The 72,089-nt window shown below is 37.2% G+C and overlaps 1 protein-coding gene across 1 annotated transcript; it reads left to right on the forward strand.

Moving 5' to 3' along the window:
• The first annotated feature begins 9,464 nt into the window (after positions 1 to 9,464).
• On the forward strand, positions 9,465 to 55,182 carry IL13RA2 (interleukin 13 receptor subunit alpha 2). Its single transcript, XM_060138496.1, has 10 exons — positions 9,465 to 9,510; positions 39,894 to 40,020; positions 41,798 to 41,949; positions 43,393 to 43,546; positions 44,073 to 44,193; positions 47,793 to 47,977; positions 49,154 to 49,299; positions 50,720 to 50,864; positions 54,228 to 54,343; positions 55,076 to 55,182. Exons 2-10 carry the CDS (start codon positions 39,927 to 39,929, stop codon positions 55,124 to 55,126), a joined length of 1,164 nt encoding a protein of 387 aa, XP_059994479.1. The 5' UTR covers positions 9,465 to 9,510; positions 39,894 to 39,926; the 3' UTR covers positions 55,127 to 55,182.
• Positions 55,183 to 72,089: the final 16,907 nt, after the last annotated feature.

The raw sequence follows: 72,089 nt of genomic DNA on the forward strand, positions 1-72,089 counted from the left end.
GAAGCTTAGTATCATGAAAAACTAAAAAAAGAAGATGACAGAGGAGAATAATATTAACTATGTGCTGAAAATTAAAATAAATGCCTTTTAATGTGTTTTGCCTTTGGAATGCTGACAGTTTCCTCCAGTTGTTCAAACAAATTATTTCAATGAACATACTATAAATGTTACAGGGTTTTTTGTTTTTTTTCTTACATCTTTATTGGAGTATAATTGCTTTACAATGGTGTGTTAGTTTCTGCTTTAATAACAAAGTGAATCAGTTATACATATACGTATGTTCCCATATCTCTTCCCTCTTGCACCTCCCTCCCTCCCACCCTCCCTATCCCACCCTCCAGGCGGTCACAAAGAATGTAGCTGATCTCCCTGTGCTATGCGACTGCTTCCCACTAGCTATCTACCTTACGTTTGGTAATGTATATATGTCCATGCCTCTCTTTCGCTTTGTCACACGTTACCCTTCCCCCTCCCCATATCCTCAAGTCCATTCTCTAGTAGGTCTGTGTCTTTATTCCCATCTTACCCCTTGGTTCTTCATGACATTTTTTTTTCTTAGATTCCATATATATGTGTTAGCATACGGTATTTGTCTTTCTCTTTCTGACTTACTTCACTCTGTATGACAGACTCTAGGTCTATCCACCTCATTACAAATAGCTCAATTTCATTTCTTTTTATGGCTGAGTAATATTCCATTGTATATATGTGCCACATCTTCTTTATCCATTCATCCTAAGATGGGCACTTAGGTTGTTTCCATCTCCTGGCTATTGTAAATAGAGCTGCAATGAACATTTTGGTACATAACTCTTTTTGAATTATGGTTTTCTCAAGGTATATGCCCAGTAGTGGGATTGCTGGGTCATATGGCAGTTCTATTTGGAGTTTTTTAAGGAACTTCCATACTGTTCTCCACAGTGGCTGTACCAATTCACATTCCCACCAGCAATGCAAGAGTGTTCCCTTTTCTCCACACCCTCTCCAGCATTTATTGTTTCTAGATGTTTTGATGATGGCCATTCTGACTGGTGTGAGATGATATCTCATTGTAGTTTTGATTTGCATTTCTCGAATGATTAATGATGTTGAGCATTCTTTCATGTGTTTGTTGGCAGTCTGTATATCTTCTTTGGAGAAATGTCTATTTAGGTCTTCTGCCCATTTTTGGATTGGGTTGTTTGTTTTTTTGTTATTCAGCTGCATGAGCTGCTTTTAAATTTTGGAGATTACTCCTTTGTCAGTTGCTTCATTTGCAAATATTTTCTCCCATTCTGAGGGTTGTCTTTTGGTTTTGTGTATGGTTTCCTTTGCTGTACAAAAGCTTTGAAGTTTCATTAGGTCCCATTTGTTTATTTTTGCTTTTATTTCCATTTCTTTAGGAGGTGGGTCAAATAGGATCTTGCTGTGATTTATGTCATAGAATGTTCTGCCTAGGTTTTCCTCTAAGAATTTGATAGTTTCTGGCCTTACATTTAGGTCTTTAATCCATTTTGAGCTTATTTTTGTGTATGGTGTTAGGGAGTGATCTAATCTCATACTTTTACATGTACCTGTCCAGTTTTCCCAGCACCACTTATTGAAGAGGCTGTCCTTTCTCCACTTTACATTCCTGCCTCGTTTATCAAAGATAAGGTGACCATACGTGCATGGGTTTATCTCTGGGCTTTCTATCCTGTTCCATTGATCTATATTTCTGTTTTTGTGCTAGTACCATACTGTCTTGATTACTGTAGCTTTGTAGTATAGTCTGAAGTCAGGGAGCCTGATTCCTCCAGCTCCGTTTTTCGTTCTCAAGATTGCTTTGGTTATTCGGGGTCTTTTGTGTTTCCATACAAATTGTGAAATTTTTTATTCTAGTTCTGTGAAAAATGCCAGTGGTAGTTTGATAGGGATTGCATTGAATCTGTAGATTGCTTTGGGTAGTAGAGTCATTTTCACAATGTTGATTCTTCCAATCCAAGAACATGGTATATCTCTCCATCTGTTTGTATCATCTTTAATTTCTTTCATCAGTGTCTTATAATTTTCTGCATACAGGTCTTTTGTCTCCTTAGGTAGGTTTATTCCTAGATATTTTATTCTTTTTGTTGCAATGGTAAATGGGAGTGTTTTCTTGATTTCACTTTTAGATTTTTCATCATTAGTGTATAGGAATACCAGAGATTTCTGTGCATTAATTTTGTGTCCTGCTACTTTACCAAATTCATTGATTAGCTCTAGGAGTTTTCTGGTAGCCTCTTTAGGATTCTCTATGTATAGTATCATGTCATCTGCAAACAGTGACAGCTTTACTTCTTCTTTTCCGATTTGGATTCCTTTTATTTCCTTTTCTTCTCTGATTGCTGTGGCTAAAACTTCCAAAACTATGTTGAATAAGAGTGGTGAGAGTGGGCAACCTTGTCTTGTTCCTGATCTTAGTGGAAATGCTTTCAGTTTTTCACCATTGAGGACGATGTTAGCTGTGGGTTTGTCATATATGGCCTTTATTATGTTGAGGAAAGTTACCTCTATGCCTACTTTCTGCAGGGTTTTTATCATAAATGGGTGTTGAATTTAGTCAAAAGCTTTCTCTGCATCTATTGAGATGCCCATATCTTTTTTCTTCTTCAGTTTGTTAATATGGTGTATCATGTTGACTGATTTGTGTATACTGAAGAATCCTTGCATTCCTGGAATAAACCCCACTTGATCATGGTGTATGATCTGTTTAATGTGCTGTTGGATTCTGTTTGCTAGTATTTTGTTGAGGATTTTTGCATCTATGTTCATCAGTGATATTGGCCTGTAGTTTTCTTTCTTTGTGACATCCTTGCCTGGTTTTGGTCTCAGGGTGATGGTGGCCTAGTAGAATGAGTTTGGGAGTGTTCCTCCCTCTGCTATATTTTGGAAGAGTTTGAGAAGGATAGGTGTTAGCTCTTCTCTAAATGTTTTTTTTTTTTTTTTTTTTGCGGTACGCGGGCCTCTCACTGTTGTGGCCTCTCCCGTTGCAGAGCACAGGCTCCGGACGCGCAGGCTCGGTGGCCATGGCTCACGGGCCCAGCCGCTCCATGGCATGTGGGATCTTCCCGGACCGGGGCACGAACCCGCGTCCCCTGCATCGGCAGGCGGACTTTCAACCACTGCGCCACCAGGGAAGCCCTAAATGTTTGATATAATTCGCCTGTGAAGCCATCTGGTCCTGGGCTTTTGTTTGTTGGAAGATTTTTAATCACAGTTTCAATTTCAGTGCTTGTGATTGGTCTGTTCATATTTTCTATTTCTTCCCTATTCAGTCTTGGCAGGTTGTGCATTGCTAAGAATTTGTCCATTTCTTCCAGGTTGTCCATTTTATTGGCATAGAGTTGCTTGTAGTAATCTCTCATGATGGTTTGTATTTCTGCAGTGTCAGTTGTTACTTCTCCTTTTTCATTTCTAATTCTATTGATTTGAGTCTTCTCCCTTGTTTTCTTGATGAGTCTGGCTAATGGTTTATCAATTTTGCTTATCTTCTCAAAGAACCAGCTTTTAGTTTTATTGATCTTTGCTATCGTTTCCTTCATTTCTTTTTCATTTATTTCTGATCTGATTTTTATGATTTCTTTCCTTCTGCTAACTTTGGGGTTTTTTTGTTCTTCTTTCTCTAATTGCTTTAGGTGCAAGTTTAGGTTGTTTATTCGAGATGTTTCCTGTTTCGTAAGGTAGGATTTTATTGCTATAAACTTCCCTCTTAGAACTGGTTTTGCTGCATCCCATAGGTTTTGGGTCGTCTGGTCTCCATTGTCATTTGTTTCTAGGTGTTTTTTAATTTCCTCTTTGATTTCTTCAGTGATCACTTCGTTATTAAGTAGTGTATTGCTTAGCCTCCATGTGTTTGTATTTTTTACAGATCTTTTCCTGTAATTGATATCTAGTCTCATAGCGTTGTTGTCGGAAAAGATACATGATAACAATTTCAATTTTCTTAAATTTACCAAGCTTGATTTGTGACACAAGATACGATCTGTCCTGGAGAATGTTCCATGAGCACTTGAGAAAAATGTGTATTCTGTTGTTTTTGGATGGAATGTCCTATAAATATCAATTAAGTCCATCTTGTTTAATGTATCATGTAAAGCTTTTATCTCCTTATTTATTTTCATTTTGGATGATCTGTCCATTGGTGAAAGTGGGGTGTTAAAGTCCCCTACTATGAATGTGTTACTGTTGACTTCCCCTTTTATGGATGTTAGTATTTGCCTTATGTGTTGAGGTGCTCCTATGTTGGGTGAATAAATATTTACAATTGTTATATCTTCTTCTTGGATCGGTCCCTTGATCATTATGTAGTGTCCTTCTTTGTCTCTTCTAATAGTCTTTATCTTAAAGTCTATTTTGTGTGATATGAGAATTGCTACTCCAGCTTTCTTTTGGTTTCCATTTGCATGATATATCTTTTTCCATCCCTTTTCTTTCAGTCTGTATGTGTCTCTAGGTCTGAAGTGGGTCTTTTTTAGAGAGCAAATATATGGGTCTTGTTTTTGTATCCATTCAGCCAATCTGTGTCTTTCGGTGGGAGCATTTAGTCCATTTACATTTAAGGTAATTATCGATATGTATGTTCCTATTCCCATTTTCTTAATTGTTTTGGGTTCGTTATTGTAGGTCTTTTCCTTCTCTTGTGTTTCTTGCCTAGAGAAGTTCCTTTAGCAGTTGTTGTAAAGCTGGTTTGGTCGTGCTGAACTCTCTCAGCTTTTGCTTGTTTGTAAAGGTTTTAATTTCTCAAACAAATCTGAATGAGATCCTTGCTGGGTAGAGTAATCTTGGTTGCAGGTTTTTCTCCTTCATCACTTTAAATATGTCCTGCCAGTCCCTTCTGGCTTGCAGAGTTTCTGCTGAAAGATCAGCTGTTAACCTTATGGGGATTCCCTTCTGTGTTATTTGTTGTTTTTCCCTTGCTGCTTTTAATATGCTTTCTCTGTATTTCATTTTTGACAGTTTGATTAATATGTGTCTTGGCATATTTCTCCTTGGATTTATCCTGTATGGGACTCTATGTGCTTCCTGGGCTTGATTAAGTATTTCCTTTCCCATATTAGGGAAGTTTTCAACTATAATCTCTTCAAATATTTTCTCAGTCCCTTTCTTTTTCTCTTCTTCTTCTGGAACCCCTATAATTCAAATGTTGGTGCATTTAATGTTGTCCCAGAGGTCTCTGAGACTGTCCTCAGTTCTTTTCATTCTTTTTTCTTTATTCTGCTCTTCAGTGGTTATTTCCACTATTTTATCTTGCAGGTCACTTATCCGTTCTTCTGCCTCACTTATTCTGCTATTGATCCCATCTAGAGGATTTTTAATTTCATTTATTGTGTTGTTCATCGTTGTTTGTTTCATCTTTAGTTCTTCTAGGTCCTTGTTAAATGTTTCTTGCATTTTCTCTATTCTATATCCAAGATTCTGGATCATCTTTACTATCATTATTCTGAATTCTTTTTCAGGTAGACTGCTTATTTCCTCTTCATTTGTTAGGTCTGGTGGGTTTTTATCTTGCTCCTTCATCTACTGTGTGTTTTTCTGTCTTCTCATTTTGCTTCACTTACTGTGTTTGGGGTCTCCTCTTTGCAGGCTGCAGGTTCATAGTTCCCTTTATTCTAGGTGTCTGTCCCCAGTGGCTAAGGTTGGTTCAGTGGGTTGTGTAGGCTTCCTGGTGGAGGGGACTAGTGCCTGTGTTCTGGTGGATGAGGCTGGATCTTGTCTTTCTGGTGGGCAGGTCCACGTCTGGTGGTGTGTTTTGGAGTGTCTGTGGACTTATTATGATTTTAGGCAGCCTCTCTGCTAATGGGTGGGGTTGTGTTCCTGTCTTGCTAGTTGTTTGGCATAGGGCATCCAGCACTGTAGCTTGCTGGTCATTGAGTGAACCTGGGTGCTGGTGTTGAGATGGAGATCTCTGGGAGATTTTCGCCGTTCGATATTATGTGGAGCTGGGAGGTCTCTTGTGGGCCAGTGTTCTGAAGTTGGCTCTCCCTCCTCAGAGGCACAGCACTGACTCCTGGCTGCTGCACCAAGAGCCTTTCATCCACACGGCTCAGAATAAAAGGGAGAAAAAGTAGAAAGAAAGAATTAGTAGAAGCAGAAAGAGAGAAAGAAAGAAAGGAGGGAGGGAGCGAGGGAGGAAGGAAGGAACGAAGGAGGGAAGGAAGGAAAAAAGAAAGGAAATAAAGTAAAATAAAATAAAGTAAGATAAAATATAATAAAGTTATTAAAATAAAAAAATTATTAAGAGGAAAAAAAAGAAAAAAAATTTAAAAAAACGGACAGATAGATCCCTAGTACAAATGGTGGAAGCCAAGCTATACAGACAAAATCTCACACAGAAGCATACACATACACACTCACAAAAAGAGGAAAAGGGAAAAATATCATAAATCTTGCTCTCAAAGTCCACCTCCTTAATTGGGGATGATTCGTTGTCTGTTCATGTATTCCACAGATGCAGGGTACATCACGTTGGTTGTGGAGGTTTAATCCGCTGCTTCTGAGGCTGCTGGGAGAGATTTCCCTTTCTCTTCTTTGTTCTCACAGCTCCCAGGGGCTCAGCTTTGGATTTGGCCCCGCCTCTGTGTGTAGGCCCCCAGAGGGCGTCTGTTCTTCGCTCGGACAGGACGGGGTTAAAGGAGCCACTGATTCGCGGGCTCTGGCTCACTCAGGCCGCCCATTGGGGCAGCTTCCCCATTTGGTTTCAGACTCATTTCCAGAGAATGTGCATGCTTATAGTCACATGAAAAGGCAAGTCTAATACATCATTCCTATTTTGTTAACTAAGGTAAACAAATAAGTTTGGGTTTTTTTTTCTTTTTTTTGAGTGTGAAGAAATGAACTACAGTAGTTTAATGAAACCAGGGATATGTAGCACCTTGGGAGAAGGGAAATTGATTTTTAATAGGTAGGGATCCCAAGAGCAGGAAAAAATGAATGAGGTTTATATGGAGTGAGGCTGACCTATCCTACCTGATCTAAGTTAAGTTTCATGAGAGATCCAGGTGAGATATTTCCTGATTATGTTCTAATATCACCTCTAGATTTTTCCCTGACCATTTTAATACTCTCTTCAACTACTCCAAAACCACTTACTATCCTCTCAGTTCTCAAATCAGCCCATGGTTGTCTCCATTTTATTTTCACTTTCTTTCTTCTATTCTCCTTTACTCCTTTTGCTTCTTCCATGTGTGGCCTTGTCTAAGTGTTTATAGAAAATACATATGTGGTTGTGTATATGAATATATATATCTATATAAATGATGAAATGCAACTTGTAAGCACTGAATAAATGTTTTGAAATAAATAAACGAAAGTAACATTCAATAATATTTTGCAATTGGTTGAATAATACTTGCTATTTCTGTTTTCAACTTAATGATTTAACTGATCATTGATGTGTTCAATAGTATATCAAAGTAGAGCATGTCATAATGCCAGTCTGTATACTAGCTATCCCTCAGGGATTAGTCAACTCCTTCATTCATTTAGAGCATATTTATTGAGCACTTAATGTGTGTCAGGTACTAGTTTTAGGTACTTGGGCATCATCAGTGAACAAAACAGACAAAAATACCTGCTGCATATAGCCTACAGTCTAGAGGAGAGAGACAGGCAATAAATGAGAAATTAATTAATTCACTAACTAGATGATATTGTATATTAGAAGGAAATGCATGCTTTGAAATATAGAAATAGTAGATGTTCTGTGCATGTGTGTGCATGTGCGTGTGTGTGATTGGAACAGGTTGCAGTTCTAAATAGAGTGGACCTAGTGTTGGTCTTATTGAGAAGGAGATGTTTGAGAACCAAAGAGAGCAAGTCAGGTACTGAACCAGACTGATCTTTTAGGGCCCCTCAAATCTCACTAGAAAGGTGATACTTATTCTGCCTATGTGTAGAGTTGGTCCGATTTGTATACCACGTCAGGGTTAAATCCAAAGGGCACCATTACTTTCTCTTGTTGAGAGTCTGATTCATCAATAGAAAACAGAAGCCTTAGAGAGGCATTAGTTCTTGTGCTATTGTGTAATATTCGGGAAGACAGCTTTTACATTGGCAATACCTTCATACATTCCAAAAGCTCAAATTTCAGATATATAGCATATGGCTATTAGAACATAAAAATGCACCTTGGCCTGCACTATGTAGTTCTCCAGAGAATCTAACTTCACAAAATGAAGTGGTCTGGAAATGAGGACAAGTATCGAGTGCTCAGCCAAAATATTTCTCTGGTGACATAAGAATTAGGGAGCCAAGAACTGCATCACCCACTCCAGATTTCTGGCTTTCTCCCAAGAGTTTAAACATTTGTTTCCTGAGAAATACCACAAATAATTTCTTGGCTTCTGGACAGGATACCACAAAGCTAAAACTGCACTGCTTTTATTTTGTGAGCTTGAATTAGGACTTTTACATTTTTTAAATTTATATTTTTTTGCACTGTGGTTATACAGCTATATTTTGGATAATCTGGGTGATTGCTTAATATTATTCTGGCAGATAAAATCTTAGGTAATGAGCAGATACTGTAGACCCCATGTAAATTCTAAATACATTCTAAAGGGTTTTAGAGTGTAAAACATAAAATGAGAAGCTCAAATCTAGGCAGGCCTTACCAGAATTCTGAAGCAAAGCATTTACCTAGAGAAACAGAAAATAGGTCACGGGACATAAGAGATGTGTGCTCTGAGGGGAATGTTGAAAGAACAGTATTCATCAACCCAAAGAAGAAAAACCTGAGGGATAATTTAATAATTTAATAATTGTCTTAAAATATCAATGACTCAGATGCAGAGGGTAGTCAATATTCTCTTTATTCTTAGATTTTTAAATAAACTTAAGAAAGGGCAAGGGAGATTTTTTTTAGACCCTTAAGGAGGAATCTTGATTGTGAAACACTGGAAATGGATTCTGAGGAAAGTAGTGGAATCTTCTCTCTAAAGAGGTTTATAAATAGGAGAAAGTCTCACTTGTCTATGATGGTTTGAATGTAGCAGCAAGACCTAGCAACCCTAAGGATTCTTCTGTAGTACTACATTTGGTACACTAGCTCTTTTGGAATCATGTTGTCTTTATATAATGTTGGAGTGTGCTGGCATGATTTGCATTTAAAGTATTGGTTAAGTGATATTTAAAAAAAAATCTTCTGTAAACAAGTTATAATCTTTAGTAGTTTCCTCTCATTTCAAAACATAATGATAGTGTGAGTAATATCTCAGTATGTTTCTTTACGGTATCAGTAATAATTATTTCACTGGTGATGATTAGTATAAATATTACCCATTCTTCTTGGAAGGAGGGAAAATAATGTGAACTGTTCTGTTACCTTAAACATTTTGTAAAAGCAAACAGTATTTATTTGAATAATTTCCTTTCCACAGATATCATCGAGGTTACCACATTTAATATGTTTTTTCATATAAGTTCATTTGCTTTTAACCCATATTACTCTTCTTACACAGGCTTTGTAGAGACAGTTCACAAGAAGTGGCTGGGTCTCACACATTTGGAAAGGTAAGTCTTAATTTTCTTAAAATTTATAATAAACTTGTATAAAATAAATGTATTTTTAATAAAGCAAATTTTATTTTAAAGTATTTTTGGAGACTAATTAGAGCTGGATATGACTTTGTAGGTCATCAAGCTTATTTGACTGTTGAAGAAATTGAGGTCCTGAGAAAATGAAATTTGCATCCAATGTAGCAGTGGTAGAATTATGGCCAAAACTCAGGTCCTCTAATTCACAGTCTAGTGCTCTTAATACACATCACTAAATCTGTCTCTATTTTGATGGTTATTTTTCTGGTGAGGTGCCATGGGTATGTGTATGTCTGTGAGGGATAAGAATCTGTAGGTCCATAGAAGTGTGACAGGCATATGAGAGAGAGATGACTCAGAAGAGCATGTTCTTTAAGATCGAGGGACACAGGAAGGGTACCATGGCAGAGGGAGATTCATACAGAAGATATTTCTTATGACTCTAGAGATGACCTTTGTCTTTTGGGACTCTTCTAGAATAAGGGGTGAGGAGGAGAAGGGAGAGATACTAATTTACCATGCTTGGAAATTTTAAAAAAAGGTTGATATCAGTTGATATCATGGGAATTTGACTCATATTAAATATCATAGATGATAGTTAAGAAATTAAATGTGGCATATATTGGCCACAACAAATCCTACCAAAGCTTATGAAAAAGAATGTTCACAGCTGTTTAATTTTTTTCTAAGGAGTCCATAGTAAGCAGCATCTATGTAGCTTGAAATTAGAGTCTGTCTGTGTCATTAAGTATTTGGATGACATAGCAAATGACAATTGTCAAACAGTGTGGCATTCTAAAAGACTCATGGTAATGTGGAAGGCTAATGTCACTGATACATTAAATGAAGGAAAAAGAAGATAGTCCAAATTTACACAGTCAGGCTACCTTGTCCTAAATAAAAACTGTTTGCTGGACCCATCTCAAGTTCTCCCTCCCTGGACAACTCAAGTCCTCCTTCATATTTTTCTTGTGCGGCCAGAGAGGGTGGGCCAGAGGGAAGATAGGAAATACTTTCAATACTCCAAAGAGAAGATAGTGAGACCTCCTGTTTATCATTTAAAACTCCACTTAGACATCATCCCCTCGCTGAAACCCATAGCCTGGATTTCCATAGACCCACATGGAAAAAATGCTTCTCTCTATCATAGTATTTAGTAGACTGCATCATATTTGTCTTTGCACCTGTCTACCTGCCTAGACTAGACTGTGAGCTTCTTGAGGGAAGAAAATATATTTTTATGCCTTTCCCCTAATTTAGGTTTTCCAAGCTTTAGGAAGAAGTGGAAGTGATAACTGCTTTTCTACACTGGCTTCCTTACAATCCTTTATTCTATCTTCTGGGTCTCTGAGATTCTGCAGCCCACTCTGGCATATGGAACTGATAAACTAGGGAAGGAATCTGGTCATTGCTATTTAATGTTTGAGAACTTATAATTTTCTGTGGATATTATATCCTGAGACACTCTGCTGCATTTTCTCCAAAGGAGGGGCCTCTTTTGTACCAATAATGGAACTTTAAGGATTTCTGTTAAGCATTTACAGAAAATTGTTCCTCTTACTTGAAAAAAAAATGCAGGAGGCTTAGGCATAGTTGCCAAGTATGGGAATGAGGTCTTTGATGGCTTAGCAATTCTTGCTTTCCCATCTCCTTCCCTTTTGATATTTTCTCATTATGTTTATCCTCCCTCTTCTAGGATTTTTTGTTTCGTTCATACATGCATCCATGTATTCATACCTTCATTCCTTACAGATCACTAAAATGTAGCAGTCCTAGTCTTTGTACTTTGCAAAATACTCAAGATAAAAATTAGTCATACTGTGCAAATGTGAAAGATTAACACTTACCTGCTTCTTTCCCATACAGACCTCTTGAGTACTTTATGTGAATATCAATGCGTGCTTTAGAGGAAATAATTCCTGCTTTGAGAGTTTATCACAGAGGCGTTATGCCAAATTGGGACTTGTAACTCCAGTAGGTGGCAAGGGGTAAATCTTGACAAGTAAATGGACAGATGGAGCTTTATTTTATTCAACCCCTGCCCAATCTTCTGATTAAAATCTTCTATCACCTAATTCACACATAGGCTTACTGTGCACCAGGCACATAGTAGATGCTTTACACATATTCATTTAATTCTCACTGCAATCCTGTGAAGTAAGCCCTTTTAAAGATGAGGAAAGTGAGGCATGAAGATGTTTAGTACATTCTCTAGGGTCACACAACTAGTAAATAATGGTGCTGAGATTCAAACCCAGGCAATATGACTCCAGATTTAATGTTCTTAGACACTATACTAAGATCTGAAACTTTTATAATTAATTTAGTATGTATATCTGCATTTCTCTTAGCTATTCTGTGTCTTCTTCTAAATGTGTGTCACATATATATGCTAGAGAGCAGCTCAGAACCAAGGAAAATGGTATGTAACTTTGCTCTCAACATTTAAACACAGCACACAAGGATTAATGGGGAATCTACCAGAATGATCAATTGAAACTAGTAGTAACAGAAAATCAGTGCAACAATTTGGTGACACAGAATGAAGGAAGATTTTTTTAAAAATTATTTTTAACAGCTTAGTGAGGTATAATTGATATGCAAAGAACTGTACATATTTAATGTGTACAATTTGATGAGTTTGGAGGATTTTTTTTAAAGGTGTCTTTTGGGTCCTGAAATTATGAGTCTTTGAACAACTTTCTCTTCAGGGAAATTTTCATTTATTGTCCCTTAGTTGTCACATGAGCACAAAAATTTTTAATTGGTCTTCAAACTTGAATAGAAAAGAAAGGAAATGAGGGGTTTAAAAGTAAAGAAGTTTCATATTTTAATGCAGTAATGCCACCAGCCAGGCAAGGAAAAGTTCTAGAAAAGAGCTTTGTAAGAACGAGTCTTATAAAGTGAATAAAAGACTGTGTGGCTTTTAGAAACTTAGTGATTAGCACTGTAGAGTTAATATTGCTGAAACTTTGACTATTTAAAATAGAAGTTAAAAGAAAGATGACTGAATTAGTTCTGACATGTTACCATGTGAGATAATATACTTTTGTAGTTGAGAATAAAGGACAGAAAGATTAAAACCAATGAACACCATTTAGTTTATCTAGTGATGTTTGATAATTGTTCCAATCAGCAAATGTTCATCTTTTTTTTAACGGTGTGGTAATTCTCTAGAGTTCCTAATTTTCTAGTTTTAGAATGACCCATGCCTCAACCTGCTACACAATCCAAATGGTCACTGGACAATCTCATTCTCAGTCTCAGAGCTTTAAGGACCATGTATATATCATGAACTCTCAAATTTTATCTCTAGTACTGAGCTCTCTGCTACGCTCCAGATTTGTGTATCCAACTGTCTACTCTGTATCTTCACTTGGAAGTTTAATGAGCATCTCACACTTATCATGTCCAAAATTGAATTCTTTATTCCCACACCAAGCCTGCTCCTCCCCCACTGTGCCTCCTTTCAATAAACGGCATCACCATTTACCTAGTTGCTTAGATTAGAATCCTTGGTGTCATTTTAGATTACCCTCTCTCTCACATACCCTACATCTAATCCTTTAGAAAATCACATCAGCCCTACCTTCAAAATATATTCAGAATATGGCACTCCCCACCATCATAATGCAGGCTGCCATCATCTCTTGGCTAGAAAATTACAAAACTTTCTCGGATAGAAAACTGTTTCCTTTTCCAGTTTATTGTCTACTCAGCAGCTGGAGTTATCTCTAAGCTATAACTAATTTCATATACTCCCCAATCAAAACCTTCCAATGGCTCCCCATCTCACTCAGAACAAAAGCCAAAGTCTAAAATAGCCTGGAAGGCACCACACAAACTGCCCCCTCTGGCTACACTCTGACCTTTCCTCTTCTTACTTTCTTCCTTGCTTACTTTGCTCCGGCAACACAGGCTTCCTTGTCACAACCTACACAGTCCCTCATCAGGGCCATTGCACTTGCTATTCCATTTGCCTGAAACACTCTATACTCAGTTATCTTCATGACTCCCTCCATCCTTTTATTCAGATCCTTCCTCAGAGAGGCCTTCCTGATCATCCTTTCTAAAATAGCCTTGTTTCCTCACTCCACCCATTACTATTTAGCCTCTTACCCTGCCTCTTTTTTTTATGGCATTTATCATTACCTAACATATTTTTTTGTTTGCTTGTTTGTTTATGATCTATCTCCACCACTGGAATGTAAGTTCAGTGAGGGCAGGAATTTGTTCATTCATTGCTGTATCCCGCTTACCTAGCACAGAACTCAATGTTTGTCAAATAAATGACTGAATGAATGAATGAATGAATGACGGTAACCTAGGGAGAAAGTAGGTCATAGTCTTAGGAAAAAAATAAAACATTTCTTTAAAGATATGCTGCCAATCTAAAATATAGTTTACAAATATTAGTGTAAAGTATCCAGCTGTTCTCTTTTCAGGTGATACAGCCACTTTGAAGTCAAATGTTAATATGCAATAAATATGATCCATAAAATCTGTGTTTTTCTTCTAAATTAAATGCAAAGATTAATAAATGAGGTGGTTTTGAAACCCAGTTTAGGAACTGTTTAAGCATTTTAAAACCCGTATGCCACTATTAGAATGACAACTTGAGAAAATTAATGTGTATTGTTGATCTTTATTTTTCCTAAAATTATGCTGGGCCCTGGCTGTTAGGAATTTTCTGCTGGCTGTCTGGCCTCCAGCTGGGACTTAACTTCCTAATTTTATTAAGGCTCAATACAAGGACACACATGTGTATACTCTGGTTTCCTGTTAGTAGTTAATTAACAAGTTCATTATATGTTTGTTCCTGTCTCAGCATTATCAAGACAAATAGGGAAAGATCATGATGTTATGGTAAAATTCTATATGATTGTTTCTCTGAACTCTTTTGATTGAAAACTGTTTATTTTATAATACATTTAGATGTTAAAGGGGATAAGTGGGAGAGTTGTAACTTGTATTCTCAGAAAAATTCGGCAGAACAGACTCATCTGGAGAATAGCCTAGTCTGTTTTAATGAATTTATGGAAAAAAAGGCTTTTACCACGTTTCATCAATTATTTTCAAAGGATTCAAATAAACTAAGGAGTATTTAATACTAAATAGCAGTGTGATATAGTGGAAACTGATTCTTATATAGGCTGTTACTAACTAAATGGCCTTGATTAGGTCATCGCTGCATTCAGGGCTTTGGTTTACTTGGCTGTAAAAAGAGGGTGTTAGACTAGGATTTTTAGATTTGTTTCAGCATTTAAGCAGTATCTGTGAACATGATGCTTTCTTACCTTTGAAAGTAGGAATATCAGTTTTCATGATATGATTAATAAAAATTTTATTTTGATAATTGTTGAATCTAGATAATGGGTACATGCAGTTTCATTATACTATTTCTACTTTTATATATCTTTGAATATTCTTAAACAATAGCAAACTTAGAAATATAATTGATGAATAAAATGCTTGATAGCAGATAATATGTTCAAACTGATCTTGTGAAGTCTATTTCATGTCTATGCTGTTTTCTTCCAGTGTCGTCTGAAACATTTATATAAAAAAGAAGTTCCTCTTATGATCATTCCAGGGCAATTTTCTTCAGTTTTTAGGGAACTGTGCCAAGGTTCACGACCAGATTAAAAATATCCCCATGTACAGATTTTCAAGGTGAAAGTATTCCTTGATCAGAAAACTAACAAAAGTTTCTTACAAGCATCATATAATTTATATTGATTTGGCAACTCACAACATGAACTTTAGATTGGCTTAATTATCTGTACCTCATTCTTAAACCCAGGCTAATTTTTCCCCTCACCACCCTACACATTGCCAGGTCATTTCTGGAAGATAATATGGCAGACTACATTGCAGCTGAGCAATCCTGGGTTTAAATCCCTATTTCAACCATTTCCTAAATGTGAGACCTTGGGAAAGCTTTTAAACTTCTCTGAGCCTTAGTCATCTTTTCTATAAAATGGGAATGTCAATAGTAGTATCTACATCGTGGAGTTATTGTGAGGACTAAAGAACATGGGTAATCATTAAACACACTGCCTGACAAGCAGTTTAAACCAACATCATCAGCCTATTCTGTCATTATTATTGTTGTCACTTAGTTGTTTGCATTATTAAAATAAAGCTATGTGTGGAGAAATTGTTTTCAAAAGGGAGAAAATATGGCTGTTTTGGTTACCTTCACTAGAAGCATTCAATCCATATTTATTGAACATCTGCTATACTCTAGGAACTGGATTTATAGAGACAAGTAAGGCACACTTCCTGCTCTTAAGGAAATCACATACTAAGGGGAAAAACTGACATGTGAAAGCTTAGAGTCAGGGCTGAACTTAAAAGAGTGACAGAGTAGGCAATTGTTGGCATGCTGAGATTTAAAGGGAGCTAAAAACAAAATATAACCAAAGCCAGAAACCTCTGGCCTATCACTACATCTGAATTACCATTAGCATATTTTTCTTTGGAGTTTATACATTCTTTGATTTTTGGATTCCATGTGCAAATGCCTTTGGGAAGAGTAACACATTAAGTAATATCAATTGCATCTTTAAAAATATTGAAGTATAGTTGATTTACAGTATTGTGTTAGTTTCAAGTGTACCACATAGTGATTCTTTTTTAATTTTTTTTTGCAAATTATATCTCATTATAGGTTATTACAAGATAATGGCTATAATTCCCTGTGCTATACAGTAAATCCTTGTTGCTTATCTATTTTATGTATAGTAGTTTGTATCTGTTAATCCCATACCCCGAATTTGTCCCTCCCTCCCTCCCTCTCCCCTTTGGTAACCATAAATTTATTTTCTACGTCTGTGAGCCTGTTTCTGTTTTGTACATGGATTCATTTGTATTATTTTCTAGATTCCACGTATAGTGATTTCATATAATATTTGTCTTTTCTCTGTCTGACTTATTTCACTAAGCATAATATTCTCTAGGTCCATCCATGTTTCTGCAAATGGCAATATTTCATTCTTTTCTATGGCTGAGTAATATTCTATATATACCACACCTTCTTAAGCTAAGCATTTGTTGATGGGCACTTGGCTTGCTTCCATGTCTTGGCTATTGTAAATAGTGCTGCTATGAGCTCAATTGCACTTTTTTTTTTTTTTTTTTTTTTTTTTTTTGCGGTACGCGGGCCTCTCACTGCTGTGGCCTCTCCCGTCGCGGAGCACAGGCTCCGGATGCGCAGGCTCAGCGGCCATGGCTCACGGGCCCAGCCGCTCCGCGGCATGTGGGATCTTCCCGGACCGGGGCACGAACCTGCGTCCCCTGCATCGGCAGGCGGACTCTCAACCACTGCACCACAAGGGAAGCCCTCAATTGCACTTTTATGAAGATTTATTTCTATGTTATTTAGAGTACAGAGAAAATTGCTATAATCAAGACACCTCAAAATATTATGGCTCAAGCAACAGACCAAAGGTGGGCAGGCAGCACTGCTGCAGGAGGTCATCCAAGGCCCAGGGTCCTTCTGCCTGTTGCTTTGCTATCTCCTAGTATGGTAACTTTGTCTATGTGGTCAAAGTTTGGCTCCCATTATCATGTCTGTGCTATAGCCTACTGGTTGAGTGAGGAGAGAGACAGAAGAGGACAAGAGTTTTTTTTTTTGTCAAAACATGATCCAAAGGTTGCACACATTGCTGCTGCTTGCATATCATTGTCTAAATTTCTATCATATCTTCATACCTAACTGCAAAGGAGTCTGGAAAATATAGTCTCTGGCTGGGAGGCCATGTACACAGCTAAAGGTTCTGTTACTAACAGGAAGAATAGGAGAATGGATACTGGGAAGCAATTAGGGTCTCTGCCACAGTTTATCAGACAACTTTATCTTGATAAGCTTCCTGAAAGACCTAGGCCTTTCCTAATAGGGGGGTTGTATGAGTCATAAAGAAATGGTTAAAAAGACGGTTGACTCGTCTGTGGTGTTTTCTGACATCAACCAATTATTCAGTCTCAGATTTTCTAATACCAACTGAGTATCCTACCATTCAATTCAATTCTGACACTATCTGTAGTTAGCAAAGACCCCACAGGTTAAGAGGTCAGTCCATCAAGTCTGTCCCCACTTCAGATGCCAGTCGAAAGTCCCAGCACTTCTGACCAACTAGCTATAAATTTAGGAAGTCCTAACGACTCATTTCAGGTTTGATAGTTCACTAGAATGACTCAAGGAACTTGGGGAAACACTTTACTTGCTATTAATGGTTTATTATAAGAGCAGCCAAATGGGAGAAATGTATAGGGCAAGGTATTGGTGGGGATGAGGGTACCACAGCTCATGGAGTTTTTATTCTCTCTCCAGGCATGTCAACTTCCTAGTACCTTAATGTGCTCACCAACCTGGAAGCTCTCCACACCCAGTTGTTTAGGGGTTTTTATGGAAGTCTCATTAGTAAGGCATAATTGATTAAATCTTTGGTGATTGAAACTCAACTTTCAGCCCCTCTCACCTTCCAGGAGCTCAGGGGGTGGGGATGATAGTTCCAACCTCTAATCTCAAGGTTGGTTTCTCTGGCAACCAGCCCTCATCCTGAGCTAAGTGGAGGCTCACCAATCATCACCTCATTAGCATAAACTCAAGTTTGCTGAAAGGAGCCCATTACGAATAACAAAAGACACTCTATTAACTCAGGAAATTCCAAGGGTTTTAGGAGCTTTGTGCCAGGAACTGGGGACAAAGGACCAAATATATCAGGAGCAGCAGTTCCCCCCACCCAAGCCATCTCTTCCTAAAGATGCTCACCTTTTTTACCACAATGCACATAGAATGAGTTGTTCTTTCCTCTGAGCTCCCTTAGCTGCCAATGATTCTATCATAGTATACTGTTCTTATCACACAGTACTATAATTATCAATAGTTTCTAGTTTCTATCCCTCTAACTAGAATGTGAGCTACATGAGATACTATCTAGCTCACATTTGTACCCCCAGCATCTAGCAAGGTGCTTGACACATCATTGCTCTGTGAACCGTTAAATGAATGTGAGAGGATAGAAAGCAGAGACTGGCACTGCTGACTTTTGGCAGTCTGTGTGTCTGTGTTTAAGTGTGTTTGGTGTTAATCTGGGGACTAGATCATGATGTTGCTGACTGTATTTCCCAGCTCATTTGGATTTCCTGAGAATCTCAGCTCTGGTATCCTGCGGTTGAATCTGTGGTAGTCTGTAGGGGAACTCAGAATTCATAAATTAGCTGGTTTCAGAGTATTAAAAACTAGATTTGGGGGAACACAGGCAGTCTAGATGCCCTTTGTCTTACAGAGCATGTTCTTTATAGGACACTGCTTTTCTGTATACATGTCAACTATACCAAATAACTTTTCAAGTCAGTTTTCCGGGGTGTTATTATTTTTAAAAAATCCCCACAGAACCTAAGAAGTTCAACATTTGCCTGAAAGTTTAAAAACTGTTCTCAGATTCAGAAAATTTTTTTTAAGAATGGCGTATCTGTGTGTGCACATATATAAACTAGAATGGTTATTTTATTTACTTTTTAAATCTTTATTTTTCAAATCTTTAATTTTCTTGTTCATGCTAATTTGATGTCTTTTTAGCATTACAAAGGAAATAACACTTTGGGGTATTAAATAATGCCTTTGTTGATTGCCTCACTTGAACAGCAGTTCAGGAATACCCATTTCTTGTTTTGATGGTCCACAGAGTGGGAGTTACTGAGCTTTACACAATGAAAGAGATATTGTGATCCCTGCCAGTAAGCTATTTTAGCGGCTGAGGTATCAGGAAGAATCCCAGCAGTAGCTCTGTAGGAAGAGCACTGGACTATGTGTCAGGTCTACCTAGGTTTTATTTCTCTTGAATTTTTGACTTCTGGAAGTTATTTAACCTACTGAAACTTATATATGTTCCTGCTAAAGAGCTCAGAGATAGTACTTGTCTACTCTAGGCCCATCTAGCTTCACTTCATGGTGTCAGCCTAAGAAGTCTCAGTTCTGATATACCCCTGGCCCAATGAGAACCATTTTCTTTTAGCAGGTAGAAGTCTGGAAATAACCTAGTGTATGCTATGCCTCTGGAATTGATTTGGGCCCCTGGGAAACTTTGTAAGCATCAGGCTTTAGCATTTATCTCTTACCCCACCATCTGCTACTGGCTGTTTAATTGGACTTTGGTTCCAATCTGGAAGCTCAATTCTTTTTCTGTGTCTCTGTTGAAATTGGGATCCAGACCTGAATCTTTTGCCTAATTTCTGCTGGCCCCTTTCCAGGGACTGACAGTTGACTGCTTACAGAATCATTTGTATCATCTTGCCTTATTCTCTCAGAAGAATGACTTGACCCCAATTGTCCTTAGGAACTTCCCCACTCTGAGGCTTTGATGTACCTCTTCATTTCATGTCCCTTGGGTGAAATGAAGGGACATGACCCTGGCCTGCATCAAACGTGGGTTTATACACTTTTTTTGGTGTAGACCAGCTTCCAGCTATGGGGGAACCATTCCAACTAGTCTTATCCCACCTCCTTTCTCTACACCAATCAGGCTTACTCCCAAATTCTCTCTTAGGAGTTGCAACGTGCCTTGTATCTGTGTCAGAGTAATGAGTGCTAAGGTATAAGCATACAGGTTTCACTGGCAACTTCTAATGATGTCACTAGAAAGCCATCAAATAGGACTTTTAGTATATTAAAATGAGTTGTCTTTTTAGTTTCTTTCTCTTCACACCAAGGAGCAAAGCTAAGCCTATGCTTTCACTGATTAAGCTATCAAATCAATGTAGAAGTTCAAATCTAATCAACTTTAACATCTGAGGCATGGTGCATTATTGTTTCCAACAGCATTTTATTAACTTTACAGTCAGCCCCCCATATCTGTGTGTTCTGCATCCACAGATAAGGAGGACCAACTATACTACACCATTTTATATAAGGGACTTGAGCATCCATGGATTTTGGTATCCGTGTGGGGATCCTGGAACTAATCTCCTGTGGGTACCACGGGATGACTGTATTTAATTTATGGTTCACATGTCTACAAATAAATGTGCTGTATTATTCCAAGGTATTATTATACTTTTATTTCTTTGAATTGTACCTCTCCATTATACTACTATAAAGTATAGTATAATAAAATATTTGCAAGGGCCAGAAAATTTGGGGGAAATAGGAAACTTGAAGAAAACTTCCTGGAGAGTTGTTTTTTGTTTTTTCTTTTTTTAAATAGAAGAAAGTAAATGAGTTAATTGGAACTGTAGTCACAGGGAAAGGAAAGAAGATTTTGAATCTAGGTCTCCTTTTTCTTACCATCATGTCAGCAAATTCTGATTATAAAATTCCTCACGTAGGCCTGATAAGTATTTCTGACAAAAATGACTGTGAAAGAGGCAAACTAGCTGACATCTGAAAAGCAGATACCAAACTCCCTAAACAATTCTCAGTTTCTTTCCACTTTCCAACTTCAATTTAGGGGGAAGCATTAACTATGCGAAAGAACACAGAAAGAAAAAAATATCTTAGGTAAAACATAAAGTTAGTAATGGAGTGAAGACTGTAATCCATGATCCCCTCTTCATTCAGACTCTTTGCTTTTTCTTTGTTTATTCATATATTTAGTGTAAAATATATCTTTGGTATTTGAGAGAAGCTATCAACTCTGAACCTGTGTTCCAAAGCAAGGACGATACTTTTTATCCATTGGAATATTAGATGGTATATAGACTGAGATCCAGTCTCAATTCATCCCTTTTTCAGAATAAATCAATGATGTCACTTCATCTACTTTAGAAAAGCATCAAAAGTATCCTGGCTTCTTATAGTTTTGCATTGTTCCTGGTCATGGAGATAAAATCAGGGGTGGATTAAAAACTCTGTGGAGACTTGAAAGATGAGGGATGATTTGGTGTTGATCTGAGTTTCTTAATTTAATTTTATCTGGGCTGAAATAAAATCTTGTTTGGTTATGTAAAGAACTATTTGATAAACTTTCAATGGGAGAAAATATACATGACACTTAATGAATTTTAATTATAACACTGAGGATTTTAGAAATCAGGGAAACCTTAGCCATCATCTAGTTCTAATGCTAATTTTACATATGAGAAACTGACCATTTCTTAGGGAAAATACAGAGGCAATTTTTGCTTGGAATTGAAAGTTAGACTAGATGACTTCTGAGGTTACATTCAATAAATTTTTTGAAACTGAGGCCCAAAGAAGTTGAGGAAATCGCCCAAGGTCACCTAGTTGATTGTGGGAAGGAGAGCCTAGAGTTGAACCCAGGTTTCTGGATTCCTTGTCCACTTATGACTCTCTTCCTACTTAAAGATATTTGAAACTCAACACAGTGAGTTTATAGTCCTGGCATAGTCCTAGCATACACATACTTACCTTTGGATTATCTTTTAATTCCCAATGTGGTGAGTCACATAGTAAAATAACATTAGCATACTGAAATGCTGTATCAGGAACTAATTAAAAGGGAAAGAAAATCACTCAGATGAACTTCATGATTTCCTCTGAGTCTTTTGACAAACGTAACCTTGAATGCTGAACTGCTTTGAATGCACATTTTCTCATGACAGTACATTTGGTGGATAAAGCAGAGCTCCTCCTACATAAAGACTTCAGTTCTAAGGTCATATAAAATCCACTAAGTTAATAAGCTGTTCAATGAGCAGATTTCAGTGATATTGCAGAAGAATTTGATTATAACTGGACACATTATTTACTTATAGTAAGTCTGGAACTTAAATTTGGGGGAGGGAGAGAGGGGATTAGAGGTAAATTGTTTTGAATAATTATTTGTTTCACTTTCTTCACCTGTTTTAAAATGGGTTCATAAATCTCTTTTGTGGCAAAAATTGTTTGACTTGACATAATATTAATTTGGGGAAATAATGTAATTTTTTGCATGAAGCTAATTAATAGGTGCTGGTTAATCAGTATAAATAACACTAGTGATTTTAATTTTTATTGTTGTTTTCTTATTAGCCTTTATTTTCTATACAAATCATACCTCATAAGCAAACCTGGTCCTTTAGAAATGGTAAGAATAGTTGCATTTTAGAGTTAAGAGGTTTTCTGAGATTGTTTTCTATGTGATTTTTTTTCTATAAGTGAGAATCTTACACTTTGCCATAACTTTTCTCTCTTAAGCTCAGAAATAACCATAGAGCTCCTCTAAAATGAATGATTTAATTTACCTTTATATGATATTTTGATTTAATTTATGAAACATACATACCTGTATATATGGTGATTTCATTTACTTGAATATTATGGTTACATATATAGTAGATTATTAAAATAAAAATGACAATTTTCACTGCTTTTGCTCTGAAATGAACTGACATTTTATACATTTGATGCTTGTTTTCCTTTGAAAGAATCCATAGTTAAGATTTAAATCTGACCATCACTTTTATACATTGCACTCATTTTGGATGCTTCCAGGTTAGCTTTCTTTCTTCAATATGTAAAAAGATATATAAAACCAGAACATGAATATAGGGCATTTATCAGCTGTTTTTAGTTAAAATTTTATTAATGTATAGAATTTTTAGAGCGTTCAAGACTTAACTGCATAGATTTATTATTATTAAGTAATAAACTAAGGACTAAGAGATCTGGGTTTTAGTTCTAGATCTTTTCCATATGGTCCTGTGACCTTAGGATGGACATCCTACCCCCTCTCCATCTTTATTTCTTCATCTGTAAAGTAAGCCAGATGTCCTGACTCTGCCTAATGTTGTGAAAGGCAGTAGAAATGTTAAAAATGATTATTTAAACAATAGGATTAAACAAAGGAGAGACAGAACAACTATTGGATTCTTCTTATTTTTTTTTAATGCTAAGATCTTACCTGTAAGTGAAAAGCTGCTTTCAGGATATTTTTTTGAAAATCGGAGAAATATCACCTGTATTTTTCTGCAACTTGGAGGAGTGGGGGTGGGGTAGGTTGCTGGTTCCTTTTGATGTATTTTTCAGAGTGTCTTCAAAGAATTAATAGGAGGTGACTCCTGGATATGGGAGAAGCTGAAGGCAGCTAATAACAATTGGGTTATTATGGCCACTATGCTGCAGACATTTTATGTGAACTATCGCAGGGCTCCCCAACCTCTGGGCCATGGACCAGTACCAGTCTGCGGCCTGTTAGGAACCGGGCCGCACAGCAGGAGGTGAGCAGTGGGTGAGTGAGCAAAGCTTCATCTGTATTTACAGCTGCTCCCCATAGCTTGCGTTACTGCCTGAGCTCCGCCTCCTATCAGCATTATGGTGAGTTGTATAATTATTTCATTATATATTACAATGTAATAATAATAGAAATAAAGTGCACAATAAATGTAATGCACTTGAATCATCCCCAAACCATCCCCCCCTCCCGCCACCCCCCCACCCAGTCCATGGAAAAATTGTCTTCCAGGAAACCGGTCCCTGGTGCCAAAAAGGTTAGGGACCACTGCACTATCCCATTTAATTATTTCCTAAGCCCCAAGTATTACTGCCTTCATTTTATAGATAGGAAAATTTAAGTGCAGAGAGCTGAAGTGTCTTCTTTAGATCTGTGTGGCTGCAGTGTCTGGGCTCTTTCCATTATTCCATGCTGCTCCAAGAGTCTCATGGGGCAGTACTAAGAAGATTTGGAATTATGTCTTCCATTCTCTCTGTGGGATCAAGACTTATACTGGGGAGATGGATAACGTGGAGTCACAGAGTAGGTAGGCAGGTGCCTACATGATATGATTTGGGAAGCAGTTGACAGGCCTGCCCACAAGTATCATCTTCATTGGCTTGTCACATTCACTTTTCCTGAGATTTTACCACTAAAATGATTACTTTGCTTGTTTTGTTTTTCTTTGCCAGTGGGGAGGTTGTGAGGATTTTCAAATGCACATACTCCTAGGAGAGTTCATGTATTTAGCAGACAGTGTGAAATTGGAGAAAGAGCTCAGATTTAGGAGCCAGGAAGACCTGGAACTGAATTCTGATGCCACCAAGTCCTAGCTTTTTAACTTGCATGTGATAACTAATCTCTCAGAGCTTCACTTTCTTCTTGAATAAAACAGAGATAATAATGTATATGCATAGGCCCTTATTATAATAATTATAATATATTAAATATCTGGTATGGGTAGTTGTGGTAGAGTGGGAAGAGCACTGGAATGGAAGTCAGGAGACTTGGTGTCCTGCCATATGCTTTCATTCATTTGCACAACATCAGTCACTAATACTATTTTTAAGCTGTGTAAATAACAAACCTGTACTTATCAAAGAAAAGCATGGAGAAGAAAGTATATCTTCCCTAGAACAGTGATAAATTCCATTTATGCAGATTTTCTTAAAATAGCCAGATGATCCTTCAATACATGATTTCAAAACACGGATGTTGTAATTCAGTTTTCTCTGTTTCAAAGAACATGAATACACAGGGATTATAAATATTCAAAATATTAATGCAATTTATCATCATTTTCCTTTCCTCTATTTCCAGTACCAAATGGTAGCATAAATTCCCAAGCAGTGTCCTAAACCAGAAACAGGAATCATCCTAGATTCCTTTCTGTCATTTATCTTCAACCATCATTTCATACCCACACACATCACAGATCTCCTTCTCTAAATACCCATTTTCAGATGGAAGATCATGATTTTGGTGTTTGATATTTTGCATTTGAGGTGTGTTTGAGACTTCTAAGTGAAAAATTTGAGAGAACAATTAGATATACAGGTCTGGAGCTCAGAACAGTAGCTTGAGTGAGAGATATATGTTTGAAAGTCATTGGCATATAGATAGTAATGGAAGCTGTGGGAGTGGATAAAATTACGTAGGGAGAACATAGAGTCAAAAGAGATGAGGGCTTCAAAGAACTTCATTTAATATTAGGATAAGTAAAGGGTGAACCTAAAAATGAAATGAAAAGTGTGGCCAGAGAGGTAGAAGGAAAACTGGGAAGCTGGTGTGAGAAAAACCAAGGGAACAGTGTTTCAAGAAGGATGGTGGTAAACAGGTGAATGCCACTTTAAGATTGGGATAAAAAATATTGATTGGATTCAGTAACATGGAGGCCATTAGTTATTTTAGTGGGACATGTTTCAGGAGAGTCATGGATTGGTGGTGGGATGAAGGAAGAAGCTAGAAGGGAATGGAGTGGTGAAGAGTGAGTGGGAGGTGTGAAAATAGCAAGTATAGACAACTCTTCCTAGAAATTTGGCTGTGAAGAATATGGGAGTATTGGGGCAGTAGCTGGAGACAAATATATGGACAAGATAGTTTTTTTTTAAGTTTGGGGAGAAATGAGCATATTTAAATGCTAATAGATATATCCACCTGATATTTATGTATGTATGTATACATACATCTCATGTATGTTGAAAATATATGAGAAGAAAAAATTAAATGGTAAGATTTCTGATAATTGATCAGGGTTGGAATCCAAAACACACATGAGGAGTTTTACCTTAATAGGAAATATACTCCTTTATTATAGCAGTAGGGAAGGAAGAGAGGGTGTGGGGAAAATGTGAAATCAAGAAGATGAGGGAATTTCCATCTGATAGCTTCAATTTTGTTTTTATTTATTTTTAATTTTTAGTATAGTTGATTTACAATGTTGTGTTAGTTTCTGCTATACAGCAAAGTGAATAAGTTATACATATATCCACTCTTTTTTAGATTCTTTTCCCATATAGGTCATTACAGAGTATTGAGAAGAGTTCCCTGTGCTATACAGTAGGTCCTTATTCAATTTTGTTTTTAAAGAGACAAAGTCATGTGCTGAGATTGGGGAGAGGAGATGAGAGGATTGGAGATACTGGAAGAAGTTTGTAATTATTGTCAAGAATGGAATAAAGCTGAACAGAGATATGTAATGTTTCTGAGTAGTACTGTGGGTTCATGTGAATTTGAATATTATAACTTTATCATGGAACTAATCTATTGTGGGACTTATTCCTTCAGCACCCACCTTCTCCGGCATAGGCACAGAGAAAACCTGAAAGTTGGATTCATTCAAGCTTGGGATTTTGTTAGGAAGTTATGATAAACAGGCAGAGGGACAGCTTTAGTTTGGGGGTATGGAAACTAATCTAGATTGAATAAAAAAGGGAAGAAAGCAAAGTCTGCCAGATGGATTTGGAAAAAACAGTCAAGTCTTTGCAAAGCTGAAAAATGATCACAGTGGCAGTACTTAAAACGTAAGCTAGAATGAAAGGAGATTATGGGAAAATCACTTAACTTCTCTGGCTTGTTTTCTCATCTGTATATAAGCCATGGTGATAGACAGTGGAAGCCAAGTATGTTTTGTGTCTGTATAAATTTATGCATGTATCTCATTGTCTTTTGATAGTAAGTATCAAGAGAATCAGGAGGACCTAGGAATTTCTGAAGAGCATCCTGCCCACTTCTAAGGAATGAAGTAGGGTTGGAGGATAGGAAGTAGAATGAAACAGGGTTAGAGGGTAGGAGGTATGAGTCATTCTAACTTTCCCACTGATGCTCAGTCAAAGGAAGACAAAGCCATGCTTCTATAGGTGTGATTCTACTACAAGTAGTTCTCTTTTTTCTAGGTATGTTTGACTTTGCTCATCCAGCAGTGATTACTCTCTAACTATGGAATCAGCCATCTCCTTTATCTAGCACTTTTGCAGGAAGAACAGTGTACATTATTGGTGGAATTAGTACTGATTCATTGAGAGGAAACTTGAACTCCAGGGCATTTTGATAATAACCAAAGCATGTAGATGAACTATCAACATCTGGAAAAGGTGAAGCAGCATAGGATTAAAATTATGTGAGTGCACCATCAGAACATCGTTCAGAAAACTGTGGCAGCAGCTTATGGTGGTGGGAAAAGTGCTGTGGTACCTGAGAGCAGCTCATATTAGCAGAATCTCCAGGTGTCCAGAGAGAGTTCTCTAGCACTTATTTAGCACAGTAAGGACTTTGAAGGCCTCAAACGGGATGTTGGAGTTTTATCACATTGTGTTTTGTCACTGTGAAAAGTTTCTACTTCAGCATTTGTGGTTATAATATTTGCAAGTGGGGTGGTTCAGTATGATTTTTTCCCCCCAGGTATCTGGTTGGAGATTTTAGCCAAGGAAGTGCTACACAGCTTAAATGTAGCTGACTCAAAGCCTACGTAGAAAATGAGGGGTTGGACTGTATAAGCGCATACATTGATTACCTGGAAATTTGGGCTTAAAAGATTATGAACTTTTAAAGGATTTTTAGGGAATTCCCTGGGGGTCCAGTGGTTAGGACGCAGCACTTCCATTGCCGTGGGCCTGGGTTCAATCCCTGGTCAGGGAACTAAGATCCTGCAAGCCACGTGGCGCAGCCAAAGAAAAGGACTTTTATACACAGTGCTAAATATGCCTCTATTTAGGTTGCAGGCTCTTCTTAAATAAGAAAGTGGTTTATTTTGCTCTCACATAACTATTAGGTAGCTAATCCAGGGCTGCATGAAGCTTTACTTCATGAGGTCAAGGCCCTGGGCTATTCCAAACTTGTTCTGCCATGCCTAGGGTGTTTTCCTCATCTGCTTAATCAGAGATGGCTCACGGGCTTCCCTGGTGGCACAGTGGTTGAGAGTCTGCCTGCCGATGCAGGGGACATGGGTTCATGCCCTGGTCCGGGAGGATCCCACATGCTGCAGAGCGGCTGGGCCTGTGAGCCATGGCCACTGAGCCTGCGCATCCGGAGCCTGTGCTCCACAACAGGGGAGGCCACAACAGCGAGAGGCCCGCATACTGCAAAAAAAAAAAAAAAAAAAAAAAAAAAAGATGGCTCACTACCAGGACCACATTCTAAGAAGCAGAGTGGAGAAAGGGGGAAAGGGAAAGGGGAGAAATGGTCTATTCTCTTTAAAGGCATGACAGAGATTGGAGATAACACTTCTGTTTATACCTCTTAGGCAAGAACTTAATGTTGTCATGGTAGCCTTCATTTTGTATGCCCATGTGGCCAGCTAAAACATGGGGGTTTCATTACACTGAAGGAGAGGAGAATGAATATTAGGGGACAAGTAGTAATCTCAGCCACACTGCCTCCAAAAAAGATTCTATCAATTCACATTTCTGCCAGTAGCCCAAGGAAAGCTCACACACTATAGTAACCATTTTGTTTATTAATTTTGCTTATATTATAAATTATTTAACTGTAAGTTTATATAATTTAATTTTTAAAGACTTAATTTTTTTAGAGCATTTTTAGGTTCACAGCAAAACTAAGAGGAAGGTACAGAGATTTTCCATATACCTCCTGCCCCCACACATGTATAGCCTCTCCCATTATCAGCATCCCGCACCAGAGTGGTACGTTTGTTACAAGTGATGAGCCTACATTGACACATCATAATCACCCAAAGTCCACAGTTTACATTAGGGTTCATTCTTAGTGTTGTATAGTCTATGGGTTTGGGCAAATGTGTAATGACATGTATCCATGATTATAATATCATACAGAATATTTTCACTGCCCTAAAATTCCTCTGTGTTCTGCCTAGTCATCCCTCCCCCTCACTTCAACCCCTGGAAACCACTGAAGTTTTTGCTGTCTCCATAGTTTTGCCTTTTCCAGAATGTCATGTAGTTGGAATCATCACTTATATTGCCTTTTCAGATTGGCTTCTTTTACTTAGTAATAAGAACTCAAGGCTCCTCCAAGCCTTTTCATGGCTTGATTTCTTTTTAGTAGAGTAATATACCATTGTCTGGATGTACCACAGTTTATTTATCCATTCACCTACTGAGGGACATCTTGATTGCTTCCAAGTTTTTGCAATTATGAATAAAGCTGCGATAAATATTTGTGTGCAGGTTTTTGTGTGCACATAAATTTTAAACTCCTCTGGGTAAATAACCAAGGAGCATGATTGCTGGATCATATGGTAAGAGTGTGTTTAGTTTTGTAAGAAATCACCAAACTATCTTCCAAAGTGGCTGTACCATTTTGCATTCCTACCAGCAAAGAATGAGAGTGCCTGTTGCTCAGCATCCTTGCCATCATTTGTTGTTGTTGTCAGTGTCCTGGATTTTGGCCATTCTGACAAGTGTGTAGTGAGTTACTGTGGGGTTTTGTTGTTGTTGTTTTTTGGTTTCTGGTTTCTTTGGCTCTCCTTCCATAAACTTGATGGCAGGGAACTCTGTGTCTTGCTTGCTTTCGTATCTGCAGCCTTGAGTGCAAAATGGATGCTCAGGAAATGTCTGTGAAATGAAGATCTGGATAGATGCCTATGATCGTATCAGCACCAATACAGCAATCAAAGGCACAGGCCATAAAAATAGAAAATAGGGGCTTGATGAGAAGCCCCTAAAGTCATTTAAGAAACATTGTCTAACCCAACCTGAAAAGCAGCTATCAAAAAAAGTGAGAAAGTAGGTGAGTAGGCAGACCTACCACTTAAAATTATTAGTGGATTCAGAGCTTTTAAGCAGATGATTATAAAGAACCAGTTCTCTTAAAGCAGGAAATTCATTTTTATGAAGGGCAATCAGTCCAGTGAAAAACAATAAAGCTCTGCTGACATACAAGTAAAAAATAACCTTTTTATCATAAGTACTTTAAAAAAGTAAACTCACAAAGTTACAAAACTGGTCTAATCTTCAAGTAATGCATGGAAAATATTCTGAAGCCAAACAACTAATGAAAATGTATTGAGGGACTTCCACTGGTGGTACAGTGGTTAAGAATCCCCCTGCCAATGCAGGGGACATGGGTTCAAGCCCTGGTCCGGGAAAATCCCACATGCTGCGGAGCAACTAAGCCCATGCGCCACAACTACTAAGGCTGCGCTGTAGAGCCTGCGAGCCACAACTACTGAAGCCCACACACCTAGAGCCTGTGCTCCGCAACAAGAGAAGCCACCACAATGAGAAGCCCGCGCACTGCAACAAAGAGTAGCCCCTGCTTGCCGCAACTAGAGAAAGCCTGCGTGCAGCAACGAAGGCCCAATGCAGGCAAAAATAAATAAGATAAATAAATAAATAAATAGATTTATTAAAAAAAAAAAGAAGAAAAGAAAAGAAAATGTATTGAGAAGAGAGAATGCTCCAGTATATTTAAAATAAGGACAGCCAGGAATCCAAAAATATATTTATTTCCACTTAATGGAAAAGAGAAAACATCAGTAAGAAAGAGGAAAAGAGGGAGAAAATGGAAAAAGAAAAATATAAGGAAAGAAGATGAGGGGCGTGTGGGAGAAGAAGCAAACAGCAAGAGCCTGAATGATGAAATAGGATCATCCATGCTCTGAATCTCAAATAGGCTGCCAATCTAAGCCAGAATACAAATCCTCTTGCCTAGAGATATGCACTTATTGGAGCCCTTTGGGAGTATGGACAGTTATATTATTTGATCTCTCAGTTTCAGAGTTTTCAAAATACAATAAAGGCTTTATGTTCCCTAGAACAAGAATTTCTGATATCCCTTGATTCTGATTTTCAATCATGTTTCTAGACCAATAGCCAAGTTTTTAAAGTGCCCTATAAAAATATAGTTAAAGTTGTTTCTGATTACTTTTGTTGCAGGAGACAAATTTAGAAGAAAAACAATGAAATCTCAGATTGCACATAGATGGAAAGTAAAGATGTTCTACAGTCTGGAGAAATTGCAGGCTTTTAAAAATAATATTTCATTGGAAATGTGACAAGATGGAGATACCTTTGTAAAACAATTTGAGCAGATGGAAAGTATTTGTTAATCACTGGTGAAACTAAACTTTGATAGTTTCTAATTGTCTCAGAAAAATGTTCTACCTTGGTATGGTACCCTTTGATAAGTACAATCCTAAAATACTCTGGCCTGCATCCCTCAAATAAGAACACTCACTGTTACTAAACAGGTACGACAAAAATCTAAGTAACAACAGGATGAAACCTTTATGTGAGATGTTCTCCATTCCTGTTTTCAAGAGGGAAGAAATGAGTGACTTCCTTCTAGCAAGAGAACCTTATGTCCCTTCATTGCAAACTACTCAAGAGAGTTATCCATACTCATTGTCTCCCTCCCATTCTTTCCTGAACCCACTTTAATCTGAGTTTTGCTCCAGACATTCCACTTATTTCCTTATCAATGTCACCAACTATCTTCAAGTTTGCCAAATTTGTTAGACCATTCTCAGGCCTTATCTTACTTGGCCTATTGGTAGCTTTTGACATTGTCTATCACTTTATCCTTGAAACATTTTCCATACTTGGTTTCTGGGACACCACAAACTCTGGGTTTTCTTCTCACCTCCTTGGCCTCTCCTTAGTGTCCTTTGTTGATACCTCCTCATTTCTTTGGCCTCTATATATTGGAGGGTCCCAGATCTCAGTCCTTGGTCCTCTTCTCTTTATCTTATCTGCACTATATCCTAGGTGACTTTAATTAATCCTATGGCTTTAAATACTACCTATATATTGATGACTCTCAAAAATATATCCATAGCTCTGGTCTTTCCCCTAATCTCCAGAGTCAACTATCCAACTGCCTACTCATCTTCTCCTCTTGGATGTTAGTTAGGCAGCACAAACTGAAACATATAAAACTGAACTCTTGTCCATCATCCCCAAGCCCCATAAACAATTATTCAGTTGCCCATGACAAAAATACAGGCATCATCCTCTGGTACTCCACACTCAATCCATCAGTAAAATCCTATCAGCATCTCCACTGCTGTCAAGTTGGTCCAACTTACCATCAACTCTAGCCTGGATTATTGCTTCTATCCTTCCCTTCCATACAGAGTAGCCTTTTCAAATGTAAGTTACATCATGTTATTCTACTCACAACTGTCCAATTCCTTCTCATTTTACTAAAAATAAATAGGAAATCCAGTACCATTGCCCACAGTCGGCCTATCTTTGTGAGATCATCTAACCTTTTCTGTTTCTTATCCTACCGTTGTTGCTATTCCTAGAACTATTAAGCTGATTCCCTCCCCAGGGCTTTTGAATGTGCTATTCCTTCTACCTGCAAGTTTCTTTCCCTGTATCTTCATCTGGTTCATTCCCTCACTTCACTGAGGTCCTTAATGTTACTTTTTCAGAGAGGCATTCCCTGACCACCCTATCTAAAATGAACTCTCATTACTCTCTTTCATATTATCCTGCTTTATTTCTTTTTGTGAAACTTATAATTATCTGATATTGTCCGTCTGTCTGTCTGTCTGTTTATTGTCTGTCTCCCACTCCAGAAAGTTAGTTCCAAGAAAGCAGGTTCTTTGTTTTGTCCACTGCTGTACCTCCAGTGGCTGGAACAGTGCCTGGCATGTAGTAGGCTTCCAGAAATAATCGTTGAATAATGAATACATGATAGAAATATTTATGTGTTTTTGTTAACATTCTTTTCCATAACTGATGGCAGTATATGTTACACAATACCATATTTTCATGTATTTACAGTTTATATCTTATGTACATGCAAGAGCATACTGGTAGAATAACATTGAAACAATGTAAAATCTGCTATTGTACATTTTCTATTCTGTTTTTACTTAGTATGGAGAGGGTGGGTCACACTCTATTACTGACTTCTAAAGTTGTTATTCTAAAGTCATTACTTGAAGTGAATGTTTTGGGTACACAGTGTTTGCTTGCTAATAATTATTTGGGAGCATCTGGGAGTGAGGAGAAGTGTGTTGAACAAACAAAAGAGATTGTTTTGCTAGTTCCAGAGCAGTGGTGCCTTTCAAGAAACTGCATTGCTCTTCAGCTGTGACTTCATTTGAATAGAACTTAAGGTGTATTTAATAATAAGAATCTGACCTATTTTAAGAAAGCGATGACCTGGTAGATTTTTTAAAAACGGTTGTAAAAGCCTGTTGTTGGTTTATTTGGATGGAATTATAAGCTAAAAAGCTCTGATCTGCCCAGTTTAGGGACAGATTCTGAAATGTGTAAACTGCTTCATGAAGGAACACTATAAACCTGTCAGTTGCTGTGGTAGCTCAAAACGGAATTCTGTAGCTTTGACAGTGCTTCAGGAAACTTGTCAGCTGGATGAACTCAGGATGTCATACAGGAAACCATCTACAAAAAGGATTTGGGAATAAAATGACTACTTATGTTTTACAGGATTTATTGAACATATTTCATAAATATCAAGAAACAATATTAGTATGTAATGTTGGCAGGGACACAAATATAATCATGTTATATATAACTGGATGTTAAAGTGGTATTTGTTAAAAAGAGATCCTACCTGTACTTCATTCGTCTGCAGTGATTTTCATCATTCAGCACGTGCCTAACTTCTTTGTGTATTTTTGTGGGAAATGACAGTTGACTAGGGGCAAGCATGATGAATCTGTCTGATTCAAAGTCCTTTTATGTTTGAAAGTACACAAAGTCATCTTCAGCATTCTTTATAAACTACTCCACTGCGTGAAATATTACGTGCTAGTTATTATCTAAATTAGATTTGACTCACCAACAGTTCATAGACTGATTGTACTATTATTGAGCTATGTATTAATCTTAAAATGTTGTCAGGCCTCAGGATCTGTCCCGTTCCAGAGGTGCTGATTTTGATGCCGAGTCATGGCTGTACTCTAGGAACTATGAATAGACATTTGTACATGTTGGATGGTCTCCTTGAAATGAGACAAGTTATTCAGGAAGCCGGTGCTTTTGAGTCACATCCTGAAACCATGGATGGATACACACCAGATTAACTGATAAAACAGAAAGATATCCCAGGGATAACTCATAGGAGAGGAAATTGAGTTTCACTAAAGTGAGATATGTTAATAGGAGCATAGTCTTTAGAATTAGATATACACATATTTTTTGCTTAAGTTGTATGACCTTGCGTAATTTACTTAACCTTTCTGAGCCTCAAACAACTCATTTATAATACAGTATTGCGATAATAATAATTGTAACTATCAACGACTTAAATGAGCTAATCCATATCAAACATCTGGCACAGAGCTTGACACCTGGTAAGATAAACTATAGTCCCTATTATTATCATTTTCTAAATCCCCTGCCAAAGTTGGTGCTAGAGCCCAGATCTCCTAGTCAATGCCTTCTCATGTAAGATCATATAAATTTGTCATTTCACCCCCAGACAACATTTAAGCCTTTGCAATCACCCTGAGGCAGGGAAGACAGGGTGGGGCCCAAGGACATCCTCCTTATGTATATGCATTAGGCACAAGGCAAAGCCACCTCCTTGTTTTGCATTTAATGAGGCCATGACGCAGGTCAGAATGGCATCTAAAACAGAAACTTTGTAGCATCTGAGCAAGAAACTCTGAACATGAAAACAGTGGAGCATGCGCAAATAAAAATGCACAGGTTGCTGATGAGCCTGTACAACCTTCCAGGTGTGGCGCTCAACTAGTAATGGAAAATATAAGGGCAAACAGCTCTTAGAACGCATGTACAGTGGCTTCAGGAGGCAAGTGTGCCGGAAGCTGATGCAACCTGGTGCAATCCAGGCCACACCTAAACCTTCCCCTCGAGTATTCTGCTCCTAATCAAAAAGACCCCCACCCATTCAAAGGACTAAAAATAAGATGAAAAGGGGGATCAACAAGCCTGTGGGCACTCCTCACTTGTGAGGACGCTGGCACTCTTAGCTTCTGCCCTAAATAAACTGCTTCTTTGTTCTCTTTGCTCCTCAGCCTCAGTGTGTGTGTGTGTGTGTGTGTGTGTGTTTATTTTTCCTTGGTGTCTTGTGTTCCTTGCCCAAACTCTTTTGGACAAGTTGAACAAAAGCCTGGACTTTTGATAAAGCTTTTCCAGTATCAACCCTACTTTTCCATTTCTCTCTCCTCAAGCATTACTTCTCTTCTATTTTCCCATTTTCTTTTTCTCTTATCCCTTTTCTAATTGCTTTGGATGATATTTTTAGATATTTTAAATAATACAGAAAGTATCAAATTTCATAACTTTTTTTTTTTCTAAACAATGGCAACAGAAATAACATGGCCATACTTCCTTTAGGAGGTTTTCTTAGAAGCCACTTTAGTGACATTGCAAAACCCCATTCATCATTTTATAATAGATAATTATTTGTCTTTGTAACTTGGTCACTGCCTTTACAAACAAAACAAGAACCTGTGGCTATTTCAGATACTTTGGAAGGATCTTTTTTTTTCTTTGTCAAGGCAGAGAAGGAAATTTTCTACAAAACCGTATTATGTAAGGGACTGCATTATTAGCTTTACAACATATTTCTGTTCCTTATTTCTGTTACCTTTCCTTTCAGTGTGGATTGTACCAGCAGTGGAGTCTTGTTCAAGTCACATCAACTCTCTAAGCCCCAATTTTACTGATTGTAAATATGTGATACCAACATTTCATATCTGCAGATTTGTTAAAATAATTCAATAAATTCTTGGTAAACTATAAAAAGCTAAACAAATGCAATAAATTATTATTACTAAGCCAAAGACCAGTAAAGGCAGCTACTGGATCAACAAGGGTGGTAGAAGTTAGAGGTTAATAATAAGTACCTACTTATCAACTGTGCACAAGTCAAGTTTGCTGAATTAGTAGGAGCAGATGTGTAGTTTGGAGCAAGCTGTTTTCAAGTTTTTTCATAGTAACAAGGTGCTCAGAAACAAACCCCTTGCAAGTATATAGAGCAATTTACTATTCTCTTTCACTTTTACATACATTATCTCATTTAATCTTAAAACTGCCAGGCTGGTGTCATTACCTCCATTTTATAGAAGAAAACTGAGTTATAATTTGCTTCCAAACACATTAGTGGTTGAGGCAGGGCTGAAATCCAGGTTGATATTTATACTATTGTGCCTGTATACAAGCTCCTCATCTATATATCTATTGGCTTATTCAAAGATTACTTAGTCCTGTCAGCTTTTGCAACACTGTGCTGTGAGTCTAAGTTTGCTTTGGATGGCTTTTAGCCCTACCCGTAACCTCCCCTATCTTGTGACTTACAGAATCTGTATCCTGGCCCACTGGCTGTTTCAGGAATACCAATCTATTTTTTTTTCAGTGTGCTTGATTATCAGACAGGAAGGGAAGTGTTAGAGTTTCAGTAACTGTCTCTCAGTTGGAGAGGGGAAGAAAAGAGGGGCTGTGATAATTGCCTGTGATAATCCATTTCTTGAGAAACTGTATTATTGGTAAGTACCTGTAGTTTCTGCAATAATGCAAGGATTATCTCAGCCAACTCTTAGAATGAAGGGATTATGTAGCATGGCTTTGAAGAGGTGGGGAAGTGAGGCTGAAACCAGGAAATAACTTTAGGCCTGCCATTCCAAAGGAGATTCTTAGTGGGAAACTGTCTAAGTAACAGTGCTGTGGGAAACTGAGTGGGTAGAAACAGGAAGCTGTCCTCCACAAGGGTTACACTTGTGTAGTGGTTATCAAGGGTTCTGATACTAGGCTGTCTGGGTTCAGATCCAAGCTTCACCATTTATAGCCTGTGGTAACTTGCAGGGAGTTGTTTAATTTCTCCTTGTCTCAGTTTCTGGTCTTTAAAATGGGAATAAAAATAGTACATACATCCAAGGCTGACCAAGTATTATATGAGATTATGCACGTAAAGGGTTTAGCACAGGCTAGTGCCTGGGATGCTGGGAAGGGTAAATAAATAGTAGGAGGTATTATTTTCATTATTACAGATGTTATGATTCATCACTTGTACCTTGTGTCTTAGACAAGATTCAGCTGGGATAGTATTTGGTAAAAAAAAAAAAGTGCACAATGAAAGATTATTGAATTATTACTCTGCTAAAAATGTGATGATGATAAAACTATGTGGTGGGGTTGATGGTATGGGTGGTGACAATAGGTTGAGGAAGGTTCGCAGGGAGCCTTCTGGTAACATAGGTTCAGGACAGACTCCTTATAACAAGAAAGTTCATTTGCTAGTCAGTGGAAAGCACTTAAGAGAGCTGGTTTTCAGTCCTAGCTCTGCCCCCAATAAGTTGTATGAGCTAGGATAACTCACTTTCCTCTCTGGGTATTTCCTCATTTTTTAAAATAAAATGACCAGATGAGTGGTTGTTAACTGTGGACTGGGGGTGGGGAGTATATCAGAAAATGTTTCAAATTTTGTATCTCTGCATTTCCATCCCCCATCTTCCCTTTGTCTTCAGATCCCTTCCCCTCTTGTGAAAAACTCTGTCCTCTGGTAACCATATAGTATACAAAATACCTCATTGCACTAGTGACAGTCCTGTAACCCACAAGCCAAAGAAAGAATTGTCTTCATGTTCATTTGGGTAAGAAAGTCTAGGTGGGACACTAAGGTTGATTCAGGAATTCCTTTTGTGGATTTCTAGGTAAGTGATTCAGGAAGCCAGCTATCCCATTTCCTACCTTTGCTTAATGTATTTGGCTAATCCAGGAAGTGCTATTTGATAGCCTGAATCAAATTTCAGTAGCCTATAAATAGAATAGAAGCAAGGTATTTTTAACTCTTAGCATTTATGCTGTACATGACACAGGGCTATGAAATATTTAAGGAAAGAACTTTAAGATCTCTCTGAGAGGGACTTCCCTGGTGGTCCAGTGGTTAAGAATCCTCCTTCCAATGCAGGGGACGTGGGTTCCATCCCTGGTCGGGGAACTAAGATCCCACATGCCCACTAAGCCCACGTGCTGCAACTACTGAGTTCGCAGCCCACAACTAGAGAGAAGCCACGTGCTGCAACAAGGAGCCCGCGTGCTGCAACTAAGACCCGATGCAGCCAAAATTAAAATAAAATAGTTATTAAAAAAAAAAAAGATCTCTCTGAGAGCATTTTAAGGGAAGCCTGATTGTCTTAGTCTTTATAGGTAATATGAAAGGATTTCTCTTTGTCAGACCTATTGCCTTGGATCCAAAAGTAACCCGTCTGTTCACCTCAATCTGTAAAAGCAGCTCTATGGCAGAAATATGGCTTTCTGTTGACGAAACCTACTTACTATTTACAGATGCCTTAGAAGGCAGCAGTGGGCTGGTGGTGGGGAGGGAGGAATTGAGGAGAGAGATTCACTGGACCTCAGTAAGAGAAATGGCATCCCCTTATGAATTTATGAGACATAGAAAAAGAAACAGCATCGTGTTGATTCAGCCTGGCTAGCTAATTGAAGGAAGACTTAAATGCTGGAGTCTCAGAGGAAAAGCTTTCATAATCCTGAGTCAAACGTGTGGGATCCAGCATAGTAAGGTGGAAGTGCACTAGACTGGGAATCTCATCTCTGTTCTACTTCCAGCTCTGTTACTAACTTGCTGTGTAATCTTGGGTAAGTCTGAGTTTTACTTCCCAATATATGAAGGAGGATTGGACTAGCATTGCCTCCAATATACTTGCTGGCTCTAACAGTTTGTTCCCAAGGTTCCATTATGTAATAATCGAAGCCTACCAACATGAGAACACTACAAATGGAACAGGTAAGATGAAGAGGGTGGAGCAGGGAGAGAGGGTCTGTCCTGCTTAATTAATTTATGTAGGAGAAAAGAAAGGTAATCCCTGACTGTTGGGGTAAGTGACCTTTAATGCTTAACTTCCTATGAAATTGTTGGTTTTAGGAATATAGACTCAAAGAGAAGTGTAGAACTGCAAGTAGTGATGTTTCATTGAAGGGAGAGTATTTTTTGATTGAATGGATATGTGGAGACATGAATCCTTTTAGTTTCAATCATAAACTATTAGTTTAGTTTCAATCATAAACTATTATTCTTCAATAATAAAAAGATGAATAAATTGTATTCTGTGACAGTGAAGTGCTCTTTTAAGAAAGAGGTGGTAAATTCAGATTTGTCCTTACTGTATGTGGTGTGAAAATGGTTTGGAGACAGGAAAAACTGGATAAGGAGACCCCTGATGATGAGATCCTCAATTTAGGAAGGGGAGATTGGATGGGAGAGGGAGGAGTTGAGGCAAACTCTCAGGTTTCTGCTTTGGGCAACTGGGAAGATGATGGTGCCATTTACTGATATAGGAAATAACAGGGAAGAGTAGAACGGATAGGAGAGTAGAAGATGATGATGATTTTAATATTTAAGAAGAAATGAAGCAAAGTTCTGAGTTATCTGAGGTTTTGGTGTAGATTCTGAGCTTTGTCATTATTCAGATAACTTTCAAATCCTGGTCATAGCATATGATGTGTAGAAAAGTGTGTGTGTGTGTGTGTGTGTGTGTGCGCGTGTGTGTGTGTGTGTGGCGGGGGTGGGAGTTGAAGGGATATGTTTGTTTGTTTTGCTTTTTTTTTTTGCTCTCATAAGAAGAATGAGACTAAAATCCTCCTTTCCAATTATTTTGGTTCCAAACTTGATTTTTTTTTCTGTTTAAATGGTTCAAAGGGGCACAGTTTTCACAAGTCTTGATAGAAAGCACACAGAGAGTTCCCAAATGTATTTTTAGTCACATTTAGTCCTTTTTGAGGTATGATAAAGTTAAACTGCTATATTTTTCCTTCTTAGAGTAGAAATTTGAAGGTATTAAATCTTGGAGAAATGGCTTTCATTCATTTGGGTATCAGATGCCTGTATACCCTTCTTCTTTGCACAGCATTCGGCTCTACTTTGTCTTCAAATGCTGAGATAAAAGGTAAACCAAGAATGGAGTAGTTTTAAAATTAGGGATATTAACTGCCTTTTCAACCTACCCTATGAAAAGTGCATAACAAGTAGATGGCTTGTTATTGGAAATATTTCAGGGAGTCCATACACAAAAGATATGTTCTTACTAGTCAGCCTCATGTATAAGGTAACTGATGATAATAAACATTTTGTGGGATAAAAGCCAAACTAAAAGACACTTTCCATACCTTTCTGTGTAGTCTTTTCTAACAAAGAAGTTAATTATCCGAAACCTCATTGCCTGGTACCCAACTAACTGAAAACTTTCCTTTATTACTATCCTTAACTTTTAAGACAATTAGATAAATTTTCAAAATACAGAGATTTAAAATAAAATTTTAAAATAATTACAGAATTATTAAATCATGTCTAATGAACTTTTCATTGCAGAAGGTAATTAGAACAATGCATTTAACAAAGATTTCTAATCATAAAAGTTGAAACAGTAGTATTGTCATTTCATCCTCAATAGAAACCTTCTTTATTGGTTCATGCAGGTCCCATTTCAAATCATTATTTGTGCCACCGTTTCTTTCTGTTGATTCTTTTCCTCACCTCAACAAGTAATATGAAGTGAAGTATTAAAATGAACAACAGGGCAGAAATGAGAGGAAATCGTTAGCAGAAAGGCAACATGAGGACAGTACTATAGTACTAGATTTGCTAGTAGGTTTAGTAAGTTTATAGAATAATTTGTTTGTTTTTATTGCTTTTTAAATCACCAGATGAGGGAGCCATTGCCTCCCACTGCCCCCACCCCCTCAAAATAAAACAGGCTGTTTCCTGTCACTCTACTCAGCTGCCTGCCACTTTTTCTTGAGCCCTTCCAAAGAGTGGCTCTGGTTTGCCATGTTCTACAAATACCTCTGAACTTCAGTTGACTAGAGGATTCAATTATCCTGAATGGACCAACAAGATCTGCCTGTTCTCCTAATTCTTAAGGCGCTTAGCCATAGTAGTCATATTTTATATTTTCTATCCCTTTTTTCGTGTGGGCCATGATGTTATTTACATATGGTAAACACAAGATTAATACTGACTGATTCTTGCTATGAGAGAGATTTAGGTAATAAAGTGTTCCCATCCTAGACTAAATTCTTGTCTATATGACCACAGAGATAACTCCATGTTGAATTTCTTATTTCCATGAAAACTTATTACCTAGCTTGGCTAAGTCACATTTTACATATGCAATTCCTTAAAGAAGGGACAACTATGTAGCAGTAACCTAGATTTTTAAAAACAGCTTTATTGAGATACAATTTAAAGGATATAAAACTTACCCTTTTAAAGTATACTGGGCAGTGGTTTTTAGTATATTCACAAAGTTGTGTAACAGCCACAACTATCAAATTCCAGAATAGTTACATTACCACCAAAAGAAACCCCAAATCCATTCAGTAGTCACATCTCATTCTCCCCTCCCTCCAGCCCCCGGCAACCACTAATCGATTTTCTGTCCCTATGGATTTGTCTATTCTGATATTTCACATAAATGGAATCATACAATATGTGGTCTTTTGTGGCTGGCTTCTTTCACTTAGCTTAATGTTTTCAAGGTTCATTCATGTTGTAGCATGTATCAGTATTTCATTCTTTCTTATGGCTGGATAATATTCCATTGTATGGATATATCACAGTTTATCCATTCATCAGTTGATGGACATATGGAAGTAATCTAGATTTAGCAATCTTTGTCATAAGATACAGGATAAAAATTAAAATATCTTATTGATTTTTTTCAGTTAATCCTCCTCAGGATTTTGAAATAGTAGATCCTGGATATTTAGGCTATCTCTATTTGCAGTGGCAACCTCCACTGTCTCTGGATAACTTTAAGGAATGCACAGTAGAATATGAATTAAAGTATCGAAACATTGGTAGTGCAAGCTGGAAGGTAAGTAAAGCATGCACTTAAGATATTGGAATGATTATTAGTTTTCTTGTGATTCCTGATGTCAGTGTCTACTTTTATTCCTGTATCTCAATAGCTATTATTAAGATATAAGCTGCATGCTAATGAGAACCTACTGTATAGCACAGGGAACTCTAACTCGCTGCTCTGTGGTGACCTAAATGGGAAGGAAATTCAGAAAAGAGGGGGTATACGTATACAGCTGAATCACTTTGCTGTACAGCAGAAACTGACACAGCAGTGTAAAGCAACTATACTCCAATAAAAAAAAAAAAAGAATATTCTTCACAGTTTCACCACATTTTCCTCCTGAATTATCTAGGCATAAAATGGCAATTCTTTTATTTGTATTGGAAAAGAATGGACATTTCAGTTATTTCTGAAATAGTAATTACAATGTCCATTGCATTAAATCAGCTTTTGATTGATTTCTGACTCATTAAAGTATTGTATCATGGAATAAAAGTTCTTAAGAAAAAAAAATAATAAGCTGCATGCCTGCTGCTATCTCCTGTGCATCCTGCAACATCTGTTTTCACCCCACCCAGTATTAAGTCTACCATTGGAAATACAGGAAAAAAGAAAACTTGGTCCCATAGAATACGGACTTGAAGAGTACTTACACATTTTACCATATTTCAAAGTTACTCATATACCTGTATATGGGTCTTATATATGCTACTGGGCTATGTGAGCTTTTGCTCTGTAGGAATCAAGCCTTATTTATCTTTGTACTCTCCCTACAGAACACAGCATGGTTCTGTGCATATATTGTATTAAGTGCTCAGTGAAGGTTTACTGAATTAACTATTTACATAGTCAACAAGCATGTTTATTCAAAGATTTTGGTTGTACAAGGCATTCTGTTACCTTCCTAATTCAGCTAGGTAGTTTCAAGGGACAATTCAAATCAAACATTCATTGTGCAACTTTTTTCTCCAAGCACTCCACTAGCTAGGTATCGGTAATAGAAGGATAAATGATACATGATTTTAGTCCTTCAGGAGGTCACACTTTGTCTGGCTTTCTTCAGTTACCTCCAAGATTTTATATGATTCCTGAAGAGTTCATATGATATTTGAAATGTGATAAATTGTCATGTAATAGGCATATGGTACATGAAAATTCTCTCTCAATTTCAACTTGACGGTTATAGCTCAAAAGTTCCTCCCATAGAGCCTTTTTTTTTTTCCAGAATTTTTTTTAATGAGATGCTAAGATTCAAATGATCTCATCAAATGATATAATATGCAGAAGTGAACTCTGCCAGAAATATATCTGGGACATTTTATCAGATAATCATCAGGAATTTCTTAGATATTGGGAACTCTCCAGGGTGTTTAATGACTTTTTAGCCTTATTAATGTGGCTCATGATACCATTATTGTTTTAAGCTTAACTTTGTCTCATCTTTTTATCAAACAGACCATCATTACTAAGAATCTACATTACAAAGATGGGTTTGATCTTAACAAAGGTGTTGAAGCAAAGATACACACACTTCTGCTAGGGCAATGCACAAATGGATCAGAAGTTCAAAGTTCATGGTCAGAAGCTACTTATTGGATATCACCACAAGGTTAAAACAAAGCTCTCTTTTCATATTTAATACTTTCAGAACAATCTATATGGGAAGTAAGTCCCTTAACCTTTATACATCAGATTACATGTACAATTGAGAATGTGGCACAAGAGAATCCTTCTTAGGAGTGGGTGACTGGCCTTTTTGAATTCTTTATATCAGCAAACACATGTGGCAAAACCTACATCTTATTAGGTTAATATAGTTCCCAGTTTGGGGCTCATATTAATAAATATGCATGTGACTATTTATGCAACTGCTCAGAGCATCCTAGAATTATTAATTTAGTACTTTTGCATATGCTTACACTAGTACCAGTAAATAAGCCCTCAAAAGTTTTTGATTTTTCATGTCCCACTTACAGTGAAGTGATTTGCAACAACTTCCTTTTGGAATATTCCTGATTATGTTGATTGCTAAATCAAGTGGAGAGGTCAAAGGAAATGAAATAAAATTGCATAGTTATTTCCCATATGATTCATCGTCATGTCTTTCAAGCATTCACAGTTTTTTCATTTCTTAGGAAATCTGGAAACTAAAATTCAGGATATGGATTGTGTATATTACAACCGGCAACATTTACTTTGCTCTTGGAAACCTGGCATGTGTGTCCATTCTGATACCAATTACAACTTGTTTTATTGGTAAGTATTTTTATAATAAGAATTCCATATTAGGAAGATATCTATCAAAATTAATTCACAGTATGAGTAACTGTATTTTCATTAAATTAAATTCATTATATCTTTTCAGAGTTGTATTTATGATGAAGTTTATTTACAATTATTTGGGATTTTCAATGGGAGTAAGTAGGTTTAGGCTGTAGCTACTAGAAGGCACTCTATGGGCGATAATAAGGAATGCAGTCATTGTTTCTGTACTGGATTAAATATTTTGTATCTTTTAGATAGATGGAGTTATAACCTAAAAAGTTTTGGCATATTTCATATTCTTGCCTTTTGATCCTTTTTCTGACTTCCCTACGTTTGTTAACTGTCACTAAGGCTTTTAAACTTACAACCATCTTGAATCTTCCATCTCCTTCATTCCTTAATTTTTTCATGGTAACATTAATCACCATAATCAACAATGACACTGCTTTGCAAGGTCTCACATCTGTTCTTTACTTCCCATTTCTACTGTAAGAACTCTTCTTCAGGCTTACCTCGTTCCACACCTGGATGATTGCCATAGCCTCCCAAATGATGGTCTCTCTGCTTCTAGTCTCTCCCCTTCCTATTCATTCTGCACACTGTAGCCAGATTTATCTTCCTTTTCTTCTATTTTCATATGCCATTCTTTTGCTCAAAAACTTGCCGTGGCTACTCATTGCCTCCAGGATAAAGTCTAGGCCATTCAAGTCTCTGCCTCACTGCATCACTGCCTTTCCAACATTACCTTCTACTACCACCAATGTGAATGTTCTGCTCCATTTAGACCCATCTCTACATATTTTTCTATCCATGTTATGATTGATCTTTTATGCCTTTGTGTGCATTGGTACCTAGAATACCATCTGACTCTCTCTTTCACTAACCCTTATCCATCCTTCAAGACCCAGCTGGTATTCAATTTCATTAACCCTTTACTGCTCACATTAGCTTCCGTTCAGTTTTTCTCTGAACTATTACTTATTATAGTTCTTAACTACTTATTGTCTAGATGACCTTTAAATTTTTGTCTCCTTCCTCTCTTAAATTTTTAAGAGATTGGTGGGCACAAACTATTTCTGATACTTCTCTTGACTGTCTCTGCTGTGCTATGCCCATAGTAGATTATCGCTAAATAGTCATTAAATGAATGAACCAAATGATGATAATAACATCGGTAAGTTGATAGACAAGTATCAGAACTTATGCATTTCTAAATAACAGAAAAAACAAGAGAGGACAAAGCATTACTCTTTGTTGAGTCTCAGGCACAAATTATCATGGTGTTTTTCTTTAGAAAATTACAATGTATAAGCAATAAGGTATAAGCTATTAACAATCTCCTGAGTACTGGGTTCTAATCCATATTATGGCATCACTTAACTTAGTGGTCTCGGGCAAACAATTTCTTGTTTTGGGGTCTCAGTTTCCTCATCTGGAGTTGGATGGGTCAATTTCTACGTTCTAATTTATTTGTTAATTAAATAAATTCAATAAATATTAAGCAATTATTAAATGCCAGGCATTGTTCTAGATAAAAGGAAGTATGAATAAGGCAAAGTCCCTGCCCTCTTGTTCATTGTAGCTCATGTTTAACATAACTTTATCCTCACCTTAGTAAAGTAGAGAGGAATAAATATTGACATTTTAGAGACTGGAAAATAAGGGTACCGTGAGGCTTTCCACTGGCATAAAGTATATTATGTAAAGTCCAGCCTAGAAGGCAAATATCCCAAACTCTAACCAGGTGAACTAAACCAGAGAGTACAATTTTGCAGACTTGGCCTAAAATAAATACTTGGCATAAAGTGAATTCAGTAGAGTCCTGATATTTGTACCAGCACCTTATCAGCTGCTAGATTAGCCTCATTGCAAACGGAATTTTGGCTGCTTTTAAGATAATGTCAATTTGTATTACAAGTTATTCTTTAGGAAAATAAACCAGGCATTTGTTCCTTTGGAAATCAGTAGGGAAATTCTCCCCTAATTCCCATTAGCTTTATTACTGAAAAGAGGTTAACTTTCAATGATATGGCAACATTTCTTGTCTAGGAGAATGGGAAGTTAGATATTTACTTGCCAAACAACTCCTCTTTTTCTTTTTGAGCCCCTGTTGGCTTTTCTGAGGTTTATCTCTTGATGTGTATTATATCCTCAGAGGATTTTAATTCATTTTATTAAACATAATGATATTTTGTAAGTCTGCTTTTATTTTTTATCAAAAAATTTTCTCTTAAATTTTATATATCTTTTATATTTAATTTTTGTTTTATATTGGAGTATAGTTGATTTACAATGTTGTGTTAGTTTCAAGTGTACAGCAAAGTGATTCAGTTATACATATACATATATCCGTTCCTTTTCAGACTCTTTTTCCATATAAGTTATTACAGAATATTGAGTAGAGTTCCCTGTGCTATATAGTAGGTAATTGTTGATTTTCTATTTTATATATAGTAGTGTGCATATGTTAATGCCAAACTCCTAATTTATCCCTTCCCCCTTTGGTAACCATAAGTTTGTTTTTGAAGTCTGTGAGTCTGTTCCTGTTTTTTAAATAAGTTCATTTGTATCATTTTTTTAGATTCCACATATAAGTGATATCATATGATATTTGTCTTTCTCTTTCTGACTTACTTCACTTAGTATGATAATCTCCAGGTCCATCCATGTTGCTGCAAATGGCATTATTTCATTCTTTTTTTTTATGACTAATAGTCCATTGTATATATGTACCACATCTTCTTTATCCATTCCTCTGTTGATGGACATTTAGGTTGCTTCCATGTCTTGGCTACTGTAAATAGTGCTGCTGTGAACATTGGAGTGCATGTATCTTTTTGAATTAGTTTTCTCCAGCTATATGCCTGGAGTGGGATTGCTGGATCATATGGTAGTTCTATTTTTAGTTTTTTAAAGAACCTCCATACTGTTTTCCATAGTGGTTGTACCAATTTACATTCCTACCAACAGTGTGGGAGGGTTCCCTTTACTCCATACCCTCTCCAGCATTTATTGTTTGTAGACATTTTGATGATGGCCATTCTGAGTAGTGTGGGGTGATACCTCATTGTAGTTTTGATTTGCATTTCTCTAATAATTAGCGATGTTGAGCATCTTTGCATGTGCTTTTTGGCCATCTTGTAAGTCTGCTTTTAAATCTGTTTTCTTATTAAAAAATCTGTTTTCTTCTAATAAGTTCTCCAGTACAATAGAAAAAAAGCAGTATCGTTTAGGATTATCAATATAAACCCCATGTTTTCTTAATAGGAATCATTCTTTGATTCTCAAATCCTGTTCATGAGTCAACATAACCCAAGTATATGAGTAAGAATTCTTGCCTTATATCTGAGATTTTATAAAGACTCCCACCAGATTGTAAGCTCTGTAAAATCATGGCCTATCTCTACTTTCCTTACTATTGTAGCCCTAGCACTTATCACAGGATCTGGCACATAGTTGGTGCTCAATGAGTATTGTATGTTATTAAATGATTTTTTTATTTACCTAGTATCTTACAATAATTGAAAATTGAATACCATGCTACTAGAAGATATTGGTAAACACAGTTCTTACAACACTTCTTTTTACAGGTATGAGGGCTTGGACCATGTGTTACAGTGTGCTGATTACATCAAGGCTAACGGAAAAAATATTGGATGCATATTTCCCTACTTGGAGTCATCAGACTGTAAAGATTTCTACATCTGTGTTAATGGATCATCAGAATCCCAAGTTATCAGACCCAGCTATTTCATTTTTCACCTTCAAAATATAGGTGAGGTAAACAAACAACTTCAGAATGTTTCCAGTTTAGGCCATTTACAATTGACCATGTGGAAGAGAAGAGACAGAGATAGAGATAAAGGAGATACCTACAGAAATGCAAAGCCAGAAAACTGGGGGCCAACAGAGTATGAGGAAGCACTGATTAAATATGAAAGTATGGAAGATAAGGAATTGAATGAGTATAAAGTATCATTTTCATTTAGAACTCACAATTTGTTTCCCAGCTTGAGTCTCTCTGCTATAAAGTTTTTTTTTTTTTTTTTTTTTTTTTTTTTTTGTGGTACGTGGACCTCTCACTGTTGTAGCCTCTCCCGTTGTGGAGCACAGGCTCCCGACGCGCAGGCTCAGCGGCCATGGCTCACGGGCCCAGCTGCTCCGCGGCATGTGGGATCTTCCCAGACCGGGGCACGAACCCGTGTCCCCTGCATCGGCAGGCGGACTCTCAACCACTGCGCCACCAGGGAAGCCCCTGCTATAAAGTATTTTTGTCCAGTGTTGGTGATGGAGTAATTATGGAATCACTTATTCCAGGCCTCAATAGGCAAATGGGTGGATATTTTCTGAGTTTGTGTTCTCAGTCCTAACAGTTATGAGAATGACAGGTTCTAGGGTCAGCCATACCTGGGTCTGAATCTTGAATTTACCACTTTCTAGCTGTATGACTTTGGGCGAGTTACTTTTAACGTGTTTCAATTCCCTTATCAGTAAAATGAGGATAATAGAGGACCACCTCATAGATTTATTGTGAGACATGAATAAGTTTATGATGTAACATTCCTGGTTCACTGCCTGACACATCATAAGCTCTAAATAAGAATTAGCTATTAATAAAAATAGTAGTAGTAATATGTTGTGGTAGTTGTTTCTAGTGTTACAAAATGGAAAAATGACTGTAATGATTTGGATCATCTAACTTTTCTCTTGGACTTAAATATTTGTCAATATGTGACTTATCAAAAAATGAGTTCCCCAAATAACCAGGTTTCTTAATAAACTAATCTTGGTTGGCAAGCAGCTTTGATTTTAATTCTCATTATAGTGAATAGTCTTGAGCCACCTAATTTATCCTGGAGGCTTCTGTTAGTAAGTGTCCCTAGCTTTTGATAAGGGCCACTGCTAAACTTTAATAACCTCCATGTTGAAATTATTTCCTTCTGCTTTTCAGTTAAACCTTTGCCACCAGACGACCTTAGTCTTACTGTGAAGAGTTCAGAGGAAATTAACCTGAAGTGGAGCATTCCCAAAGGACCTATTCCAGCAAAGTGTTTCATTTATGAAATTGAATTCATAGAAGATGATACTGCCTGGGTGGTATGGATATTGCGTTTATTTGAGAAAATCATGAACATAGCCTTTTAAATAAAATGGCAAACATAAGAACCAAAATCAGTTGCTATCCACATGAAGAATAGAACATGACATGTACCTTAGTTTAACTTCCAGAAAACCAAATAATCAAATAATCTAGTGGACAAAAGAAAGATGCTTGCAGTCTGAAAGTATTATCAATCAATTATACCAATTTTAAAGCTACATAGGTCCTTAGAGATAATCTAGTCACTTGTTTCCAATATTATGTCAAAAAATTAAAGTTGTCAAGCACATGCATAAGACGGATTGCGAAGAGGCCTCATGTAAAAAGAACACAAAGCAAGAAGCACAAACAAACATAAAAACCACTTCTTGAGGAGCAACTATCAGGTCAAAATCAGAATAGAGCCTGGCAGGGCTACCAGAGAATTGCTTGTAGCAGGGAAGAGAGGCTAACTGGGGAAGTAAGCCATGGTTCCAAGACTGATTACCCCCCAGCGCCAGCAATGTGATGATGCCTTTAGCCCCACTGCGTTATATGTTAATTTTATTCATTGGTTTCCAACTTAGGGAGTGGTGGAGACAAGTAGGTGAGCCATTATTTCTAATCAATTCATTTCACTTACAGATGAGAAAACTGGGAGTTGAATATATTTACAAGTCCCAAGGAAGTGAGTTGACTTACAATCAAATTACACAGCTAGAACTAGAATCCAGATCTTATTCCCAGTCCACTTTAACCTACATTACATTGTGCTGTCTCCCAAGAAAAGTTACAACAAAAGAAAAGCTGGTATTTTGGATGAGAAACACTCTTCAGCTCTTTGAGATGCAAAATTTAAGTAATCACTTCAGTGATTTTTTTTCTTTTGGTTGTTTTGAGATCATCCAGCCTTGTGTATTCTCATATTGGAAGGGGTAGTTTCATGCCAAGCCCTGAGCACTATTACACTGGTCTTATGATGATTAACCAAAATAAGAATAAGGGAAAAAAGAAGCTTTGTGTATACGAACTCTACAGTTTCCATAGAAACAACATTCACATGATGACTCTTTTTGCTAACTCAGTATATATAGCATTTTCCAATTTATGGAATCTGGGAAATTTGACACTAATCCAAAATGGGTGTCATAAGCACCAAAACTACCTAGGAATTTTGCCCTGTCACACATGCCCTTTACTACTAGTAATCCATTATCACTATAGAAAAAAATTTAAATATAAATAAAGAAGAAAAATGAAAAATAAAACACCATACAGAGAGATAACCACTGTTAGGATTTTGGTATATACCTTTCTAGTCATTTGATGCATTTCTTTCATGTAACAAAACCCACTTAGAAAATGACAAATCAAATGGGGTGTGGCTAGCTGCAGTTAGATCAAATAATGATATCTCATTTTTACCTTGGCTTTCAGACTACCACAGTTGAAAATGAAATAAACATCACAAGAACATCAAATGAAAGCCACGAATTATGCTTTTTAGTAAGGAGCAAAGTAAATATTTATTGCTCAGATGATGGAATATGGAGTGAGTGGAGTGATGAACAATGCTGGAAAGGTATAAGATAAAATAACAGTAACTAGAGTATTTCTAGCACTGTTTGAGGAAGAAGATGCCTTACTGGATGTCATAGGTCACTACAGTTCAGTGACACTGGTTATGAAGGTCATAGGGTCAAATCTTCATTATTTTTTTATTGAAGTATGAGTTATAGGTGTACAATATAGTGATTCACAATTTTTAAAGGTTATATATACTCCATTTATAGTTATTATAAAATATTGGCTATATTCCATATTTTTATAGATGTCTATAACATTAATTGAGCTGTATCTTTTCCACATTCCAAGAGTTAATAGATTCTGTTTGATTCTTCCTACTTTCATTTGACAAACTAATCTTACCTGTTTTGCCTTGATTTTACTAGTGGATTACTTTCCAGTGGTAGTCTTAGCTCCAAAGTATGGTGGCACTATTCTCGAGCTTCTTATATACTAACTAGATGTTAACCAAATCTGCATGTATTAGTACCAATTGTAGTCGTACATTTACTCTGAAGTTTTACTTACAAGTATATATGTACTTTATCAGAATCTTGACATTATTGTGTGCCTTCTTTATATGGTTTGAAAAACTATGTGCTCATTATTCAAATTTTTTATAGTCTGTGCCTTTTCCCTATTGAGAGTTAAAGGAATCCATTTATACAATTTTAGAAAGAAGGAACAATCATAAAATATGTTGACATGGTTATTGAAGAAAATATATTTAAAAAAAGAACAGTAACTAAACTATTTTGCTAACTATTGGCTAGCAAAATAATTTTCTCTCAGTGTATTTTGTAATTATGGAAGTCAAAATACTCTTGCATATAGTCTATAAACAGAGAAGATAAATTAGCAATCACCACAATCGAACATAGATTTATGGAAAATCTAATGTTCAGTTTTAACTAGTTTAAGAGTCTTGTTATAGTTCAGTCATCAACATCTTGTTTTTCTGACTGTCAGTAAAGAGAATATGCTAGTTCTTTGCGGGGAAGCCTATTGTAATCAATATTTTCCTATGCTTTCAATTTTCAAGAGAACAAATCTTAAAGCAAGGATAGGTAGCATACACTTGTTTTTGAGTGTCTGGTACTGTGCCTAATGAATATTTTTCTAATTAATATGTCATCATTAGTAAAATGAACATTCCGTTCACTTCCAACACTGATATAAAGTGACTTATGATAAAAGACATGTTTAAATTAAATATATTTGGGATTGACGTGTACACACTGCTATATTTAAAATAGATAACCAACGAGGACCTACTGTATAACACAGGGAACTCTGCTCAGTACTCTGTAATAACCTAAATGGGAAAAGAATTTGAAAAAGAATAGATACATGTATATGTATAACTGAATCACTTTGCTGTACACCTGAAACTAATACAACATTGTTAATCAACTAGACTCCAATATAAAATTAAAAATTAAAAAAAGAAAATAAACTTTCATAGAAGACAAAAAATAGCAGTATAAACTAAAAAATCTTGAGAATGAGGCAAAATATTATTGTACTTCACAGTATACTGGCTTTATCAATAGAAAATATTAATAGTTGTTTGAAATTGAAGGAGATTAACTCAGCGTTGTTCTTTCACATAAAGGTATATAAATACATATACAGATATAGATGCAAACATAATGGCATTTCTATCAATCATCTCCTTTTATGTTGTTCCATTATAATAGAATTTGTGTTTGACTGTAATCTCCCTATTAATATAGTGGTATCATTGTTCTCTTTCATACACGAAATATTTATTAAGCACTTACTATGTGTCAGACTCTTTCAGGCACTGGAGATATAGCAGTAAAAAAAAAATCCTTGTCCTCATGGAATTTATATTTTATTCCCAAGTTGAGTAGAGATAGACAATAAATAAAGAAGCCAAATATATCATATAATCAGGGCCATGGAGAAAAAATAGGAAGAGAGAGGAAGAACTCAATTAACTAAAGATATATGGAATCAGAAAGAATACTTACTTGTACTGTTTTTCATTTTTGTCACTAATATAAAAAATCTGGAGACTCTGTGGAACTGACATTGAGAAAGTCATGCCCTGAATTATATCTTGTTATTATTCAGTGCATGGTTTAAAGTAGATATGGTGAGTTTTTAGGCATATCCTCAAAATATACATCCTTTTATGTATTTTATATGCAATCTTTTTTTTTAAATTGAAGAATAGTTGATTTACAATGTTGTTTTTTTGTTTTTGTTTTTTTAATTTTTTTAAATATACACTTAACCATGTTATTTATGACAGATTTCTTTTGCCCTGATGGGTATCTCTTGGTAGAATCTTAATAAATTTCAGATTAGGAACAACGACTTTCCTGAGATGCATGTGGTCTTTAGTTCTTTTGGACATTTCTTATTGGATGTTTTAAGTTATAGAAAAATAGCACAATAATTTTTTTTGGAAATGACTATAAGATTAACTCTACTGAAACTTCACAAAAGAAGCCTGTTTTCCCACTGTTAATTTTGCATGCCAAAAAACTTACGTTATTAGTCATTTCTCTGGATTATATCGTTGCAATTCTTAACTGAACTGAGCCTATGAATTTGGTAATTTTCTAGTAGAAAATAAGATCCCAAGGGAATAGGACAAAGAAAAATGTGGGGTTGGAGGTAGGTTTGAGTATAGATATAGGCCTAGGATTCAAAGTGTTCCATAGTATTTCAAAACATGTGGGAGATACTAGTTTTAGAAGGACAAGCTTTGTGTACTTTTTAAGTTTATCTAGTGATTGCTCATTTCTTGCTATGCAGACAAACCATTAAAACTTCATCCCTAAAAAAAGAAAAGAAAAAAAAGAAGAGAAAAACCTCATGTCTTTAGGATCCAGAATGTGAGGCAACTTTAAAAACATGACCTTTAAAGACTAGCTCCATTATTTGCACTGAGACTTTTATTGAAGACCTGCTTTCACTCACTACATCATTGTATGATATAATGTAAACATTTGAGTTATTGAGAGTTAAGAGATACATACACAAGACATGTTTATCTAATCACTTGGCTAATGTTTTATTGTTTTGTTATTATGAAAAATTCGCAAGGTCAAATTTTAAACAAAATCATATAAGAAAATAAGAATGGGGCTTTAGGTAGTTATTTTTCTAAGCAAAATAAAGAGCTGTCACAGTTCAGTAAAGTAGTACAGCAAAAAAGTGCACAAATGAAAGGAATGCTGTTCTCAAGCATCACTATGGTATCTAGGTACTGGCAAATATGGCAGAAGTTGCCAAGTTTGACTCAGTTCTTCACCATTTACTAGTTTACTTATAAAATAATTCAGTTTTTAAAATAATTGTACACATCTAACCCTTCCCCCCTTTTTGGTGATTTTAATCCTAGGTAACACATGGAAGGAAACCTTAATATTTTTCATGATACCATTGGCTTTTGTCTCATTACTTGTTTTGTTAATAACTTGCCTTATTTTGTATAAGCAAAAAAGTTTGCTGAAAACGGTAAGTTGTGTGACATTACAATGTTTAGTCTGAGATAGTAGATAAAAAATATTTTGCATTTAGAACTGATGGGCCTACATTTTATAATTTTGCCTGTACACTGTGAGTGTTCATTGATGTTGTGTAGACTATGATAATGTCTTCAGGGAAAGTACAGTAATTTAAAAAATCAACCCTAAAAAGCTACGTTTTGGGGTGGATTTACTTTTGAATGGAATATAAGAATAATGTTGTAGAACATGAAACACTATTTACCTCTAGATAAAGGAAAAATATGAGAATTACAGGAGAAAAGCAGGATTGGGGAAAGGAAAGAGTGACTTAAAATGGACATAGACTGAGATATACTACTAGTGTGCCACAGGCAAAAGATCACAAAGATTAAAAAAACTCTAGTTGGAGGAGCTAGAATCTATACAAAAAAATATAACCTTCATTATGAGCTGATTTTATCTGATTGCTTTTTGAGTTATACAGATAATGCTATAGAATTTCAGAAGATGGAGGGACCACTATGGGTTGGTGAGCTTTAAGGAGGAAGTGTGACTTGGAGAAAAAAAATATCTTAATGCCAGGTCTTTTAAAGATAAAGAGAACTGTGAATGTGTGTGAAATGTTTTGCTTTATTTCTCTGCTGAATGCTTTTTTGTCTATTTCTCTGAGTTATTAATCTAAGTGAAATAGTTTGTGTTATTAATGACTGTTAATAATGGAGCTCTTTCTTAATTTCAGATTTTTCATACCAAAAAAGAAGCTTCTTCTAATCAGGTGATACAGTGCTGACTCAGTAAATTCCAGGGTTATGGCCAAATGTTAAACAAGGTCTTATCAAACTGAATTTTTTCCCCAAATGTTGAATAAATCTTATCTTGAAAGCATTGTTGTATTTAAATAAGCATTAGATTATTAAAATCCTCAACTAGTAGCAAATTATCTGAATCCTATTAACAGATTTTTTTCTTGTTAAAAAACAAAGTTCAGCCAATTAAATTGACAATCTAATTGGCTTTATTAGATGATTGTGAATCAGGCAGTATCCCATCTAGCAAGTAGAAGGGTGCTCTGAGGGGTTGTACAAAATAAAAGGTTTTTATAGGAAGAAGGATGGGACAAGGTCCTATTAGCAAAAGAAAAAAGAAAAGATTATTTTTAGACCAAGACATCTTTTCTGAGGGGGAAGGGAAAGGAAAGGGTTTTATCATGCAGATTGCCTCTTCTTCCTCTTAGGGGATGTAGAGGGCCCATGTGGCAGATGACCTCATTGGTGCTGACCAGAAAATTCCAGGCTGGTTGATTAGGATTACATTTCTGGGGAAGGTCAAAACTTCAGTTAGGTTAGTTGTTAAATCTAGGTTTGGTATCATGGGCTTTAGCACAAGTTATGCCTTTTTGGGCCTGTGCTTTTTCTCTTTAACATTCCTCAATCCAAGATGAGAGTGCTGCATGTAGAAAATTCAAGGGAGGGGTCAGAATCTAATCTGTGATGTATTCATAAAACAATGTGATTTTGTGACTTTCACTGAGCCATAGAGATATTGTCAAATCTTGGAAGATGAGATTCTAGTTTTTTTTAACATTGCACTTGGGATGAAATTATTCACCATGAATAAGGTTGTTTGGCTTTAAAAATAACCTGTGGAGAGGATTAATAAGAAGCAAGAAGTTTTAAATACATTCATAGTCTAAATGTGTGCTTCACGTTTCATCAAAAGGTGGGAAGAATGCAGTGCTTAAAAGGCTGAAAATAATGAAATGACTAGAGATCATATTCGAAATATTCAGATGTCACAAACTACACAATACAAGCCTGAGAGCTTCCTATACTAGTTGGCAGGCAGTATTTCCTACCTTCTGATGGTGTGATTTTTTTTTTTTTTTTTAGTTCAGAGACCAAAAGGCACAAGCCTCTGAAATCAGTAAGAAGCCTTTCAAATTATATGCAAACTTCAGACTAATTGACAGTTGACTTCTAGGAGAAGACGTGGCAACCTAGTTATAGACAGTTACTTTAAAATTTAGAGAATAATGACCTACAGATTACAATCAAGTTTTAATTTGGATCAATATCTAATATTATTCATAATGGTTCTACTCTGTGGTCCACAGACCAATAGAGTGGGCATTACCTGGGAGCTTATTAGAAGAAATGCAGAATTCGGACCCCAACCCAGACACACTCAATTAGCAATCTGCATTTTAACAACATCCCCAGGTGATTCATTTGCACGTTCAATTTGAAAAACACTAATATATTCCAGTATTCTAGAATGAAAAAGACTAAAATAATATAATGGAGAGGTAAGCCCATGGGCAGAGTAACTATAGCTTTGACTATCATTGGCACTGATCATCTATCTCTAAAAGGGGAAAAAAGAGCTAAAACTGAGATGTAAACCAGAATACCATCCTCTACTATCACTTGTAATCAGTGATAGGATGCACCACCATTTCCTTAAGTAGACCTATCCTTGTTAAACATTAAAACCCCCAAGGTAATATGAATTAAGACATAACATGTTTGGCAAATTACTCTCAATTCAGGGCTTGCTAAAGTTGTTCTTAGTGTGTTAAGGGATTGTGGGGAGGAAGAAGGAGTGTGGAAGGGAGAGGTCATGGCTAGGCAGGGAAGATCGCAGGCAATCCCATCCTTGGAGGCTGAGTGGGTCTTGGGACCTAGTATTTCAATTCCACTGTTCAGAACGTGCATAGCAAGCTCTTCTAATCAAAGGTTTCTGGAATCCCTGCCATAAACTTAGCAGTCCCTACCAGAATTGCCCCAATAAACTGGCTATAACAACCATGTGGCACCAAATCTGGACAGAGCTGGACCTTGCAAAAGGACCCCTGGAACTCCTGGCCTGCTAGCTGTATAGGTTTATTAACCTTTAAGTAATGTGACCCCAAATTTTCTGAAATTGAATTTTTTGAAATCGCTCTCTCATTTTTGTTTTGCATTATGATAGAGTTTTAAGGTACTAAATATTTCCCAAATGCTTGGTATATACAGAGTGCCTTAAGCCATGGTCCCTCTCTTGGCCATCTGTCTTCTGCCACCTAGGGCTGCCCTAGGCCCTTACTTTGAACCCCCCTCCCCTGGGCTATCCCAGCAACTAAGGAATAATACCTTTTATATCAGGAGTTCCTTAGGATCCTACTCTTGGGCAAAAGTGAGCGAGGATGGCTGCATGGGTATGTGTTCTGTGCAGTTACACAGGGCCCTATTCTTGGATGCTTGGAAGGGCCTCAGTCATGGTTTAATGATCTGCTGTCACCATCTTGAAATTTTTAATCATTTTTGAAGAAGGGGCCCCATATTTTACTCTTTACTGTGTTCTGTTAATTATGTAGCCACTCCTGAGAGCCAGCATCAGTTCTGATTTAGTTTTCTCAGGATGCACCATTAAAACATTTTGGACATCACCCCTGGTTTTTTATATCGGTAAATCAATAATTAGAACCTTAGAAATCACTCACCACCCACCCATCATCCATTCATTTGTCCATCCTTCAATCCAGTTCAACATTTATTGCACAATACCATATTCCAGACACTGTGATAGTCACTAAAATAGCCATCCAGCCTGAGACAGTCATTTGCTTGAAGGGGAGAGAAGTGACATTTATTGAGTGTCTACTATGAGTCAACTTCTATGCTAGGTGCTTTATATAACACTATTTCAATAGTCTTTCAATCCTCATCACAATCTGAGAGGTATATAAAGTGCCCATGTTATAAATAAGGAAAAACTTAGGCTAAATAATACACTTAAAGTGTTAAAGCTAGAATGGGAATTCATTATTATTTCCATGCTCTGAACAGCCCTAGGTTTCATTCACTCTAAAAATAAGTTTTTTGAAAAAGCACTCCTAGATTGGTGGCATGAGGAGCTCGATGGAGCCTATCAGCAAAACAACCATAACTGGTAAAAATTATTTTAAAAAAACAAATATTTAAAGTGTCTAGAAATTGCTCTAAAAGCCTACAGCAAATGGAGAAACATTTATTCAAGAAAATCTGGTAAATCTTGGTAAGATCAGCTATGGCGTTTGAACCATGAACTATTCCCTACCTCCCACCTTTCCCAGCTCAGTGCAATGGGAATTCTATTCCAGGTAGGTGTAGCTAATAACACGGGACTTGCTCTTTTTCCAGATTTCAGTTTAAGACAATGATTTCTCCCCAGAAGGGGTTGGCCACCAGCGTTCTTTATCCTTCCCAGCTCTGTTGCAGAAGCTCCTTTCCAGGCAAGAGAGATCTGAGGCTCCCTTCCTCCACACAGCTCACATGCATAGGACAGAAACTCTACCCCAGGCATAGTAAGCTGAGAATACTAGGCTTCAATAATCTTCACACCAGTTTCCCTGTAGGGCAGAGGTTCCATTCTGTGAGAGACAAACCAAGAAGACCAGCGATGCCCCATCCCCTCCTGCCTCCCAGCCTAGAGTCTTGCTTGTAATGGGTGGCACTGCAAGAGTAAAAGTTCCTGCCCACATCTCTGGAGCAGTAGCACAGAGGTTCTGCAAAGGGTGAGAGTCAGGCCATAAGAACAGAGAGCTGTGTAGCTCTCCCTGACTTTATTTGGAATAGAGACTGAGGAAGTTCAAGTCTAAGGGTGCTGTAAAGAAATGCAGATTTTGCTGGTGAGGAAACATAACACAAAAAGGCAGAAGAGGAGATAGAGCTCTATAACATTTCTGTATGTCACTGTCTTTAAGTTAGTATAAATCTGAAGTAGATCTAATAAGCTGTATAGTGAAAGTCCACTTAACCACTAAGAAAATAAATATAAATGTAGAGAACAATCTTTAAAGTAATTCAAATGCTACACTGAAAACATTTACAAATGAAGGCAATAAAGCAGAAAAAGAAAGAAATAACATGAGTCAGAAAAAAACAAAAAGTAAAATGACAGTCATAAATTCAATCATATTAATAATGACATAAAAGAAGGCTATATGAGGGCTATACGTACTCATTATTTCCCAGTTCCTCTCATTGGACAAGAGTTTGGGAAATGTACATGTGAGTGTGTATGCATGCATGTGTGTATCCTCCTTATATACCTCAGGCTGTGCTATCACAAAATGCTGGATTGTCCCCAAACCATGTGAATACCTTTCTCAACCTGCTCAGACTCTGACACCCCACTCCAGACCACCCTTTCACAGACATGCCCCCCTTACCCTGCTTGGGCTTTGATATTTTGTGCTGGGACTCCCCCATGTGCAGATACTCTCCTTGTTCCACTCAGCCTCTAACTGCCCACACAGGGATGCCCCACCTCCATGCATGGATGCCCTCCTCACCTTGCTTGGCCGCTAACTTTCTACACTAGCCTGCCTCCCCCTTGTGGATTTCCTCTTCTCTGGACTTAGGCTTTTACTCTGCATGCCAGGCAAGCCTCCTATTTAATATCCTCCTGACTAAACTGACTTCTTGTGTCAAGCTGCTCGGCTCTGTGAATGCTTCTTAATCACACTTGGCCACTGACTGCCCATAACAAGTCCTAGCATGGTCATCCTGTTTACCCTGCTCATGTTCTGACATCTCATACTACACACCTCCCTTCCCTGCTTTTGTGGATCTTATCATCTCACCCTTTTTGAGTTCTGACTCTCCATACTGGGCTACTCTGACTGCATGGGTATTCTCTTCACCCGCACTTCACCTCTAACATATCGCTCTGGGTCACTATGATTCCACTCCTCCCTGTCATGGATGCCTATCTTGATCTATCTCACCTAATTGCTTTATGATGAGTTGCTCAGCAAGAGGAAGAAGGGGAAGGAAGGGGGGTCTTGAATTGAATTTGGAAGGACAAGTGGGCATTGCCAATCAAAGATAGATAAAGGGCATTTTGGGTAGGGAACTTATATGTGAATTATGGGGTATAGAAAAATAATTTTTCAAGCTTATATTTTTTCCAGAAGGTTACTAAATAATTGCATCACAATTTGTTGAACAAACTCTCTTCTCCCGATGCAAAATGACACCTTCTACCTTTATCATATACTTAATTTGTATGCGTATGTGTGTGTGTGTGTGTATCTTAGTCCGCTTGGGATGCTATAACAGAATACCACACACTAGGTTACTTATGAATAACAGAAATTTATTTCTCACAGTTCTGGAGGCTAGAGGTATAAAATTAGGGTACCAGCATGGCCAAGTGAGGGCCCTTTTCTGAATTGCCGACTTCTTTTGTATTCTCACATGGTGAAATGGGGCTAGGGAGCTCTGTGGATTCTCTTTTGTAAGAGCATTAATCCCCATTCTTGAGGGCTCCACCCTCATGACCTAAGCATCTCCCAAAGGCCCCACCTCCTAATATTATCACACTGGACATTAGGTTTTCAACATGAATTTTGTGGGGACACAAACATTCAGACAAGAGCTGTGTGCGCGTGTGTGTGTGTGTGTGTGTGTGTAGTTGAGTTTATTTCTGGGCTCTCTTCTTGCCTAGTGAGCTGTAAGTCTAATCATGTACCAGTACTAGTCATGTACCAGTACTTCTCTATTTAACTATGTAGTCTAATAGTATGCTTTAATATCTAGTAAGGATAGGCCTCCATGCTCATAAGTCTTCTTTTCCAGAAATTTCCTGCCTCTTCTTAAATGTTTATTTTTCCACATATATTTTAGAATTAGCTTGTTTTATTCCCCACACCAATCATATTGGTATTTTTGTTGAGATCTCATCATAATTATAAAATAATTTGTGGGAGAATTGATATCTGTACAAAATTTTTCCAATCCAAAAAAATAGGTATCTTTCCATTTTGACAGGTATTATATTGTGTTTTTCAGTAGCATTTCAGAGTTGTCTTCAAATAGCTATTGCACGTTTCTTGTTTAATATATTCCTAAGTAATTATCTGTTTGTAGCTTTTGTAAATGGTGTCTTCCATTATAAATGTAATTTGTTGTTACTATATAGGAACACTTTGTTTTATATATTGTTATTTTTACCCAGCCATCTTGCTCAATTCCTTTAAAGTACAGTTGTCCCTCGTTATCTGTGGGAGATTAGTTCCAGGACATCCTGCCCCCACCACAGCAGATACCAAAATCCACAGATGCTCAGGTCCCTTATATAAAGTATCATAGTATTTTAGTTTTTGCATATAACCTACACACATCCTCCCATATACTTTAAATCATCTCTAGATTATTTATAATACCTAATACAATGTAAATGATATGTAAATAGTTGTAAATACAATGTAAATTCTATGTAAATAGTTGCCAGCACATCATGAATTCAAGTTTTGCTTTTCAGAACTTTCTGGAGGTTTTTTTTTTTTTTTTTAATCCACACTTAGTTGAATCCTCAAATGTGAAACCCATGGATAGGAAAGGCCAACTGTATATAATAATTTTCTCTTGGGGTCTCCAGATATATAATTATGTCATCAGTAAGTAATGCTAATGTTACCTCCATCACTCTAGTTTTTAAAAATGAACTTAAAAAAATCTTAGAACAATTTTAGATTTACAAAAGAAAGCAAAGATAGTACAGAGAGTTCCCATATATCACACATATTATTATTAACTAGAGTCCCCACTTTATTTCTAAGATTTTTCCTACTAAGATTTCCTTAGTTTTTACCTAATGTCCTTTTCCTGTTCCAGGAACCCATCCCAGATCCCACATTACATTTAGTAGCCATGTCTCCTTAGACTCCTCTTGGCTGTGACAATTTCTCAGGCTTTCCTTATTTTTTATGACCTTGATAGTTTTGAGGAGTACTAGTCAGGTATTTTATAAAATGTCCCTCAACTTGGATTTGTCTGATGTTTTTCCTATTAGCCTGGGACTATGGATTTTGGGGGAGGAAGACCACAGAGGAGGAGTGTCCTTTTCATCGAATGATACCAAGGTTACATACTATCAACATGACTTGTCCCTGTTAATGTTGACCTTGACCACTTGGCTGAAGTAGAGTTTGTCAGGTTATTCCACTGTAAAGTTACTTTTTCTCCCTCTCCATATTGTTGTATTTTGGGGGAAGGAAGTCACTCTGTGTAGCTCACTCTTAAGGAATACTCCACCTCCCTGAGAGCAGAATTACCTACATAAATTATCTGGAATTCTTCTGCATGGGAAATTGGTCCACTCTCTCACGTTTGTTTATTCAATCGTTTATTTCTATCAGTGTGAACTCATAGATATTTATTTTATACTTTGGGGTCTAATCCAATATTACTTTATTTATTGTGTTGCTCATATTGTTACAGCTTTGGCCATTGGGAGGTCTTTCCTGTCTTCTTTGACATAACCCCATCACTGTGGGTCTTTTTTATTTTTTAGCACTTCTTTACTTTTTGACACAATAAGATCCTCCAGGCTCATCTTCTATATTTGCTCTCTGAGCCCTAGAATCAGTAATTTCTCCAAGAAGCCTGGTTACTTTTATTGGAAAATAGTATTAGGAACCAAGATCTGTGCTTATTTCTATGTTGTTGTTTCTTTCAGATTTTAGGAGTATCATTTCTTTTAGACCGTTTCAGCTAACAGAACAAAGAAATATATGTGTGAATACTCATATCTCATAATCATATAATATACTCAAATAATATTAGTTACATATACAGATATCTATAAATATTTCTATATATAAATATTTCTGTTTAAAAGTTATACTGATATATCCAACAGTAATACATTACCACGTGAATCACTTTGCTATCTATAACCTCCCACTCTAACAGTGAGAAACCTGTCTCCCAGCATCTGCCATCTATTTAATTAGTTGTTAAGTTCAAGTATACATGTATAACAATATCAGGATTGTTAACCTGTACCCCCATGAGAAAGAACGTTATCAACTAGAGTACAGTGCTTTTTTCTTTCGCTTTTAGTCTTACAAACTCTTATCATTTCCCAAGTTACTTGTCAGCACCGTTTTCCTCCACCCCCTTAGTGAGGTTGTTTCATACATTTGTAATATAGTTAGATTGTTTAGTCAAATTCTGCATTCCATTCTCGATGTCAAAATATATTTTTTTCATATGCATACATTAAGATTCGCTTTTTGTGCTGTAAAGTTCTATGGGTTTTCACAAATGTGTAATGTCATGTATTTACCATAACATCATACAGAATAGTTTCACTGCCCTGAAAATCCTCTATGCTACACCTGAACCCCTGGCAACCACTGATATTTTTATTTATAGTTTTACCTTTTCCAGGATGTCATATAATTGATAACATACAGTTTATAGCCTTTTTCAGACTAGCTTATTTTACTTAGCAACATGCATTCAAGTTTCATCCATCTCTTCTCATGATTTGATAGCTCATTTCTTTTTATTCCTGAATAATAATCTGTTATATTGATGTACCATAGTTTGTTTATCCATTCAGCTATTAAAGGACATCTTGGTTGCTTCCAGTTTGTGTGTGTATGTGTGTGTGTGTGTGTGTGTGTGTGTGTGTGTGTGAGAGAGAGAGAGAGAGAGAGAGAGAGAGAGAGAGAGAGAGAGATTATGAATAAAGCTGGTATAAAGTTTGTGTGCATGTTCTTGTGTGGGCATTAGCTTTCAAATCAGTTGGTTAAATATCTAGGAGCATAATTGCTAGACATTTTGGTAAGACAATGTTTAGCTATGTAAGAAATTGCTTCCAGAGTGACTGTACCATTTTGCATTCCCACTAACAATGAATAAGAGTTCCTGTTGCTCCTCATCTTTGCCAGTAATTGGTATTGTCAGATTTTTGGATTTGACCATTCCAATAAGTGTGTAGTGGTATCTCGTTTTAATTCACAAGTATACTTTAAAAAGTTATTTCCATATTTCCACTGTAGCATTTACATTGTGTTTTAGTACCATAATTTCCACAGGTGTTTAATCTTATGTTTAAATAGATCCACTGCTCAACAAAACTTCTGCTGCTGTTTATACCATCAGTTCTTACTTTGCTAAATTTGTCCTCTAAAACTTTTTTCATTTATATTGGAAAATATTTATTTCTAATTGAACAACACTGTCCATATTTTCTTTTCCTGAGTACTGCTTTGTCCACTAATGTTTAATGCTTCTACACAAAAGTTTAAGTTCTGCATGAACTTCTCCCACTTTTTATTTATTTATCCTGTATGGGACTCTCTGTGCTTCCTGGACTTGATTAACTATTTCCTTTCCCATATTAGGGAAGTTTTCAACTATAATCTCTTCAAATATTTTCTCAGTCCCTTTCTTTTTCTCTTCTTCTTCTGGAACCTGTATAATTCGAATGTTGGGGCATTTGATGTTGTCCCAGAGGTTTCTGAGACTGTCCTCAGTTCTTTTCATTCTTTTTTCTTTATTCTGCTCTGCAGTAGTTATTTCCACTATTTTATCTTCCAGGTCACTTATCCGTTCTTCTGCCTCACTTATTCTGCTATTGATCCCATCTAGAGGATTTTTAATTTCATTTATTGTGTTGTTCATCGTTGTTTGTTTCATCTTTAGTTCTTCTAGGTCCTTGTTAAATGTTTCTTGCATTTTCTCTATTCTATTTCCAAGATTCTGGATCATCTTTACTATCATTATTCTGAATTCTTTTTCAGGTAGACTGCTTATTTCCTCTTCATTTTTTAGGTCTGGTGGGTTTTTATCTTGCTCCTTCATCTACATCTACTGTGTGTTTTGCTGTCTTCTCATTTTGCTTACCTTACAGTGTTTGGGGTCTCCTTTTTGCAGGCTGCAGGTTCGTAGTTCCCATTGTTTTTGGTGTCTGTCCCCAGTGGCTAAGGTTGGTTCAGTGGGTTGTGTAGGCTTCCTGGTAGAGGGGACTAGTGCCTGTGTTCTGGTGGATGAGGCTGGATCTTGTCTTTCTGGTGGGCAGGTCCACGTCTGGTGGTGTGTTTTGGAGTGTCTTTGGACTTATTATGATTTTAGGCAGCCTCTCTGCTAATGGGTGGGGTTGTGTTCCTGTCTTGCTAGTTGTTTGGCATAGGATGTCCAGCACTGTAGCTTGCTGGTCATTGAGTGAAGCTGGGTGCTGGTGTTGAGATGGAGATCTGTGGGAGATTTTCACCGTTTGATATTATGTGGAGCTGGGAGGTCTCTTGTGGACCAGTGTCCTGAAGTTGGCTCTCCCTCCTCAGAGGCACAGCACTGACTCCTGGCTGGAGCACCAAGAGCCTTTCATCCACATGGCTCAGAATAAAAGGGAGAAAAAGTAGAAAGAAAGAATTAGTAGAAGTAGAAAGAGAGGAAGAAAGAAAGAAAGGAGGGAGGGAGGAAGGAAGAAAGGAGGGAAGGAAGGAAAAAATGAAAGGAGATAAAGTAAAATAAAATAAGATAAAATATAATAAAGTTATTAAAATAAAGAATTATTAAGAAAAAAATTTTTAAAACACCAAAAAAAAAAAAAAGGACGGATAAAACCCTAGGACAAATGGTGGAAGCCAAGCTATACAGACAAAATCTCACACAGAAGCATACACACTCACAAAAAGAGGAAAAGGGGAAAAAAATCATAAATCTTGCTCTCAAAGTCCACCTCCTCAATTTGGGATGACTCGTTGTCTATTCATGTATTCCACAGATGCAGGGTACATCAAGTTGATTGTGGAGCTTTAATCCGCTGCTTCTGAGGCTGCTGGGAGAGATTTCCCTTTCTCTTCTTTGTTCTCACAGCTCCCAGGGGCTCAGCTTTGGATTTGGCCCCGCCTCTGCGTGTAGGTCGCGGGAGGGCGTCTATTCTTCGCTCAGACAGGACGGGGTTAAAGGAGCCACTGATTCGCGGGCTCTGGCTCACTCAGGCCTGGGGGAGGGGGGGAGGGAGGGGCACGGAGTGCGGGGCGGGCCTGCGGCGGCAGACGCAGGCGTGACGTTGCACCAGCCTGAGGCGTGCCGTGCGTTCTCCCGGGGGAGTTGTCGCTGGATCCTGGGACCCTGGCAGTGGCGGGCTGCACAGGCTCCCTGGAAGGGGGTGTGGATAGTGACCTGTGCTTGCACACAGGCTTCTTGGTGGCGGCAGCAGCAGCCTTAGCGTCTCATGCCCGTCTCTGGGGTCTGCGCTTTTAGCCGCGGCTCGCGCCCGTCTCTGGAGCTCCTTTAAGCAGCGCTCTTAATCCCCTCTCTTCGAGCACCAGGAAACAAAGAGGTAAGAAAAAATCTCTTGCCTCTTCGGCAGGTCCAGACTTTTCCCCGGACTCCCTCCTGGCTAGCCATGGTGCACTAACCCCCTGCAGGCTGTGTTCACGCCGCCAACCCCAGTTCTCTCCCTGTGCTCCGACCGAAGCCTGAGGCTCAACTCCCAGCCCCGCCCGCCCCGGCGGGTGAGCAGACAAGCCTCTCAGGCTGGTGAGTGCCAGTCGGCCCTGATCCTCTGTGCGGGAATCTCTCCGCTTTGCCCTCCGCACCCCTGTGCCTGCGCTCTCCTCCGCAGCTCCGAAGCTCCCCCCTCCGCCTCCCGCAGTCTCCGCCCGCAAAGGGGCTTCCTAGTGTGTGGAAAACTTTCCTCTTTCACGGCTCCCTCCCACTGGTGCAGGTCCCGTCCCTATCCTTTTGTCTCTGTTTATTCTTTTTTCTGTTGCCCTACCCAGGTACGTGGGGGGTTTCTTGCCTTTTGGGAAGTCTGAGGTCTTCCGACAGCGTCCAGTAGGTGTTCTGTAGTTGTTCCACGTGTAGATGTATTTCTGGAGTATCTGTGGGGAGGAAGATGATCTCCACGTCTTACTCTTCCGCCATCTTCCCGGAAGCCTCCAGATACTAAATTAGTAAGCAGGAATCCGGATTTCAGGACTCTCAGTTCGAGTCCCCTTTCCGCCATTCCAATTCAGGCTGATGATGTTTCTTCCCAAACATGGCGAGGAAAAACAAAACAAAACAAAATCAAACAAAACACCGCTTTTTGTTGGTTTCTTGGAGCCAAACAGCCTATTTGTGTCTCTTTGAACCACAAACCAGCCAAATTGGGACGCTGGGCCCTGCAGTGCTGTGAGGCGTGGGCAGGACGGAACCAACAGCCTCCTAAAGTACCCTCTTTTAAATTCCCATACTTGAAAAAAACTTTTTAATAACAGACCTACGTCAGACCTTCACAATGTTTTTTGAAAATTTACTGGTCTTTGAGATAAAATAATTTAAGAACCCCTATACTAAGGCCTGTGATCACTATGAGATACACTTAAAGATAAAACATCAAAGCATAAGTTCTCACTTCCTTTGGCTATCTACTAGTGCAAATAACCTATTTCTTCCAGCTGTCTTTGAAAGTGGTTTTGGTTTTCAATTGACAGTTTTCCAGAGCAGCTGCCATCTTGATATTAAACACAGCAACAGACTTTGCTCACACACTGGATAAAAGGCAAGATTCGTAAAGATGGTGGCAGTGATCTCTAGTTGTCATTTTAGGATTATTTATGTACTTCACAATCACCGAAAAGCCTTACTATGCTTATCAGTTAAATAATTAAGACATGAGACTATTAGAAGGGATTATTGATTCTGTTATTTAATGTTTCCACATTAATTCTATCAAAAAAGGAGATAAATTCTTATGATACACTGAGGTATCTACCATACAAGGCATTTAAAATGCTTTGCAAAGATTAAAGCACTAGAGAAATGCAAAATACTATTAGCTGGTACCCACCTGAAAACTATTTCTTCTACTTTTTTATTTGCCTCCCTCATAGATTTATGACTTTTCATGTGCTAGAGAAAAGACCTAGGCTATGTGTTTGGATACTCCTTCTAAAACACTATTGTTAGGACCTCAGTTATAATTAAAATTTCATTAAAAGCATTAGAGTTGTTGTTTCTTGGTAATATGCTAATAAACAATAGTCTTTGAAATTTCTGTACTTTCCAAAAATTAAAAAAAATATTGTGAATATAAAAATAAAATAAAATACAAATATAAAATAAAGAATAAAATCATTCAGTGTAGCAGCTGGAAATGAAAATCATTAAATAAACCAAGCTTGCTTTATATCTGGTAACCACTGGGTGTCAGCAATGTATGATTTTCAACCTAGGATCTTTAAATGAAGTTGTATGATAATCTGAGTCTATTTTGTGTTTGTATTTCACTTAATATTTATTCTCATTTGAGATTTATATTGTTGCACCAATTTTATATATTTATGATAATTTTATTCCCTGGCTGATAATGCTTTATAATCACCACAATATTATAGAACACATAATAAATGACACCTCCTTGTAATTCGATAACATAATAAACTGAAGACCTCTAGAAAGCAAACAAAATGTAACCAAGCTGTTAGATTACAGTTTTTTTAAATTTTATTGAAGTATAGTTGATTTACAATGTTGTGTTAATTACTCCTGTACAGCAAAGTGACCCAGTTTTACATATGTATATTCTTTTTTATATTCTTTTCCATTATGGTTTATCACAGGATATTGAATATCGTTCCCTGTGCTATACAGTAGGACCTTGTTGTTTATCCATTCTATATATAATAGTTTGCATCTGCTAACTCCAAACTCCCACTTCATTCCTCCTCCATCTCCCCTCCTCCTTGGTAACCATAAGTCTGTTCTCTATGTCTGTGAGTCTGTTTCTGTTTTGTAGATATGTTAATTTGTGTTATATTTTAGATTCCACATATAAGTGATATCATATAGTATTTGTCTTTCTCTTTCTGACTTGCTTTGCTTAGTATGATAATCTCTAGGTCCATCCATGTTGCTGCAAATGACATTATTTCATTCTTTTAATGGCTGAGTAATATTCCATTGTATATCTATATACCACATCTTCTTTATCCATTCATCTGTCAATAGACATTTAGGTTGTTTCCATGTCTTGGCCATTCTAAATAGTGCTGCTATGAGCATAAGGGTACATATATCTTTTTGAAATATTTTCTCTGGATATATGCCCAGGAGTGCAATTGCAGGATCATATGGTAGCTCTATTTTTATTTTTTTTAAGAAACCTCCATACTGTTTTCCATAGTGGCTGCACCAGTTTACATTCTCATCAACAGTGTAGGAGGGTTCCCTTTTCTCCGTACCCTCTCTAGCATTTATTATCTGTAGACTTTTTAATGATGGCTATTCTGACCAGTGTGAGGAGGTACCTCATTGTAGTTTTGATTTTCATTTCTCTAATAGCCATAATGAGAATCTTTTCATGTGCCTATTGCTCATCTGTAGGTCTTCTTTGGAGAATTGTTTATTTAGGTCTTCTGCCCATTTTTTGATTGGGTTGTTTCTTTTTTGTTATTGAATTGTCTGAGTTGTTTGTACATTTTGGAAATTAAGTCCTTGTCAGTCACATCATTTGCAAATATTCTCTCCCATTCTGAGTGCTGTCTTTTCGTCTTGTCATGGTTTCCTTTGCTGTGCAAAAGTGTTTACGTTTAGTTAGGTCCCATTTGTTTATTTTGGTTTATTTTTGTTTTTATTTTCAATACTCTAGGAGGTGGATCAAAAAAGATATTGCTACAGCCACTATGGAGAACAGTATGGAGGTTCCTTAAAAAACTAAAAATAGAACTACTATATGACCCAGAAATCCCACTACTGGGCATATACCTTGAGAAAACCATAATTCAAAAAGAGTCATGTAGCACAATGTTCATTGCAGCTCTATTTACAATAGCCAGGACATGGAAGCAACCTAAGTGTCCATCGACACATGAATGGATAAAGAAGATGTGGCACATATATACAGTGGAATATTACTCAGCCATAAAAAGAAATGAAATTGAGTTATTTGTAGTGAGGTCAATGGACCTAGAGTCTGTCATACAGAGTGAAGTAAGTCAGAAAGAGAAAAACAAATACCGTATGCTAACGCATGTATGTGGAATCTAAAAAAAAAAAAATTCTGATGAACCTAGGGGCAGGACAGGAAGAAAGATGCAGATGTAGAGAATGGACTTGAGGATACGGGGAGGGGGAAGGGTAAGCTGAGACAAAGTGAGAGAGTAGCACTGACATATATACACTACGAGATGTAAAATAGATAGCTAGTGGGAAGCAGCTGCATAGCACAGGGAGGTCAGCTCAGTGCTTTGTGACCATCTAGAGGGGTGGGATAGGGAGGGTGGGAGGGAAACACAAGAGGGAGGGGATATGGGGATATATATATACGTATAGCTGATTCACTTTGTTATACAGCAGAAACTAGCACAACATTGGAAAGCAATTATACTCCAATAAAGATGTTAAAAAAAGAAAAGATATTGCTGCAATTTATGTCAGAGTGTGTTCTGCCTATGTTTTCCTCTAAGAGTTTTATAGTATCTGGCCTTACATTTAAGTCTTTAATCCATTTTGAGTTTATTTTTTGTGTATGGTGTTAGGGAGTGTTCTAATTTTATTCTTTTACATGTAGCTGTCCAACTTCCCCAACACCACTTGTTGAAAAGACTGTCTTTTCCCCATTGTATACTCTTGCCTCCTTTGTTGAAGATTAATTGTCCATAAGCATGTGGGTTTATTTCTGGGCTCTCTATTCTGTTCCATTGATCTGTATGTCTGTTTTTATGCCAATACCATGCTGTTTTGATTACTGTAGCTTTGTAGTATTGTCTGGAGTCTGGGGGGGTTATGCCTCCTGCTTTGTTCTTTTACCTCTGGATTGCTTTTACCATTCTGGGTCTTTTATGGTTCCATATAAATTTTTGGATTATTTGTTCTAGTTCTGTGAAAAATGTCATGGGTAATTTGATAGGGATCTCATTAAATCTGTAGATTGCTTTGGGTAGTATGGCTATTTTAACAATATAGATTCTTCCAATCCAAGAGCATGGGATATCTTTCCATATTTTGGAATCATCTTCAATTTCCTTTATTAATGTTTTGTAGTTCTCAGCATATAGGTCTTTCACCTCCTTGGTGAGGTTTATTCCTGTTTTTTAATGCAATTTAAAAGGGTTTTTTCTGTTTGTTTTGTTTTTTGCGGTATGCGGGCCTCCCACTGTTGTGGCCTCTCCCGTTGTGGAGCACAGGCTCCGGATGCGCAGGCTCAGCGGCCATGGCTCACGGGCCTAGCCGCTCCGCAGCATGTGGGATCTTCCCGGACCAGGGCACGAACCCGTGTCCCCTGCATCGGCAGGCTTACTCTCAACCACTGTGCCATCAGGGAAGCCCTAAAAGGGATTTTTTGCTTGCATTCCCTTTCTGATATTTCATTGTTAGTATAAAGAAACACAACTGATTTCTGTATGTTAATCTGGTGTTCTGCTACCTTGGTGAATTAATTTATCAGTTCTAGTAGTTTTTGTGTGGAGTCTTTAGGGTTTTCTATATATAGTATCATGTCATCTGTATATAATGACAATTTTACCTCTTCCCTACCAATTTGAATAACTTTTATCTCTTTTTCTTTTCTGATTGCTGTGACTAGGACTTCCAATACTATGTTGAAGAGAAGTGGTGAGAGTGGATATTCTTGTCTTATTCCAGATTTTAGCAGGAAGGCTTTCAACTTTTCACCATTGAGTATTATATTGAGTGTGGGTTTGTCATAAATAGCTTTTATTATGTTGAGATATGTTCCCTCTATACCCGCTTTTGTAAGGGTTTCTATCATGAATGGATGTTGAATTTTATCAAATTCTTTTCCTGAGTCTATTGAGATGATCAAGTGCTTTTGTGTTTTCTTTTGTTAATGTCGTTTATCACATCGATTGATTTGCGTATGTTGATCCATCCTTGTGACCCTGGGATGAATCCAACTTGGTCGTGGTTTATGATCTTTTTTATGTGTTGTTGGATTCAGTTTGCTAGCTTACAGTTTTTTGTATACGTGTATGTGTGTGTGTG

This window comes from Lagenorhynchus albirostris, chromosome X (genome assembly GCF_949774975.1).
Source record: "Lagenorhynchus albirostris chromosome X, mLagAlb1.1, whole genome shotgun sequence".
Lineage (NCBI taxonomy): Eukaryota > Metazoa > Chordata > Mammalia > Artiodactyla > Delphinidae > Lagenorhynchus > Lagenorhynchus albirostris.

Bases quoted from the DNA above. Each gene is read 5' to 3' on its own strand.
- IL13RA2 (XM_060138496.1), top strand. From the start codon at position 39,927: ATGGCTTTCATTCATTTGGGTATCAGATGCCTGTATACCCTTCTTCTT. The intron at 41,950-43,392 runs GTAAGTAAAGCA...TTTATCAAACAG, and splicing joins TTGGTAGTGCAAGCTGGAAG to ACCATCATTACTAAGAATCT. The intron at 44,194-47,792 runs GTAAGTATTTTT...TTCTTTTTACAG, and splicing joins AATTACAACTTGTTTTATTG to GTATGAGGGCTTGGACCATG.